The following is a 72,089-nucleotide window of genomic DNA, read 5'->3' on the forward strand; positions in this document are numbered from 1 at the left end:
GGTAACCGGTCATGTGTTTATCACATGACCGGCCACCACTGGGCTGTGTATACATGGTGCGGCCGGCCGCACCATACCTATGTGACCCGGCACATCGCCGTCCAACATCCGAGTCACATTGTAGAAGGATCATCTTTATTCGCATTTGTACAAGGAAAGACTAGAAGCAATGGAAGGAAACTGAATGGGAGGAGACAGATTAGATAATAGATAAACTTTTTGACAGTGAGGGTGATCAATGAGTGGAACGGGCAGCCATGGGAGGTGGTGAGTTCTCCTTCAATGGAAGTCTTCAAAGAGAGGCTGGACAGACATCTGTCTGGGATGAATTAGTGAATCCTGTTTTGAGCAGAGGGTTGGACCAGATGACCCAGGAGGTCGCTTCCAACTCTACCATTCTATGATTCTATGATTTGTATGAATACTGGGAATACCCCACAAGACTTGCTGTATACCAGGAACAGCCCAAAACACCTACCCTATACTGGGACCAACCGACAAGTCCCGCCATACGCAAGTAACATCCCACAAGACCCCCGTATACCGAGAACACCCCATAAGACCTGCCGTATACTGGGAACACCCCACAAGACCCTCCGTATACCAGGAACACTCCAAAAAAAACACCGGATACAGGGACACCCACAAGACCTGCCGTATACTGGGAACACCCCACAAAACCGGCCGTATACGGGGAACACCCCACAAGACTGGCCGTATACTGGTAACACCCCGCAGGACCTGCCGTATACCGGGAGCACCCCACAAGACCTGCCATATACCGGGAACACCACACAAGACCTGGTGTATACTGGGAACACCCCTCAAGAACTGCTGTATACCAGGAACAGTCCAAAACACCAACCCTATATTGGGACCAACCGAAAAGTCCCGCCGTACACAAGTAACAACCCACAAGACCCCCCGTATACCGAAAACACCCCACAAGACCTGCAGTATACTGGGAACACCCCACCGTATACTGGGACACCCACAAGACCTGCCGTTTACTGGGAACATTCCACAAGACCGGCCGTATACTGGGAACACCCCACAAGACCTGCCGTATACCGGGAGCACCCAACAAGACCTGCCGTATACCGGGAACACCCCACAAGACCTGCCGTATACCGGGAACACCCCACAAGACCTGCCGTATACCGGGAACACCCCACAAGACCTGCCGTATACCGGGAACACCCCACAAGACCTGCTGTATACCGGGAACACCCCACAAGACATGCCATATACCGGGAACACCCCACAAGACATGCCATATACTGGGAATACCCCACAAGACATGCCATATACTGGGAACACCCCACAAGACGTGCCATATACTGGGAATACCCCACAAGACCTGCCATATACTGGGAATACCCCACAAGACCCTCAGTCTACAAGGAACACCCCACAAAACTCACTATATACTGGGAACACCCCACAAGACCTGCCATATACTGGGAATACCCCACAAGACCTGCCATATACTGGGAATACCCCACAAGACCTGCCATATACTGGGAATACCCCACAAGACCTGCCATATACTGGGAATACCCCACAAGACCCTCAGTATACAGAGAACACCCCACAAAACCCACTATATACCAGGAACACCCCACAAGACATGCTGTATACCGGGAACACCCCACAAGACCTGCTATATACTGAGAATACCCCACAAGACCTGCTATATACTGGGTATACCCCACAAGACCTGCCATATTCTGGGAATACCCCACAAGACCTGCCATATACTGGGAATACCCCACAAGACATGCCATATATTGGGAACACCCCACAAGACATGCCATATACCGGGAACACCCCACAAGACATGCCATATACCGGGAACACCCCACAAGACATGCCGTATACTGGGAATACCCCACAAGACCCTCAGTATACAGGGAACACCCCACAAAACCCACTATATATTGGGAACACCCCACAAGACCTGCCATATACTGGGAATACCCCACAAGACCTGCCATATACTGGGAATACCCCACAAGACCTACTATATACTGGGAATACCCCACAAGACATGCCATATACTAGGACTTCCCCACAGGACCTGCCATATACTGGGAATACCCCACAAGACCTGCTGTATACCGGGAACACCCCACAAGACATGCCATATACCGGGAACACCCCACAAGACATGCCATATACTGGGAATACCCCACAAGACCTGCCATATACTGGGAATACCCCACAAGACCTGCCATATACTGGGAATACCCCACAAGACCTGCCATATACTGGGAATACCCCACAAGACCCTCAGTATACAGGGAACACCCCACAAAACCCACTATATATTGGGAACACCCCACAAGACCTGCCATATACTGGGAATACCCCACAAGACCTGCCATATACTGGGAATACCCCACAAGACCTACTATATACTGGGAATACCCCACAAGACATGCCATATACTAGGACTTCCCCACAGGACCTGCCATATACTGGGAATACCCCACAAGACATGCCATATACTAGGACTTCCCCACAGGACCTGCCATATACTGGGAATACCCCACAAGACATGCCATATACTGGGACTTCCCCACAGGACTTGCCGTATACTGGGACTATTCCTCCCTCTACCTGTGAAATGTTCCCTGTGCCATTGGCTGCAGCACAACCCCAAAGCACTGATCCACCCCCATGCTTAATGGGTGGCGAGATGTTCTTTACCTGACATTTTGTGCCCTTTTGTAAGTGTGGACACTTACCTTTAATCATTGTGGGCAAAGATTTCTATTTTATTCTCATCGGTCCACAAGCTTGTTTAGATACTCTTGACGCTGAATTTTATGGTGAGGTTGCAGGTTTTCTTCTGATGACTCTTCCATGACGGCCATATTTGTGCTGGTGTCTCTGAACAGTAGAACAATGTACCACTAGGCCAGAGTCTGCGGAATCTTTCTGGCGGTCTTTTGCAGTTAAGTGGGGTTTCTGATTTACCTCTCTAGCAATCCTCTTAGCAGCTCTCACTGAAATTTTGCTTGGTCTTCCAGGTCTTATCTTGACCTCCACTGTTCCTGTTATCAGCCATTTCTTAATTACATTTTGAACGGAGGAAAAGGCAACTTGTAAGCGCTTTTCTCGCTTCTTACAGCCTTCTCCTGTTTTGTGGCCTCCACCATTCTCAGAGTGCTCGGCAGCGTCTCAGAAGACCCCATGGCTGCTGTATTTTGGCACAAGGTTAGAGGAGGCTGGGTTTTTATAAAGCTGGAAATCTGCATCACCCCGCCTGTCCTAACGATGATGGTGAACAAGCCAGAACCCTAACAGGCTAATTAAAACCTTGGTCAATGTTATCTAAGTATACAAATCTCCAAAGGGTGCACAAACTTTTGCTTTTTGTGACAGAAACCATGGCGCCACATAACAGCAGCCATATAACCGTTCCCATGAAGCACCCATTTAATCAGCTATCCATGGACTGAGCTCACCTCACTTCACCCATGTACAGCTACACCGGGCCTACATGCAGCTTCACGGAGCAGAGAGGCCATCTTTGTTGCCTCTAGCAACCAATCACAGCACATCTTCCATTTCATTTTCTGGTCTGGTAAAATGAAAGCTGAGCTGTGATTGGTTGCTATGGGCTATAAACCCTCATGGAGGACAACAGGAATGTATAGTAATTTCACTAGGCACGGCAGCCATATTGGCGGTCAGCTCATGAGAGGAGATTTGGGACAAATCCGCCATCTCCATATTATCTTTATCCCTCGTACTAACACCGTTGAACCCTGAGGAGCAGTTGCCATTAGCAACCAAGTGATTGCTGATTCCCGCAATGCCTCAGAAACACTGCCGCGTGGGTTTTAAGATTTTTTTTTTATTTCACCGCCATTATAAAAGGGGTTTATAATTTGCAATATATATTAACCCCTTTGGGTCTGTACGCACCACGTCTTATTCAGGTGGCCAAACATGTCTTTTGAAACAGAAGACACTCCTTTTCCCTGGAGTTTTGTAAACCTGAAGTGTCTTTTTTTTTTTGTTTGTTTTTTTTTGTAGTAGTTTCCTGATAAATTTTCCTACATTTTTTTCCAACTGTGTGTTTTTTTACAAACTTTTATTTCAGCCTTTTTTTTTGCCGCCTTTTTGTGACTTTTTCCATTTAACGAAAAGACGCTATTTTTTTTTTAAAGGAAAGATGTGGACACTCGGTTATCCTCCGAGTGTCATTTTGAGCCTTCCCATTATTACTATTATTTTTATTTATTATTGTAGCGCCATTTATTCCATGGACTGGATCATGCATGTACATACACAGATCCTGGCTGATGACCGGATCATACATGTACATATACAGATACTGGCTGATGATGGATCATATATGTACATATACAGATACCGGCTGATGACGGATCGTACATGTAAATATACAGATACTGGCTGATGATGTATCATACATGTACATATATAGATCCTGGCTGATGACGGATCATACATGTACATATACAGATCCTGGCTGATGACGGATCATACATGTACATATACAGATCCTGGCTGATGACGGATCATACATGTACATATACAGATCCTGGCTGATGACGGATCATACATGTACATATACAGATCCTGGCTGATGACGGATCATACATGTACATATACAGATCCTGGCTGATGACGGATCATACATGTACATATACAGATCCTGGCTGATGACGGATCATACAGGCGAAAACGGCGATTTTGGTAACGTATTTCGGCAGCATAGGTGGGGAATCAGGGTACACAAAATACACTATTGTCCAGCACAGCTCAGGCCCTATTTAATGGTATTCTTATCTCATACTGAAAAAACGGGGTGACAGGTTCCCTTTAACAAAAAAGTGTGAAACAACTGAAATTATGTCTTATATTCTAGGTCCTTCAAAGTAGCCACCTTTTGCATTGATGACTGCTTTGCACACTCTTGGCATTCTCTTGATGAGCTTCAAGAGGTAGTCACCGGGAATGGTCTTCCAACAGTCTTGAAGGAGTTCCCAGTGATGCTTAGCACTTGTTGGCCCTTTTGCCTTCACTCTGCGGTCCAGCTCACCCCAAACCATCTCGATTGAGTTCAGATCTGATGACTGTGGAGCCCAGGTCATCTGGCGTGGCACCCCATCACTCTCCTTCTTGGTCAAATAGCCCTTACACAGCCTGGAGGCAGGGCCGTTTCTTCAACAGGGCGGGCAGGGCGGCCACACGGGGCGCCGTGGGGCCGGGGGGCGCAGGAGAGGCCTCGGGCCCCGGTGGTCCCCTGCCCGCTGCTGCTGCTGTTTAAGGGCTGTCAGGGGCGCGGATGCCGCGCTCAGTGCTGAGCGCGGGCGCGCCCTGCCCGAACTCAGCTGCAAATCTGACAGCTGAGCGGTCAGATCATCGCCTCGCGTCGCCGCGCCCCCCCCCCCGCACCGCACATAATGGTTGCGGCCACCTCGGCGCCGCCACTCACCCATACCTCCCAACCGTCCCGATTTCAGCGGGACAGTCCCGCTTTGGCACCGGGGTCCCGCTGTCCCGCTTCGGGCATTTAAAATCCCGAATTTGCGGCCGCCGGTGAAGCCCCGCCCACTTCCGGGACGTAGAGAGAGCCTGTTTTTTTTTTTTTTTATATAAAAGCTGCCTCCTGACCGCCCGCGCAACACCCCCCCCCCTCCCGCCCCCTGTGCGGCGCTGCCACGCTGAAGGAGAGAGCCTGCAGCAATCAAGAAGAAAGGTCAGCGATTCACTACCTCTGGCTGTGTGTGCACGGAGCTCCGGCTTCTGCTCTTAGCTGCTATCCCGGCAGAGAAGGAGAGACGGGGGAGGTGCCGGGATAGTGCAGAGCTGTGAGCAGGAGACTGAAGACTTCAGCAGAGAGCTGCACATGGACATCAGCCGCCCCTGCATCACAGAGGAGATTGTGTGTGTGTGATGTGTGTGATGGCTGCGTGTGTGTGTGTGTGATGGCTGGGTGTGTGTGTGTGATGGCTGTGTGTGTGTGATGGCTGCGTGTGTGTGTGTGTGATGGCTGCGTGTGTGTGATGGCTGCGTGTGTGTGTGTGATGGCTGTGTGTGTGTGATGGCTGCGTGTGTGTGTGTGTGATGGCTGCGTGTGTGTGTGTGTGATGGCTGCGTGTGTGTGTGTGATGGCTGCGTGTGTGTGTGATGGCTGCGTGTGTGTGTGTGATGGCTGCGTGTGTGTGTGTGATGGCTGCGTGTGTGTGTGATGGCTGCATGTGTGATGGCTGCGCGTGTGTGTGTGTGTGTGATGGCTGCGTGTGTGTGTGTGATGGCTGTGTGTGTGATGGCTGCGTGTGTGTGTGATGGCTGCGTGTGTGTGTGTGATGGCTGCGTGTGTGTGATGGCTGCGTGTGTGTGATGGCTGCGTGTGTGTGATGGCTGCGTGTGTGTGATGGCTGCGTGTGTGTGTGATGGCTGTGTGTGTGTGATGGCTGCGTGTGTGTGATGGCTGTGTGTGTGTGATGGCTGTGTGTGTGTGATGGCTGTGTGTGTGTGATGGCTGTGTGTGTGTGATGGCTGTGTGTGTGTGATGGCTGCGTGTGTGTGATGGCTGCGTGTGTGTGTGATGGCTGCGTGTGTGTGTGTGTGTGATGGCTGCGTGTGTGATGTCTGCGTGTGTGTGTGATGGCTGCATGTGTGTGTGATGGCTGCGTGTGTGTGTGTGTGTGATGGCTGCGTGTGTGTGTGTGATGGCTGCGTGTGTGTGTGTGTGATGGCTGCGTGTGTGTGTGTGTGATGGCTGCGTGTGTGTGTGATGGCTGCGTGTGTGATGCATTTGTGTCAAAGCTGCATGTGTTTGTGAGCTGCGTGCGTGTGAGCTGCGTGCCTGTGTGTGAGCTGCGTGCCTGTATGTCATTATACAGTATGGAGCATCATGTGTGGTCATTATACAATATGGAGCATCATGTGCGGTCATTATACAGTATGGAGCATCATGTGCGGTCATTATACAGTATGGAGCATTATGTGTGGCCATTATACAGTATGGAGCATCATGTGCGGTCATTATACAGTATGGAGCATCATGTGCGGTCATTATACAATATGGAGCATCATGTGCGGTCATTGTACAGTATGGAGCATCATGTGCGGTCATTATACAGTATGGAGCATCATGTGCGGTCATTATACAGTATGGAGCATCATGTGTGGCCATTATACAGTATGGAGCATCATGTGCGGTCATTATACAGTCTGGAGCATCATGTGCGGTCATTATACAGTCTGGAGCATCATGTGCGGTCATTATACAGTCTGGAGCATCATGTGCGGTCATTATACAGTCTGGAGCATCATGTGCGGTCATTATACAGTCTGGAGCATCATGTGCGGTCATTATACAGTCTGGAGCATCATGTGCGGTCATTATACAGTATGGAGCATCATTTGCGGTCATACAGTATGGAGCATCATGTGCGGTCATTATACAGTATGGAGCATCATGTGCGGTCATTATACAGTATGGAGCATCATGTGGGGTCATTATACAGTATGGAGCATCATGTGCGGTCATTATACAGTCTGGAGCATCATGTGCGGTCATTATACAGTATGGAGCATCATTTGCGGTCATACAGTATGGAGCATCATGTGTGTTCATTATACAGTATGGAGCATCATGTGCGGCCATTATACAGTATGGAGCATCATGTGGGGTCATTATACAGTATGGAGCATCATGTGCGGTCATTATACAGTATGGAGCATCATGTGCGGTCATACAGTATGGAGCATCATGTGTGTTCATTATACAGTATGGAGCATCATGTGTGGCCATTATACAGTATGGAGCGTCATGTGTGTTCATTATACAGTATGGAGCATCATGTGTGGCCATTATACAGTATGGGGCACTGTGTGGCCATATTTTTTTGTTTATAATTATTGTATATGAAACAGTGTGATCGGCAGTGCTAAATGGGTGTGGTTGGGATGTGGATATGGGTGTGACTAATTATGAATGGGTGTGGTCAGAGGCGTGGCCTAAAATTTGCCGCGGCGCGCAAAGCGCGCCGCAAACTTTGTCCCTCTTTCCCATCTTCAAAAGTTGGGAGGTATGACTCACCTCCGCTCCGCGCTGGATGAACAGCGAGAATGAACAGCCAGGATGAGGCAGCTCGGCCACTCCCACACTGATAGCAGGGGCGCCGCGCTCTCGGCTGAGCACGGGCGCTCCCTGAGACAGTGATCAAAGAGCTAAGCACACACACTATCACTGTCAGACTAGGCTGCCTGGCTGTTGCCAATTTCAATGCTGGACAGGACAGGCTGCAGTCTAGTCTGACAGTGGTAGCAGTATAGCAAAAATGCCCACCCCCTGCCTATGGATTAGTCCTTCCCTTCCCAGCAGCCCCATTTAGCAGTCTGAGCGCGCTCAGACTCAGAGGGCAGAGGGCACTGACACACTGAACAGGTGAGGGGGTCTGAGGGATGGGATGGGTTGGGCTAGCCTTTTTTTTTGGATGGGGACCCCCACACCTGCCCCCCCCCCAACCACCCTTGGGGCATGCTGATTTGGCATGCCCCACAGCATGAAACCCGGGAGGGGGCCCAGCTGACTTACCTCATCTTTGGCAGTCTGGTGGCATCCTCACCCAGGCGAGAAGTGTTGGAAAGAGTTATGGCAGTAACTGTATACCTGGCAACCAATAATTTAGCTTTTCGAGGATCGTCAAATACATTGTTTACACCAAATAATGGACATTTCCTTGGGCTTATAGAGCTTCTTGGAAAATTTGAACCAGTAATGAGAGATCATTTAAAACGAATTACTTCCCAGGAAATCCATACACATTACTGTGGAAATTTAATTCAAAATGAAATTATCTGCTTGATGGCCTCTCAGGTGAAGAAATGTATTCTAGAAAAAGCCAAAAGATCTAAGTATTTTTCAATAATGTTGGACTGCACACAAGATGCAGGTCACACTGAACAGTTGTCATACACCTTAAGATTTGTTGATATAGATGATGATCACGTAGCAATAAAGGAACATTTTATTGGCTATCGTCCTGCTACTGATACATCTGGGGAAAGTCTCGCCAATCTCCTTTTAGAAGAGATTAGTAAATGTGACCTGGAATTAGAAAATGAACTGGCAGAAAAGCTGAATTATTCGGAAGCTATTAATGCTTTTGCAGCGGCTAAATCTAGAAGAGTCAGTTTCTCATAAATCTGCAACCTACAATTTTTAGGATCTGTTTCCAAAATAATTAATAGATATTATTTACCTACAACTTTGTTCTCACCGTTAATAATTAGCATACTTGTCCCTTTTCCCCAAGTTCTATATAAGTTAAAGGCAAATTATAATTTATTAAAAAAAGGGAAGATACAAGCCTGCTCTCTATTTATTACTCAAGCCCACAAAAATAATGTTTATTATTTTCGGTGCCGGGGGGGGGGGGGGGGGGGGAGAAATTTCCTACTCTCGCCCTGTGTCATTTTTGGGCTAGAAACTGCCCTGCCTGGAGGTGTGTTTGGGGTCATTGTCCTGTTGAAAAATAAATGCTGGTCCAACTAAACACAAACCGGATGGAATAGCATGCTGCTGCAAGATGCTGTGGTAGCCATGCTGGTTCAGTATGCCTTCAATTTTGAATAAATCCCCAACAGTATCACCAGCAAAGCACCCCCACACCATCACACCTCTTCCTCCATGCTTCATGGTGGGAACCAGGCATGTAGAGTCCATCTGTTCACCTTTTCTGCGTCGCACAAAGACACGGTGGTTGGAACCAAAGATCTCAAATTTGGACTCATCAGACCAAAGCACAGATTTCCACTGGTCTAATGTCCATTCCTTGTGTTCTTTAGCCCAAACAAGTCTCTTCTGCTTGTTGCCTGTCCTTAGCAGTGGTTTCCTAGCAGCTATTTTACCATGAAGGCCTGCTGCACAAAGTCTCCTCTTAAGGGCTCATTTCCACATGCGAGAGAAAAAACGGTCCGTAATCTGGACCGAAAAAATGGATGTAACGTATGCGATTGTCATGCGAGTGCAATGCGAGTGCAATGCGATTTTTAATCGCATCATCCGTATGACATCCGTATTACTGTCCGATTTGTACGCCCCGGTGTCCTTTGAAAAGCCGGCAAATCAGTGCTGTGTACAGTAAAATCACACTGACAGGTTAGAATAGAGTAGATATATACACATAGATTAGGTATATATACATATATACTGTATATGTCAGTGAGACACCTATATATGTATATTTATATTTAATGCAGCGCAAGATAGCATTAAAGCCGCTAATTCAATTGCCGGCTTTTCATTTCTCCTTCCCATACCCGACAGGATATGAGACATGGTTTACATACAGTAAACCATCTCATATCCCCCTTTTTTTTGCATATTCCATGCTACTAATGTTAGTAGTGTGTATGTGCAAAATTTCAGCGCTGTAGCTATTCAATTTAAGGGTTAAATCGCGGAAAAAATTGGCGTGGGCTCCCGCGCAATTTTCTCCGCCAGAGTAGTAAAGCCAGTGACTGAGGGCAGATATTAATAGCCAGGAGAGGGTCCATGGTTATTGGCCCCCCCGTGGCTAAAAACATCTGCCCCCAGCCACCCCAGAAAAGGCACATCTGGAAGATGCGCCTATTCTAGCACTTGGCCACTCTCTTCCCACTCCCGTGTAGCGGTGAGATATGGGGTAATGAAGGGTTAATGCCACCTTGCTATTGTAAGGTGACATTAAGCCAGATTAATAATGGACAGGCGTCAATTATGACACCTATCCATTATTAATCCAATTGTATGAAAGGGTTAAAAAAACACACACATGATTAAAAAGTATTTCAATGAAATAAACACACGGGTTGTTTTAATATTTTATTGCTCTCTCAATCCATGTGAAGACCCTCGCTTGGAAAAATAATAAACCAACAATATACATACCTTCAGATGACCTGTCACGTCCCATGAGGTAATCCATCTGAAGGGGTTAAAATATTTTACAAACAGGAGCCCTGCTATAATGCAGCTGTGCTCGTGCTTGTAAGCCCCGGTGTTATGATCCTGGTGGTAGGATCTCAAACTGACCAGACAAATATACCCTGAGTATATAGGACAAGTTCTGGGGATGTGGAAGCTATACTGACCGCAATCCTGATCCTATCCAAACACACTAAAGGCAGCTGTGGAACGTTACCTGAAAACCTAGACGTCTCGTCACAGCCTGAGAAACTGACTTCCCCTAGAGAGAAAGCAAAGACCTCACTTGCCTCAGAGAAAGATCCCCAAAGTTTTAGATAGCCCCCCACAAATAATAACGGTGAGTCAAGGGGAAAACACAAACGTAGAGATTAAACAGATTTAGCAAATGAGGCCCGCTAATACTAGATAGGCAGAAAATAGATAGGTGTCTGTGCGGTCAGTACAAAAAATATCAAAAGTAAACCACGCAGAGAATACAAGAACCCCCACACCGACTCACGATGTGAGGGGCGCACTCTGCACCCCAGAACTAACCAGCAAGCAAAAAATCACATAAAAGCAAGCTGGGCTGAACTCATAATATAATGAGAAACGTTTTCAAGGAAATAATGAGAAACTGGACAAGCAAACTTAGCTTCTCATAGCAGGAGACTGGTCACAAGGAATATTCAGGAGAGCACAGGATCAGGACTGAATACACCGACAGCAGGCGACAAGTAAAGGTCCAGGTGAGTTAAATAGGCCCAGCCTAGCAGGAGATGAAACAGCTGAGCCCAGCCAAGACCAGCCATATCGCCAAAGGCCACCAGAGGGAGCCCAAGAACAAACTCACACAGTACCACTCATGACCACAGGAGGGAGCCCGAGAACGGAATTCACAACACCCCGGGGAATGAAGGAAATGTAGGTCAATGACCTATAGTTACCTTCAGTCGCGGTGATGCGCCCCCTGCTGGTTGTCCTCATATGACCTCGAGCGTGGGAAAAAGTTCATGAGGACATCCACCAGGGGGCGCATCACCGCGACTGAAGGTAACTATAGGTCATTGACCTACATTTCCTTCATTCCCCGGGGCTTACAAGCACGAGCACAGCTGCATTAGCAGGGCTCCTGCTTGTAAAATATTTTAACCCCTTCAGATGGATTACCTCGTGGGACGTGACAGGTCATCTGAAGGTATGTATATTGTTGGTTTATTATTTTTCCAAGCGAGGGTCATCACATGGATTGAGAGAGCAATAAAATATTAAAACAACCTGTGTGTTTATTTCATTAAAATACTTTTTAATCATGTGTGTGTGTTTTTTTAACCCTTTCATACAATTGGATTAATAATGGATAGGTGTCATAATTGACGCCTATCCATTATTAATCTGGCTTAATGTCCCCTTACAATAGCAAGGTGACATTAACCCTTCATTACCCCATATCCCACCGCTACACGGGAGTGGGAAGAGAGTGGCCAAGTGCCAGAATAGGCGCATCTTCCAGATGTGCCTTTTCTGGGGTGGCTGGGGGCAGATGTTTGTAGCCAGGGGGGGCCAATAACCATGGACCCTGTCTAGGCTATTAATATCTGCCCTCAGTCACTGGCTTTACTACTCTGGCGGAGACAATTGCGCGGGAGCCCACGCCATTTTTTTCCGCGATTTAACCCTTAAATTTAATAGCTACAGCGCCGAAATTTTGCACATACACACTACTAACATTAGTAGTGTGGAATATGCAAAAAAAAGGGGGATATGAGATGGTTTACTGTATGTAAACCATGTCTCATATCCTGTCGGGTTTGGGAAGGAGAAATGCTATCTTGCGCTGCATTAAATATAAATATACATATATAGGTGTTTCACTGACATATATCATATACTGTATATATGTATATATACCTATTCTATGTGTATATATCTACTCTATTCTAACCTGTCAGTGTGATTTTACTGTACACCGCGCTGAATTACCTGTTTTTCAAAGGACACCGGTGCGTAAAAATCGGACAGAACTCGCATGGTGCGAGTGCTGTGCGATTTTTTTCTCACACCCATTGACTTGCATTGGCGAGTCTCGTCCGAGACTCGCAGCAAATCGCAGCATGCTGCGATTTTTTTCTCAGTCCGATTTCGGCTGAGAAAAAAATCGCAAATGAAACGACACCTATTGAATAACATTGGTCCGAGTGCAATCCGATTTTTTATCGGATTGCACTCGTCCGTTTTCCTCGCCAGTGGAAATGAGCCCTAACAGTTGTTGTAGAGATGTGTCTGCTGCTAGAACTGTGTGACATTGACCTGGTCTCTAATCGGAGCTGCAGTTAACCTGCGATTTCTGAGGCTGGTGACTCGGATAACCTTATCCTCAGAAGCAGAGGTGACTCTTGGTCTTCCTTTCCTGGGGCGGTCCTCATGTGAGACAGTGTCTTTGTAGCGGTTGATGGTTTTTGCCACTGCACTTGGGGACACTTTCAAAGTTTTCCCAATTTTTCAGACAGACTGACCTTTATTTCCTAAAGTAATGATGGCCACTCGTTTTTCTTTACTTAGCTGCTTTTTTCTTGCCATAATACAAATTCTAACAGTCTATTCAGTAGGACTATCAGCTGTGTATCCAGCAGACTTCTGCACAACACAACTGATGGTCCCAACCCCATTTATAAGGCAAGAAATCCCACTTATTAAACCTGACAGGGCACACCTGTGAAGTGAAAACCATTCTTGGTGACTACCTCTTGAATCTCATCAAGAGAATGCCAAGAATGTGCAAAGCAGTCATCAAAGCAAAAGGTGGCTACTTTGAAGAACCTAGAATGTAAGACATAATTTCAGTTGTTTCACACTTTTTTGTTAAGTATATAATTCCACATGTGTTAATTCATAGTTTTGATGCCTTCAGTGTGAATGCACAATTGTCATAGTCATGGAAATACAGAAAAATCTTTAAATGAGAAGGTGTGTCCAAACTTTTGGTCTGTACTGTATACAGATCCTGGCTGATGATCGAATCATACTTGTACATATACCGGCTGATGATCGAATCATACATGTACATATACAGATCTTGGCTGATGACGGATCATACATGAACACATACAGATACTGGCTGATGATGGATCATACATGTACATATACCGGCTGATGACGGATCATACATGTACATATACAGATCCTGGCTGATGACGGATCATACATGTACATACACGGATCCTGGCGGATGACGGATCATACATGTACATATACTGGCTGATGACAGATCATACATGTACATATACAGATCCTGGCTCATGACGGATCATACATGTACATACTGTACATATACATATACCGGCTGATGACGGATCATACATGTACATATACCGATCCTGGCTGATGACGGATCATACATGTACATATACAGATACTGGCTGATGATGGATCATACATGTACATATACAGATACCGGCTGATGACGGATCATATATGTACATATACCGGCTGATGACGGATCATACATGTACATATACAGATCCTGGCTGATGACGGATCATACATGTACATGCAGTATACAGATACTGGCTGATGACGGATCATACATGTACATATACAGATCTTGGCTGATGACGGATCATACATGTACATATACAGATCCTGGCTGATGATGGATCATAAATGTACATATACAGATACTAGCGGATGACGGATCATGCATGTACATATACAGATCCTGGCTGATGATGGATCATACAGTACATGTACATATACAGATCCTGGCTGATGACAGATCATACATGTACATATACAGATCCTGGCTGATGACGGATCATACATGTACATATACAGATACCGGCTGATGACCGGTCATACATGTACATATACAGACCCTGGCTGATGACGGATCATACATATATATATATATACAGATCCTGGCTGATGACAGATCATACATGTACATATACAGATCCTGGCTGATGACAGATCATACATGTACATATACAGATCCTGGCTTATGACGGATCATACATGTACATATACAGATACCGGCTGATGACCGGTCATACTTGTACATATACAAATACTGGCTGATGACCGGTCATATATGTACATATACAGATCCTGGCTGATGAAGGATCATATATGTACATATACAGATACCGGCTGATGACAGATCATACATGTACATATACAGATCCTGGCTGATGACGGATCATACATGTACATATAAAGATCCTGGCTGATGACGGATCATACATGTACATATACAGATCCTGGATGATGACGGATCATACATGTACATATACAGATCCTGGCTGATGATGGATCATACATGTACATATACAGATCCTGGATGATGACGGATCATACATGTACATATACAGATCCTGGCTGATGACAGATCATACATGTACATATACAGATCCTGGCTGATGACGGATCATACATGTACATATACAGATACCGGCTGATGACCGGTCATATATGTACATATACCAATCCTGGCTGATGATGGATCATACATGTACATATACAGATACTGGCTGATGATGGATCATACATGTACATATACAGATACCGGCTGATGATGGACCATACATGTACAGATACCGCCTGGTGACGGATCATACATGTACATATACAGATTCTGGCTGACGGATCATACATGTACATATACAGATACCGGCTGATGACCGGTCATACATGTACATATACAGATCCTGGCTGATGAAGGATCATACATGTACATATACAGATACTGGCTGATGACAGATCATACATGTACATATACAGATCCTGGATGATGGTGGATCATACATGTACATATACAGATACTGGCTGATGACGGATCATACATGTACATATACAGATCCTGGATGATGGTGGATCATACATGTACATATACAGATCCTGGCTGATGACGGATCATACATGTACATATACAGATCCTGGATGATGACGGATCATACATGTACATATACAGATCCCGGCTGATGACAGATCATACATGTACATATACAGATCCTGGCTGATGACGGATCATACATGTACATATACAGATAGTGGCTGATGATGGATCATACATGTACATATACAGATACCGGCTGATGACGGATCATACATGTACATATACCGGCTGGTGACGGATCATACATGTACATATACAGATCCTGGCTGATGACGGATCATACATATACATATACAGATAGCGGCTGATGACGGATCAAACATGTACATGCAATATACAGATACTGGCTGATGACGGATCATACATGTACATATACAGATCTTGGCTGATGACGGATCATACATGTACATATACAGATCCTGGCTGATGACAGATCATATATGTACATATACAGATCCTGGCTGATGATGGATCATACATGTACATATACAGATACTGGCGGATGACGGATCATGCATGTACATATACAGATCCTGGCTGATGATGGATCATACAGTACATGTGCATATACAGATCCTGGCTGATGACAGATCATACATGTACATATACAGATCCTGGCTGATGACGGATCATACATGTACATATACAGATACCGGCTGATGACCGGTCATACATGTACTTATACAGATCCTGGCTGATGACGGATCATACATATACATATACAGATCCTGGCTGATGACAGATCATACATGTACATATACAGATCCTGGCTGATGACAGATCATACATGTACATATACAGATCCTGGATGATGATGGATCATACATGTACATATACAGATACCGGCTGATGACGGATCATACATGAACATATACAGATCCTGGATGATGACGGATCACACATGTACATATACAGATCCTGGCTGATGACGGATCATACATGTACATATACAGATACTGGCTGATGACCGGTCATACATGTACATATACAGATACTGGCTGATGACCGGTCATACATGTACATATACAGATACTGGCTGATGACCGGTCATACATGTACATATACAGATCCTGGATGATGATGGATTATACATGTACATATTCAGATCCTGGCTGATGACAGATCATACATGTACATATACAGATCCTGGCTGATGACAGATCATAAATGTACATATACAGATCTTGGCTGATGACAGATCATACATGTACATATACAGATCCTGGCTGATGACGGATCATACATGTACATAGACAGATCCTGGTTGATGACAGATCATACATGTACATATACAGATCCTGGCTGATGACGGATCATACATGTACATAGACAGATCCTGGCTGATGACGGATCATACATGTACATAGACAGATCCTGGCTGATGACGGATCATACATGTACATATACAGATCCTGGCTGATGACGGATCATACATGTACATATACAGATACCGGCTGATGACCGGTCATACATGTACATATACAGATACTGGCTGATGACCGGTCATACATGTACATATACAGATCCTGGATGATGATGGATTATACATGTACATATTCAGATCCTGGCTGATGACAGATCATACATGTACATATACAGATCCTGGCTGATGACAGATCATACATGTACACATACAGATACTGGCTGATGATGGATCATACATGTACATATACAGATCCTGGCTGATGACAGATCATACATGTACATATACAGATCCTGGATGATGACGGATCATACATGTACATATACAGATCCTGGCTGATGACGGATCATACATGTACATAGACAGATCCTGGTTGATGACAGATCATACATGTACATATACAGATCCTGGCTGATGACGGATCATACATGTACATATACAGATCTTGGCTGATGACAGATCATACATGTACATATACAGATCCTGGCTGATGACGGATCATACATGTACATAGACAGATCCTGGTTGATGACAGATCATACATGTACATATACAGATCCTGGCTGATGACGGATCATACATGTACATAGACAGATCCTGGCTGATGACGGATCATACATGTACATAGACAGATCCTGGCTGATGACGGATCATACATGTACATATACAGATCCTGGCTGATGACGGATCATACATGTACATATACAGATACCGGCTGATGACCGGTCATACATGTACATATACAGATACTGGCTGATGACCGGTCATACATGTACATATACAGATCCTGGATGATGATGGATTATACATGTACATATTCAGATCCTGGCTGATGACGGATCATACATGTACATATACAGATACCGGCTGATGACCGGTCATACATGTACATATTCAGATCCTGGCTGATGACGGATCATACATGTACATATACAGATCCTGGCTGATGACGGATCATACATGTACATATACAGATCCTGGCTGATGACGGATCATACATGTACATAGACAGATCCTGGCTGATGACGGATCCCGCACCTTTAGATGATAACCCTTATTATTTTATTAATGGCCGGACCGTCCATGACGACACTTTCTACCTATTGTGTCCCCCATTTCCTTAGAGCGTGTCAGCTTGCGAGCAGCAGGACCCTCACTCCTCCTGTCACTGCTGAGCTATGGGTTACTGTGCATTGTTTCTATTGTCTGTACATGTCCCCGCTAATTGTACAGAGCCGTGGAATATGTTGGCGCTATATAAATAAAATTGTTATTATTATTAATCTCAGTCACTGACAGCAAACAGAGCACCAAGACCAGACCCTTCCCAGAGCCCTGGAGGACTACAAGTCCACTCATGCCCTGAGCCCCAGTGCATGCTGGGAGAGCCGCACATCCCACATCTGAAGCCCCCAGGAAACCTCCAGCTGCTGAGGTGGGACGAGCCCATGTGAGGTGACTTGGGGGACGACCACCATTACTGAGGCAGTCTCACACCCACGTCAGCTCTCGGCACAGTTATCATCCCCGGTCGCTGATGAGATTCGTTTTGCTCTTGTTCTCTCATTTATTCCGTTTCCTACGACCACGCAGTCCCCCCTGTGTACGATGAATGGTTCCATCCTCGCCTGCCGTGCATTTGATTGGCAGCCCACTAGACCACTAGATGTTGAGTAGAGGGGCAGGGTCCCGGCAGAGCCCACCCACTGTGATTGACAGGCAGTCTCCACCATCCACGACAGCGCTTTTTTTCCTCTCCTTCTAGTCAGTGATGAAAAGAGTGACAGGGAATATTGACCAATCAGAGCGGCCACTTTCACTATGTGGGCGGTCCTCACGTAGCAGCCAGCCAATGGCGTGGCTTGGCATAGCGGGCCGCGGGCGGGTCATCGTGTCAGCGCTGGGGCGCCAGCCGATCACTTGTAACGGTTTGTGTGTGACGGTGACATAACGGCGAGAAACGGAAGCCCCGGGGACACCGGAGCCCGGACGGGGGGACGGACGGAAGGCCGCGCCTCGTGTTCCTGGGGAGCCGTCTAGTCTGCCGCCGTCGGTGCTGCTTGTGGCTCTCCCTCACACGGTCATCCAGACTGACACCCGCCGGGAGAGGGCGGCAGCGGCTCACCCACAGCCGGGAGGAGCGTCCGAGCACGGGGAGGCCGGGACTGTCGCGACAGCTCCTGACCTATTACGTTCTTGTCACGACAGGCCCCGCCCCGGAGGCTCCTGGTGAGTGATAGACACGGGAACTTTCCACATCGGCGACAGCTGAGAGCCTGTCACCGCGGTATATAGAGGTCTATAGCGGAATATAAGGGGATGTAGAGGTCTATAGCGGAATATAAGGGGATGTAGAAGTCTATAGCGATGTATAGAGGTCTATAGCTGTGTATAGAGGTCTATAGCTGTGTATAGAGGTCTATAGCTGTGTATAGAGGTCTATAGCGGTGTATAGAGGTCTATAGCGGTGTATAGAGGTCTATAGCGGTGTATAGAGGTCTATAGCGGTGTATAGAGGTCTATAGCGGTGTATAGAGGTCTATAGCGGTGTATAGAGGTCTATAGCGGTGTATAGAGGTCTATAGCGGTGTATAGAGGTCTATAGCGGTGTATAGAGGTCTATAGCGGTGTATAGAGGTCTATAGCGGTGTATAGAGGTCTATAGCGGTGTATAGAGGTCTATAGCGGTGTATAGAGGTCTATAGCGGTGTATAGAGGTCTATAGCGGTGTATAAGGTTCTATAGAGGTCTATAGCGGAATATAAGGGTATATAGAGGTCTATAGCTTGTAGATTGTGAGCCCTCCCGGGCAGGGTCCTCTCTCCTGTACCAGTTGTGACTTGTATTGTTTAAGATTATTGTACTTGTTTTTATTATGTACACCCCTCCTCACATGTAAAGCGCCATGGAATAAATAGCGCTATAATAATAAATAATAATAATAGCTGTGTATAGAGGTCTGTAGCGGTGTATAGAGGTCTATAGGGGAATGTAAGGGTCTATAGCGGTTTATAGAGGTCTGTTACGGTACATAAATGTCTATAGCGGTATATAAATGTATAGCGGGATATAAGGGTCTATAACAGTATATAGTGCTATCATGTGCTGTGTTTAATGAACAGTAGTATATAATGTACATTGCTGTATATAATGTACAGTAATGTGTATAATGTGCAGTGCTGTATATAATGTGCTGTGTATAATGTACAGTGCTCTATAATGTACAGTAATATATATAATTTATAGTGCTATATAATGTACAGTAATATATGTAATGTGCAGTGCTGTGTATAATGTACAGTAATATATAATGAGCAGTGTTGTGTATAATGTGCAGTGCTGTGTATAATGTACAGTAATATGTCATGTAGAGTAATATATAATGTATACAGTATGATAGATATAGTGTAGTGTACAGTGTGATATACAGTGTAGTATACATTATGATATATAGTGTGTACAGTGTGATAGATATAGTGTAGGGTACAGTGTGATAGATATAGTGTAGGGTACAGTGTGATAGATATAGTGTAGGGTACAGTGTGATAGATATACAGTGTAGGGTACAGTGTGATAGATATACAGTGTAGTGTACAGTGATATACAGTGTAATGTGTGATATACACTGTGATAGATATACAGTGTAGAATACAGCGTGATAGATATACAGTATAGTGTGCAGTGTGATGGATGTACAGTAGTGTGCAGTGTGATGGATGTACAGTAGTGTGCAGTGTGATGGATATACAGTGTAGTGTGCAGTGTGATGGATGTACAGTGCAGTGTGATGGATATACAGTGTAGTGTGATGGATGTACAGTGCAGTGTGATGTATATACAGTGTAGTGTGCAGTGTGATGGATGTACAGTGTAGTGTGCAGTGTGATGGATGTACAGTGTACAGTGCAGTGTGATGTATGTACAGTGTAGTGTGGAGTGTGGATGTACAGTGCAGTGTGCAGCGTGATGGATATACAGTGCAGTGTGATGGATATACAGTGTAGTGTGCAGTGTGATGGATATACAGTGTAGTGTGATAGATATACAGTGTAGTGTGCAGTGTGATGGATGTGTAGTGTGATGGATGTACAGTGTAGTGTGGATTGTGATGGATGTACAGTGTAGTGTGCAGTGTGATGGATGTACAGTGTAGTGTGCAGTGTGATGGATGTACAGTGTAGTGTGCAGTGTGATGGATGTACAGTGTAGTGTGCAGTAATATGCCAGGTGGTACAATGATGTACAAGGTGATGCAGTGTAATGTACAGGGTGATCCGTCTCTTCTGTCTATCCCCCCAGTATCCCCTCTCTTCTGTTTCCCCCCAGTATCCCCTCTCTTGTTTCCCCCCGTATCCCCTCTCTTCTGTGTATCCTCCAGTATCCCCTCTCATCTGTGTATCCTCCAGTATCCCCTCTCTTCTGTGTATCCTCCAGTATCCCCTCTCTTCTGTGTTTCCCCCCAGTATCCCCTCTCTTTTGTGAATCCTCCAGTATCCCCTCTTCTCTGTTTCCCCCAGTATCCGCTCTCTTCCGTGTTTCCCCCCCAGTATCCCCTCTCTTCTGTTTCCCCCCAGTATCCCCTCTTCTGTTTCCCCCAGTATCCCCTCTCTTCTGTGTTTCCCCCCCAGTATCCCCTCTCTTCTGTTTCCCCCCCAGTATCCCCTCTCTTCTGTGTATCCCCTCTCTTCTGTTTCCCCCCAGTATCCCCTCTCTTCTGTGTTTCCCTCCAGTATCCCCTCTCTTCTGTTTCCCTCCAGTATCCCCTCTCTTCTGTGTTTCCCTCCAGTATCCCCTCTCTTCTGTGTTTCCCTCCAGTATCCCCTCTCTTCTGTGTTTCCCTCCAGTATCCCCTCTCTTCTGTGTTTCCCTCCAGTATCCCCTCTCTTCTGTTTCCCCCAGTATCCCCTCTCTTCTCTGTTTCCCCCCAGTATCCCCTCTCTTCTCTGTTTCCCCCCGTATCCCCTCTCTTCTGTGTATCCTCCAGTATCCCCTCTCTTCTGTGTATCCTCCAGTATCCCCTCTCTTCTGTGTATCCTCCAGTATCCCCTCTCTTCTGTGTATCCTCCAGTATCCCCTCTCTTCTGTGTATCCTCCAGTATCCCCTCTCTTCTGTGTATCCTCCAGTATCCCCTCTCTTCTGTGTATCCTCCAGTATCCCCTCTCTTCTGTGTATCCTCCAGTATCCCCTCTCTTCTGTGTATCCTCCAGTATCCCCTCTCTTCTGTGTTTCCCCCCAGTATCCCCTCTCTTTTGTGTATCCTCCAGTATCCCCTCTCTTCTGTGTTTCCCCCCAGTATCCCCTCTCTTCTGTGTATCCTCCAGTATCCCCTCTCTTCCGTGTTTCCCCCCCAGTATCCCCTCTCTTCTGTTTCCCCTTCTCTTCTGTTTCCCCCCCAGTATCCCCTCTCTTCTGTGTTTCCCCCCCAGTATCCCCTCTCTTCTGTGTTTCCCCCCCAGTATCCCCTCTCTTGTGTTTCCCCCCAGTATCCCCTCTCTTCTGTTTCCCCCCAGTATCCCCTCTCTTCTGTGTTTCCCCCCAGTATCCCCTCTCTTCTGTGTTTCCCCCCAGTATCCCCTCTTCTGTGTTTCCCCCCAGTATCCCCTCTCTTCTGTGTTTCCCCCCAGTATCCCCTCTTCTGTGTTTCCCCCCCAGTATCCCCTCTCTTCTGTGTATCCCCTCTCTTCTGTTTCCCCCCAGTATCCCCTCTCTTCTGTTTCCCTCCAGTATCCCCTCTCTTCTGTTTCCCTCCAGTATCCCCTCTCTTCTGTTTCCCTCCAGTATCCCCTCTCTTCTGTGTTTCCCCCCAGTATCCCCTCTCTTCTGTTTCCCCCCAGTATCCCCTCTCTTCTGTTTCCCCCCAGTATCCCCTCTCTTCTGTGTATCCCCTCTCTTCTGTTTCCCCCAGTATCCCCTCTCTTCTGTTTCCCCCCAGTATCCCCTCTCTTCTGTGTTTCCCTCCAGTATCCCCTCTCTTCTGTGTTTCCCCCCAGTATCCCCTCTCTTCTGTGTTTCCCTCCAGTATCCCCTCTCTTCTGTGTTTCCCTCCAGTATCCCCTCTCTTCTGTGTTTCCCCCCAGTATCCCCTCTCTTCTGTTTCCCCCCAGTATCCCCTCTCTTCTGTTTCCCCCCAGTATCCCCTCTCTTCTGTGTATCCCCTCTCTTCTGTTTCCCCCCAGTATCCCCTCTCTTCTGTTTCCCCCCAGTATCCCCTCTCTTCTGTGTTTCCCTCCAGTATCCCCTCTCTTCTGTGTTTCCCCCCAGTATCCCCTCTCTTCTGTGTTTCCCCCCAGTATCCCCTCTCTTCTGTGTTTCCCCCCAGTATCCCCTCTTCTGTTTCCCCCCAGTATCCCCTCTCTTCTGTTTCCCCCCAGTATCCCCTCTCTTCTGTTTCCCCCCCAGTATCCCCTCTCTTCTGTTTCCCCCCAGTATCCCCTCTCTTCTGTGTATCCCCTCTCTTCTGTTTCCCCCAGTATCCCCTCTCTTCTCTGTTTCCCCCAGTATCCCCTCTCTTCTCTGTTTCCCCCCAGTATCCCCTCTCTTCTGTGTTTTCCCTCATCTTCATGTGTCCTATTATTTCTGGTCCCCATTTTATGAGAGTGATATTTTTCTGGGATACCCCTTGTCCCCGCTGTTTGCCCCCATCTCCCAGCGGCTGCCCTTGGCCCTCACGCCATTCTTTGTCTCCACAGGTGTCATGATCACAGCTTGGTGAGCACCGGACCCATCAGATGGAGCCGTCCCGGTGAGACCTCCTCCCGACAGCAGCTCCCGGTCCCGGCGGGGAAGGCGGAGGTGGGCCGCACCAGATTAGGAGGCGGTATCTACGTGTATCTCGGAGCTCTCAGACGCCAAGTGTGACGGGGACACCATGGTGGAGAAGCAGCGCTGCCCCTTGCAGAGGGATGGCGTGTACCGCTGGTTCTCCGAGCTCTCCTCCTCCCAGCGCATCGAGTTTCTGTGTGGCCTTCTGGACCTTTGTCTCCCTCTGGAGCTGCGCTTCTTGGGCTCTTGCTTGGAGGACCTTGCCCGCAAAGACTATCACTCACTGCGGGACTCTGAGATCAAGGCTAACAACCCAGCCGACCTGGGCGGCCTCACCAATCTGGCAGATGAGGTGGTGCGCAGCAAACTGCTGGTGTCCCTGGCGCTGCTGGCCTCTGACAACCGAGAGGCAGCAGGCGTGCTGTGCCGGACCCTCACCCACATCGACTCCATCATTAATAACCTGGGCCTGCAGCTCAACGAGGGCCGCACGGGGGATGAGTTCCTGCTGCTCTTTACCATGGCCACCAACCATCCGGCCTTCAGCTTCCATCAAAAGCAGCTGCTGCGCAAAGAGCTGGCCCACATCCAGGGGAGGCACGGTACCGGCACAGGACCCCCGACTGCGCCCACCACTACCACCACCACTGTCAGCAGCAGCAAGGGTTGCATCAAGGTACGTGCCGGGCCTGGCCTCCTGTCTCTGCCCTCCTGGCACTGCTGTTTCTGCCTAGCAGTCCCCTTGGCCACCAGTTGGCTGCCTGCTGCTTTGTCCCTATAGCTACTTTATCCTGCTGGCCTCCTCTTCCTCTCCGCTGTCTCTTAGGCCATATGTTTGCCCCCGGGCTGCTCTGTTCCCCCTTGGCCCAGTCAGGCTTTTGCCGGCCTCCTCCTAGGCAGTGGCCTTATTTACAGGGGTTCAGCATGAGCCCAGATGTCATGTGAGGACACGGCCTGTGATTGGCGTTACCTGGATTCCTGTGCCATGGTCACTTCTGTGCCACCTGCTGACCTTGGTGATCCCTGTGTGCCCGACTCCTCAGGGAAATGTCACTGCCTTGGCAATCAGACGCTGCCTTCTATACATAGCATTGGGGAATTTGCCTGCAGGTATGAAGGAGCAAAGGCCGCCACACTGTGCCGACCAACAATACGGGAGAGTCCCCTTTAAACGTTTTCTTTTTTTTTTTCCTTGCTTGACGTGTGAGTGGAAAGATTGATTGCATGTGTGTCGGACCCGAGCTCCTGCGCACGTCTCCTCCTGCAGAGCCAGTCACTGCCGGGACTAATGGGGCTTATCGGGACACGTGTATATATAAGCCCCCCGCCGCCTGGTGTTCTGAAGGTTCATATAAATAAAGTTTATTCAGGGTGTAATAAAAGTTTCACAACTTTCTAGTAAAGTATCAGTTTTCCAATTGTTACAATTGTTTCCAGTCTGTCACTGGCCTATACAGGCTCTGTTCACACTTGCGGTATTCGCTTAGGGATGACAAAGGCAGAACTATAATGACTCAGTACAGGATCATTCATAAGAGAACAGAAACGTCTTATAATGTCTAATGTTTGGCTGCAATCCCTGTTTTTAGATGGACCCAAATTATCTGCATAACTTTTCGGTCCAGCCATAAAAATTGATATCAACTGGATCATTAGGAAAGAGATCATAGCGGATAGTGATCTATGTCGTCCAGTAACTGATCTTTAAAAAGAATTAAAAAAAATGCGCTGTGTGAATGTAGTGGTAGTGAGCATGTGCGACCATTGCTGTGGATACTGGTGGTAGTCGCAGGCGCTGCCTGTAGGAGTGATGGTCGCATTCACAGAGATTGACTTCTGGGATCAGTGAGGGTTTTAGCTTGTTCCTTACCTAGTTACCTGGCTGCTCTGAGACTGCAGCGGTGGCTGGTAACCTTGACAACAAATTTAAGTCCCTCCATTCTAGAGAACATGGAGGATATTTAAAGGGAACCTGTCACCCCCCCCTTCCAGTCGTTTCAAACTAAAAGAGCCACCTTGTACAGCAGTAATGCTGCATTCTGACAAGGTGGCTCTTTTAGTTCTGGGTGCTGTAACTAGAGAAATAATCCGTTTTTTAATTTGTCAGTAATACCTGGTCTTCAGTCCTGGAGGCAGGCGTTTCCCCCCTGCTTTAGACGCCACCTCCTTACCGCTGTTTTGAAATGAGCCGGCGCCTGCGCTCTTTTCCCAGTGAGCGCTGCCCGTCTGTCCTCATATGCAGCCCAGCTGACTGCGCCTGCGCGGCCGCCCTGCTTGTGATTCCCAGCCCCGCAGTGACTTATGATTTATTCACATTGCGGGGCTGGGATTCACAGGCAGGGCGGCCGCACAGGCGCAGTCAGCTGGGCTGCATATGAGGAAAGACGGGCAGCGCTCACTGTGCCTGCCCAAGGCAGGAGAAAAGAGCGCAGGAAGATGTGAATGACAGCTGTGTGGCGTCTGAAGCAAGGGGGAAACGCCTGCCTCCAGGACTGAAGACCAGGTATTTCTGACAAATTAAAAAATTATTTCTCTAGTTACAGCACCCAGAACTAAAAGAGCCACCTTGTCAGAATGCAGCATTACTGCCGCACAAGGTGGCTCTTTTAGTTTGAAACGACTGGAAGGGGGGGGGGGGGGTGTGACAGGTTCCCTTTGATAAGCGGTAATCGCATAGTTGCTTATTTTTACAAGCACTTTTGCCCATTATTGAAGACTAGATGGTGGCCCGATTCTAAGGCATCAGGTATTCTAGAATATGTATGTAGTTTATTTATGAAGATTTAAGAATAATGCAATGAATACACAGAATTTTCCCTGTAAAATATATACATTATCATTAAATTTTATTGCTCATAGAACTTAATACAACTGAACGAAATGATTAAACAGGTCATCAAAATATATAAACCATTACATGAATATCTAACTGTATTTAAATAAATCATCGGACGAAAGAAATACATAGACACTATAATATATTTGATAACAATATCAACCCAAAATATTGTTGTGCACCACATTGACTGAACGTGACTGAGCTACGTGGCACTGTGACTGACAGAACTTGTTCAGTGAACGTGACTGAACTACGTTGCATTGTGACTGACCGAACTTGTTCAGTAAACATGAGTGAACTACGTGGCACTGTGACTGACAGAACTTGTTCAGTAAACGTGAGTGAACTACGTGGCACTGTGACTGACAGAACTTGTTCAGTAAACGTGAGTGAACTACGTGGCACTGTGACTGACAGAACTTGTTCAGTAAACGTGAGTGAACTACGTGGCACTGTGACTGACATAGTTCAGTCACGTTTACTGAACAAGTTCTGTCAGTCACAGTGCCACGTAGTTCATAACTGAACAAGTTCTGTCAGTCACAGTGCCACGTAGTTCACTCACATTTACTGAACAAGTTCTGTCAGTCACAGTGCCACGTAGTTCATAACTGAACAAGTTCTGTCAGTCACAGTGCCACGTAGTTCACTCACGTTTACTGAACAAGTTCTGTCAGTCACAGTGCCACGTAGTTCACTCATGTTTACTGAACAAGTTCTGTCAGTCACAGTGTCATGTAGTTCAGTCACGTTTACTGAACAAGTTCTGTCAGTCACAATGCAACGTAGTTCAGTCACGTTCACTGAACAAGTTCTGTCAGTCACAGTGACACATAGTTCAGTCACGTTTACTGAACAAGTTCTGTGTCACTGTGACTGACAGAACTTATTCGGTAAACGTGACTGAACTACGTGGCACTGTGATGAGACAACCCCTATATATAAAATAAAAATGGAATGTTAGTTATTGGACAATTCCTTTAAGCATTCCAATAGGAAAACCTAAACTGCGATGTTTTATCTTTGTAGTTGTTGCCATAAACCGCTCTGCAGCCGCCTAATGCCAGCGTCTGTTTACAGTGGATCTTCCTGGGTGATGTTCTGTATCTGCTTTGTCTTACAGATGACCCCAAGAACAGAGACCCTGACCAGCAGCATTGGGAACAGCCTAGCAAATGCACTGCACACCTCCGCACATTCCATAGACGACCCCATACCCAAGAGGCCTTCCGGAAAGCACTCCAAAGGTGACGGCGTCATGTGAGACTTGCAGCAGCCTCTCCGCCAGGCACATATATACTTGGGGAATCCTGTTCGTGGACCCTTCTATCCACCATGCTTTACGTACCGGCCGCCCCGGTGTCCTGATACATTGTAGGATGTGTAGTGGGTCTGTGGACCCTTCTATCCACCATGCTTTACATACCGGCCGCCCTGGTGTCCTGATACTTTGTAGGGTGTGTAGTGGGTCTGTGGACCCTTCTATCCACCATGCTTTACATACCGGCCACCCTGGTGTCCTGATACATTATAGGGTGTGTAGTGGGTCTGTGGACCCTTCTATCCACCTTGCTTTACATACCTGCCGCCCCGGTGTCCTGATGTATTGTAGGATGTGTAGTGGGTCTGTGGAACCTTCTATTCACCATGCTTAACATACTGGCAGTCCCGGTGTCCTGATACATTGTAGGGTGTGTAGTCGGTCTGTGGACCCTTCTATCCACCATGGTTTGCATACCGGCTGCCCCGGTGTCCTGATACATTGTAGGATGTGTAGTGGGTCTGTGGACCCTTCTATCCACCGTGCTTTACATACCAGCCTCCCCGGTGTCCTGATACATTATAGGGTGTGTAGTGGGTCTGTGGTCCCTTCTATCCACCGTGCTTTACATACCGGCTGCCCCCGGTGTCCTGATACATTGTAGGATGTGTAGTTGGTCTGTGGACCTTTCTATTCACCATGCTTTCCATACCGGCCGTCCCGGTGTCCTGATACATTTTAGGGTATGAACCCCTCTGATCGGGGTCAGGACAGTGGGAACGTGTCGCTTTCCCGCACTGATAACACCGCCATGTAGCGCTTGTGTCTGGACTTGCTGCTGTAATTTGTTTTTCCTCCTTCCAGTTCTCTTTTTGCCTCGGGACATTTCTTTCTTGATGGTTTTATTAGTTTTGTTGTGCTGCGATGTGCGATGTTCACACCCATGGAGACGTCATGATGACAGGCTTTACCCTGGACGTATAGTCTACGGTACCGTGTGTCGCCTACTGTGGACGCTCGCGTGGCATCAGGGGTCTCCAGTCTTTACAGCTCATCATAGAAAGCGAGTGACACGCTATTGTGTATGGGGGGGGATATAGACCTCTAATCATAGGCCCAACTGGAAGTGACTATTTGGGGTCACCCATTTACTCTCAGATTTTGGAGTTCTTCTGTGTGGGCCGGGGGTCCCTCTCTGTGACGCCCCCGCCTCGGCACATGGACGTCGCCGTGTCTTACTTCTGATCTTGGGTTCTCTGTTATCTGATCTCCGCAGAGCGTTATCGTAGATCGCAGATTCAAGCCAAGGCATGCGGCCCCGACAGCTGCGCGGACCCTTAAGCTGCTATGTGGACAGGTTAACTCTCTCACTGCTTGAGGGAGCACTGCGCCACCATGATGATGGAGGAAAGAGGAGTAGTATTCTGTATGATCAGGTTATCGGACGGCCGCCATTGCCCTGAATGTTTCCGCAGCAGCTGCTGTATGGAGCGAGCAGTGGATCTGTATGAAGGGGATCCAGACATCCCCGCTGCGTACCATTATGGTGGGAGAAAAAGCTTCTGCCTGTACAGAATGAAGCTGAAAGTTGACATTTCTTTTTCTCGAGCCCGTAGACCCCCCGACTCTCCCCCACGAGCAGTGTAATGCTGAGCTCCGAGGCGGCCAATTGAGCAGACTTGCTTCCATCCAATTTCTGCTGGAAATGCTTATTTTGTGCCGTTCCCGCGGCCGACTCCCGCCTCGTCCTGGTTATTTGTCCGACATTATGCTGATTTAGCATTAATAGAAATTACAGCTGTGCTCGGGGGCTGAGGGGGATTCCTTCCATGCCGCAGCACAAAAACTGTCAACAGGAAGTGCGGTGACGGGATGCGACGCGCGGCCGTACGACGGGATGCGACGCGCGGCCGTACGACGGGATGCGACGCGCGGCCGTACGACGGGATGCGACGCGCGGCCGTACTACGGGATGCGACGCGCGGCCGTACTACGGGATGCGACGCGCGGCCGTACTACGGGATGCGACGCGCGGCCGTACTACGGGATGCGACGCGCGGCCGTACTACGGGATGCGACGCGCGGCCGTACTACGGGATGCAAGTTTACATACCCCGGCAGAATTTTGCTTTCTTGGCCTTTTTCAGAGAATATGAATGATAACACGAAAACTTTTTCTCCACTCTTGGTTAGTGGTTGGGTGAAGCCATTTATTATTTTCTCTTTTTAAATCATGACGACAACCCAAAATTATTAATTCCGTGTATTGCCCCCTCTAACATAAGTGACAGCTTGAAGTTTTTTGTGGTAGCTGCGGATGAGGTTCTTTATTTTCTCGGATAGTACAGGTGCCCACTCTTCTTGGTAAAAAGCCTCCAGTTCCTGTAAATTCCTGGGCTGTCTAGCATGAACTACGCGCCTGAGATCTCCCCAGAGAGGCTCAATAATATTGAGGTCAGGAGACTGAGATGGCCACACCAGAAACTTCACTTTGTTCTGCTGTAGCCAATGACAGGTCGACTTGGCCTTGTGTTTTGGATCTTTGTCATGTTGGAACGTCCAAGTACGTCCCATGCGCAGCTTCCGGGCTGATGATTGCAAATTTGCCTCCAGTATTTGCTGATAACGCGCTGCATTTAACTTTCCTTCAACTTTGACCAAGTTTCCTGTGCCTTTGTAGCTCACACATCCTCAAAACATCAGCGATCCACCTCCATGCTTTACAGTAGGAATGGTGTTCCTTTCATCATAAGCCTTGTTGACCTCTCTCCAAATGTAACGTTTATGGTTGTGGCTAAAAAGTTCAATTTTGGTCTCATCTCTCCAAAAGACCTTGTTCCAGAAGTTTTGAGGCTTGTCTCTGCTGTTTTGCGTACTGTAGGTGAGATACTTTGTGCCATTTGCACAGTAATGGCTTTCTTCTGGCGACTCGACCATGCAGCCCATTGTTCTTCAAGTGCCTCCTTATTGTGCATCTTGAAACACCCACACCGCTAGTTTTCAGAGAGTCCAGTATTTCAGCTGATGTTATTTGTGGGTTTTTCTTTGCTTCCCGAACAATTTTCCTGGCAGTTGTGGGTGACCTTTTTGTTTTTCTACCTGACCGTGGTTTTGTTTTTACAGAGCCCCTGATTTTCCATTTGTTAATCACAGATTGAACGCTGTTGACTGGCATTATCAATTCCTTGGATATATTTTTTTGAGTCCCTTTCCTGTTTTGTACAGTTCAACTACATTTTTTCTGTAGATCCGATGATAATTATTTTGCTTTCCCTATGACTCACAATCCAGAAACGTCAGTGGCTGGATGAAAGATGCAAGAGTCTGTCTGGATCCCAGAAACACGATCAGCTTTTATGCACTCACTGATTACAAGCAAACAGGTCACAGGTGAGGATGTTACCTTTAGTACCATTCACACCCATTTGTGTCAACTTCTGTGAATGTTATCAGGCCAAAATCACCAGGGTATGTGAACTTTTGATCAGGGCCATTTGGATGATTTGGTTTGTCATTATGATTAAAAAGAGAAAACACAGTAGTCTGACAGTAAATGGCTTCACCCAACCACTAACCATGAGTGTAGAAAAAGTTTTGGTGTTTTCATTCATATTCTCTGAAAAAAAGGCCAAGAAAGCAAAAATTCTGCCGGGGTATGTAGACTTTTGAGCACAACTGTATGTGCGTACTACGGGGTGTGATGCGTGGCTGTGAAGATGGGGACACCGCCGTAGTTCTATGGCTTTTGGCCGGAGTGTGAGATCAGCAGTGTGGACGGCAGGGCGCCCCTTCTCTGAGGTCTAGACGATGGCGGAGTGGAATTTCTGTGGATCATCACATCTGGCGGCGCGGCCTCCGTTCCGGGGATGATTCATGGCTGGCGCTGCAGCAGATGGAAGCGTTTCCCTCCCCGAGTTCTGTACGGAAACCATGTGCCGGCACAGTGGACACTTTCTTTGATCTGCATTTGCTGACGTCGGCTGTTCTCTGCGGCCGCTGCGCTCTGCCGGCGGAGCTGCGTGCCCGGGGGTGGGCTCACGTGCAGGGTCTCTGCTCCTCTGCCGGAGTCACCATCACCATTGTGTCTGGATCACTTGTTCTTTCCATCTAGAAAAAAACTCCGACAATGAAAAGTGCGAATGTGGCAAATGTCTAGTGTGTGGCCGGAGGGCGAGCTGCCAGTCACTGCGTCTCTATGGTAACAGCCACCCAGCTTTCCCAGACTCCTGAATGCCAGATGGCACCTAGCAGACGTATAACGGACTATCCTGACAGTATTCGGTCTGGTGGCTGATAACAGAGAACGGTAGTGTGCTCCAGATTCCTGGACTCTCGCTGTATTCATGGCTAGTGATATCTGTTCCTAGGCAGTTCATGGGGGGTGCAGAGCTCCTAAATCCACATCCGCCCTGTTCACTGCTTGTGGCGCTGTCATCTCAGCGACTGCCGTCACCCAGGACCCTCAAAGGCGTCCGCCACATCCGAGAAGGATCAGTCTGTGGTGGATGATTGTGCTCTGAATCCCGGGGGACCTGAGAGGTTACGGGGCGAAACCTGATATTACGTATTCAGTGCAGCTAAGACCCCCATAACCCTGACTGCGAGGGGCCGCGGGGGCCAGGACTTTTGTGACCAATGCAGTGTAAATCACCTGGAAGAGCTTTTCTCTTGGAGTCATTTTTTTAAATTTATTTCATTTTAGTGAATGTTGAAAAAATTGAACTTAAAGGTTTGCCGCACAAGAAGAAGGACAAAAACGCAAACTGCTGCTTTGAGGTAAGTGGTGAAGGCCGAGCCCGAAGGGTTAAACCACATGTATTAAGAAGTGCAAAAAAGTTGTTAAAGCGCCTCCCCTGGTGTTACACAGTATTTATGGCGCCCCCTGGTGTTACACAGTAGCTATGAGGCCCCCTGGTGTTACACAGTAGTTATGGCGCCCCCTGGTGTTACACAGTAGTTATGAGGCCCCCTGGGGTTACACAGTAGTTATGGCGCCCCCTGGTGTTACACAGTAGTTATGGCGCCCCCTGGTGTTACACAGTATTTATGGCGCCCCCTGGTGTTACACAGTAGTTATGGCGCCCCCTGGTGTTACACAGTAGTTATGGCGCCCCCTGGTGTTACACAGTAGTTATGAGGCCCCCTGGTGTTACACAGTATTTATGGCGCCCCCTGGTGTTACACAGTAGTTATGAGGCCCCCTGGTGTTACACAGTAGTTATGGCGCCCCCTGGTGTTACACAGTAGTTATGAGGCCCCCTGGTGTTACACAGTAGTTATGGCGCCCCCTGGTGTTACACAGTAGTTATGGCGCCCCCTGGTGTTACACAGTAGTTATGGCGCCCCCTGGTGTTACACAGTAGTTATGGCGCCCCCTGGTGTTACACAGTAGTTATGGCGCCCCCTGGTGTTACACAGTAGTTATGGCGCCCCCTGGTGTTACACAGTAGTTATGGCGCCCCCTGGTGTTATATAGTAGTTATGGCGCCCCCTGGTATTGCATAGTAGTTATGGCGTTTGACCCCCAACTTGTTTTATATATCAGCATTAGCAAGTTGTGGGGGACATACCTGCTGACTGTTTCCCTTTAAAGGCATTTGACTAAAGCAGATGATGTTTTTAAGGTAACACAATGTAGTTATGTGTTGGGGTGACCATTGCCCCTAGGGCAGTGTCCCTCAGTATGGGGATGTACAGTGGGGCAAAAAAGTATTTAGTCAGTCAGCAATAGTGCAAGTTCCACCACTTAAAAAGATGAGAGGCGTCTGTAATTTACATCATAGGTAGACCTCAACTATGGGAGACAAACTGAGAAAAAAAAATCCAGAAAATCACATTGTCTGTTTTTTTATCATTTTATTTGCATATTATGGTGGAAAATAAGTATTTGGTCAGAAACAAACAATCAAGATTTCTGGCTCTCACAGACCTGTAACTTCTTCTTTAAGAGTCTCCTCTTTCCTCCACTCATTACCTGTAGTAATGGCACCTGTTTAAACTTGTTATCAGTATAAAAAGACACCTGTGCACACCCTCAAACAGTCTGACTCCAAACTCCACTATGGTGAAGACCAAAGAGCTGTCAAAGGACACCAGAAACAAAATTGTAGCCCTGCACCAGGCTGGGAAGACTGAATCTGCAATAGCCAACCAGCTTGGAGTGAAGAAATCAACAGTGGGAGCAATAATTAGAAAATGGAAGACATTCAAGACCACTGATAATCTCCCTCGATCTGGGGCTCCACGCAAAATCCCACCCCGTGGGGTCAGAATGATCACAAGAACGGTGAGCAAAAATCCCAGAACCACGCGGGGGGACCTAGTGAATGAACTGCAGAGAGCTGGGACCAATGTAACAAGGCCTACCATAAGTAACACACTACGCCACTATGGACTCAGATCCTGCAGTGCCAGACGTGTCCCACTGCTTAAGCCAGTACATGTCCGGGCCCGTCTGAAGTTTGCTAGAGAGCATTTGGATGATCCAGAGGAGTTTTGGGAGAATGTCCTATGGTCTGATGAAACCAAACTGGAACTGTTTGGTAGAAACACAACTTGTCGTGTTTGGAGGAAAAAGAAGACTGAGTTGCATCCATCAAACACCATACCTACTGTAAAGCATGGTGGTAGAAACATCATGCTTTGGGGCTGTTTCTCTGCAAAGGGGCCAGGACGACTGATCCGGGTACATGAAAGAATGAATGGGGCCATGTATCGTGAGATTTTGAGTGCAAACCTCCTTCCATCAGCAAGGGCATTGAAGATGAAACGTGGCTGGGTCTTTCAACATGACAATGATCCAAAGCACACCGCCAGGGCAACGAAGGAGTGGCTTCGTAAGAAGCATTTCAAGGTCCTGGAGTGGCCTAGCCAGTCTCCAGATCTCAACCCTATAGAAAACCTTTGGAGGGAGTTGAAAGTCCGTGTTGCCAAGCGAAAAGCCAAAAACATCACTGCTCTAGAGGAGATCTGCATGGAGGAATGGGCCAACATACCAACAACAGTGTGTGGCAACCTTGTGAAGACTTACAGAAAACGTTTGACCTCTGTCATTGCCAACAAAGGATATATTACAAAGTATTGAGATTAAATTTTGTTTCTGACCAAATACTTATTTGCCACCATAATATGCAAAGAAAATGATAAAAAAACAGACAATGTGATTTTCTGGATTTTTTTTTTCTCAGTTTGTCTCCCATAGTTGAGGTCTACCTATGATGTAAATTACAGACGCCTCTCATCTTTTTAAGTGGTGGAACTTGCACTATTGCTGACTGACTAAATACTTTTTTGCCCCACTGTATATGATGGCACCTCTCTGATGATTGCAGGAAGTGTCCGATTCTTGCTTTTTCACTTCGCTTCTTCAGTAAAGTTACACGTGAATGTTTCAGGTCATTGTCTCCTTACTTTAGGTATTTTGGTCCGATTCCTCGGTGTCGCTGGTCTCCAAATCTTGCTCTGAAGTTACAGAGCTCATTTCTCAGGTATGAAAGCAGTGATGTTGGGAATGATGGCGGCCCCAGCGGCTGCACATGGGGTGTGTGGTGAGGGTACAGCTAACCGACCGTCCTGCAGGACTGTTTTGTGGGGTGTTCCTGGTATATGGTGAGTCTGGTGGGGGTGTCCCGGTGTATAGAGGGTCTTGTGGGGTGTTCCCGCAATACAGCGGGTCTTATTGGCTGTTCCTGGGATACGGCAGGTCTTGTGGGGTGTTCCCGTGGCTGTTCCTGGGATACGGCAGGTCTTGTGGGGTGTTCCCAGTATACGGCGGGTCTTGTGGGGTGTTCCTGGGATACGGCGGGTCTTGTGGGGTGTTCCGGGATAGGGCAGGTCTTGTGGGGTGTTCCCGGGATACGGCGGGTCTTGTGGGGTGTTCCCGGGATACGGCAGGTCTTGTGGGGTGTTTCCGGGATACGGCGGGTCTTGTGGGGTGTTTCCGGGATACGGCGGGTCTTGTGGGGTGTTCCCGGGATACGGTGGGTCTTGTGGGGTTTTCCCGGGATACGGCGGGTCTTGTGGGGTTTTCCCGGGATGCGGCGGGTCTTGTGGGGTTTTCCCGGGATACGGCGGGTCTTGTGGGGTGTTTCCGGGATACGGCGGGTCTTGTGGGGTGTTCCCGGGATACGGTGGGTCTTGTGGGGTTTTCCCGGGATACGGTGGGTCTTGTGGGGTTTTCCCGGGATACGGCGGGTCTTGTGGGGTTTTCCCGGGATACGGCAGGTCTTGTGGGGTTTTCCCGGGATACGGCGGGTCTTGTGGGGTTTTCCCGGGATACGGCGGGTCTTGTGGGGTGTTACCGGTATACGGTGGGTCTTGTGGGGTGTTCCCGGTATACGGCGGGTCTTGTGGGGTGTTCCCGGTTCTTTTTTGTCTGTGAGTTATTTTTGTGATCACTGAGCTGAACGACGTCCTGTATTTTGCAGGACGAGCTGCCGTTTTTCTCGATGTCCGTCCCTCCTTCTTAGGCCTTGCAGAGTTGTCGCTGGATCAGGGCCTGTTCTGTTGGTGTGAGGACGACCTGCACAATGTTCGGGGGTTTTCCTGTCGCTGATAATCGGAGTATATAGAGATGAACTGTAATATAGGATCCCACGTTGGCCTCTGATTTATGGCTTCTGCACGCGAGCGCCGTGTACACGCTGGAGGAGACGCGTCTTCCCTGATTGACTCTTCTGTTTGTGTCCTCACAGATCTCTCACGTCTTTTCGGAAGATTTGGAGAAATGCATTCCTTACCGTGGGGCCTTGGACTCTTATGCCGTGGACAGACACCTTGTGGATCTGGACTTTGATCACCGGTGCGCCCTCTCACTGCTTGTTTTGCTCCTGTGATTTTTGCTCTTAGTGACGCTCCAATGACTTTTGTGTATTGTGTTCCAGGTGTTTGGGGTCTCTGCCCCCCCATGTATTAAAGAGTGACCTTATAAAGAAATTCTTCAGTACGACATCGAACCATCCACCGCACCAGACCCTGAGTGAGTGTCAGCGGCCATCTCCTTATTGTCCTTTACTGTACAAATCCCTGATTATTGGGGCCTCGTTTCCCACAGGTGCCATCAACCCATCCCATGTGAAAGTCGGCCCGTCTGTGGGACCCTCTATACGGTACGTAGGTCTGAGCAACTGGAAGTTGTTTCCTGTCCGTCACTCGTTTGGTGTTAACGGATGTCTCTTGTATTGCAGACCGATATGTGGCGTGGCCGGCATCCAGTCTTCCCACAGCAGCATTGCCTTGCACCACAGCGGGGCCACCATGAGCATGTCTCCGTGCTCCAGCTCCACCGCAGTGACATACCGGCCTCCAGCAGAGCCCACATCCTCTACCGGGATACCTGCCAGCGTGCCAAGCCCGCAAACGCAAGAGCAGCAAGACATACTAGAGTGGCTCCGAAAGCTACGCCTGCACAAATACTACGCAGTGTTCAGCCAGCTCTCCATGAAAAAGGTAACCAGCTGCTTCTCCAGACGCCAGTCTTATGTCTGCGGCCACTCCAGACACCAGTCTAATGTCTGCGGCCTCTCCAGACACCGGTCTAATGTCTGCGGCCTCTCCAGACACCGGTCTTATGTCTGCGGCCTCTCCAGACACCGGTCTTATGTCTGCGGCCTCTCCAGACACCGGTCTTATGTCTGCGGCCTCTCCAGACACCGGTCTTATGTCTGCGGCCTCTCCAGACACCGGTCTTATGTCTGCGGCCTCTCCAGACACCGGTCTTATGTCTGCGGCCTCTCCAGACACCGGTCTTATGTCTGCGGCCTCTCCAGACACCGGTCTTATGTCTGCGGCCTCTCCAGACACCGGTCTTATGTCTGCGGCCTCTCCAGACACCGGTCTTATGTCTGCGGCCTCTCCAGACACCGGTCTTATGTCTGCGGCCTCTCCAGACACCGGTCTTATGTCTGCGGCCTCTCCAGACACCGGTCTTATGTCTGCGGCCTAACAATTTTTTGCACTCTACCTAGTTTGCCAGAAAGCATGACCTATGTGCCAGCTGTATCACACATGACCCCTGCTTTATGGACATAGTATTAGGGGGTGTCTGACCTATGGGATCCCTGCCAATCCTGAAAATGTTCACTTGCATGGAGCAATCGTGTAAATCTCCCGTGCAGAGAGCGACCAGGAGTTATGCTCTGCAGGGAAAGACTTTTACAGAACTGCAGCCCCTCCTGTCTCCACATTGCTGGGGGTCCAAGAGGTCTGACCTCCACTGCTTACAAAGGGATGGTCTGGCGATACCATTACATTTTTCCATGGAGAGTTATGCCTGGATCATCTCTAGTCAGTCTCCATTAATTGCTCGATAGTTACCTCCTCCCTGCCCATTGGAGCTAAGGACATGCTCACGTGATTTACATGGGTCTGCCGCTAATATCCCACACTGATATGTGCTGATTCTGTCTCCACAGTTCTTGAGTCTCACTGAAGAAGACTTGAACAAGTTTGAGTCCCTCACGATGGGAGCGAAAAAGAAGCTGAAAACTCAGTTGGAGCTGGAGAAGTGAGTGCAGCGCCCGCATCCTCGCCTCCGCCACGTTATCCCACGTAACATGCAGCCCCTCGACTAGTTACTCTTTCACTATTCTCTTTATGGAAATAAACTAGTAATAATCGTAGTGAAGGGATCGTGCATTTATCTGACACGAGAGCTATAATCAGTTCCCTTCGGAAAGTTATAGGAAATTAGAAATAATGAAATGAAGGCGACCAGGAAACTAGCAAAAAATGGAAGCCAGCGCTCGTTTCTGGCTCTGTTTGTGACATCTGTGCAAAAGGAAGCAGAGGAATAGTGAGGACACAAAGCACTTTGCTCCTGATATTTGGAGAGAATTTATTTTTTTGCTGCCCCCCCTTTTTTTTTTCTTCACCCATTTGCTATCTTGGTTGCACCTTTTTAAAACTTTGTCACTCTCTGTTCAGTATTATGGACGTAGTTAGGCAGTGTCAGTGGTTTACATCCAACTCCTCCTTTGCAACTTTTTACAAAAGTTCCTAAATTTGTACACAATTGCACCCCAGTGTCCTAGTGCAGCGTAAAAACTTTTTTTATGCAACTTTCTACTCTTAAAGATTCGCAGATAAACTGAACATCTTTGATTTTGCACCAGTTTGTGAAGCTTTGTGCTCCCATTTTTATGAATTTGACCCATAAAGGTAGAAGTGACTTAAATAAAACCTTAATAGTTGAATCGGCCCCAATGTCTGTAGGAAATCCTGGAAAGTTCACACTCCACCTTCATGATGGACATTGGGTAGATGTGAGATCTCACTGGAGTTTTGTGTTCCCTCCATCAGAGAGAAGTCTGAAAAAAGGTGTCTGATTTCAGCATCATGTGCGTTAACCAGCAGCGGTGTGGCGCGGGTTCCCCCAACCAGTCATGTGGGGCCCGTCCACAATGCCCACCGCACCCATTCTCCAGGTAAGACACCTGTGCTGGCGGAGGCTGCAGGTGCCAGGAAGCCACTGTGCTCCGGCTGCCAGCCTTCCTCCAATGTAATGTTTCACTTTCCTTCTAGAATTGTCCGTAGACGTGGAGCCCACAGCCTCTCAGATGCCCCTGGAGGGCAGCTCGTCGTCGGACTATTCCAGCTCACCATCGAGCCCAATGGGACTCCAGACCCGGGACGAGAGTTCCGACAGCGCTGAGGAAATGGACAGACGTAAGGAGAATGCCGTCCTTGTCCTAAAGGGACGCTTACTAGTTTGATCAAAATGATTTTGTTTTAAACAGATTAAAAATGTGTTCATTCAGCGACGACGGCCCCAAACACATCACATACATTACATACTATTAGGACAGGGTGGGACGATCACCGAATGTGTATGGGGTCTCCTGACTCTGACCTGAACTCAGATGTCAGGTGGAAAGAAGGATCCGGCATTCTGAATCTCAATATACTCTGGAGGAGCAAGGGGGCGGAGGAGTCTGGAGGAGCAAGGGGGCGGAGGAGTCTGGAGGAGCAAGGGGGCGGAGGAGTCTGGAGGAGCAAGGGGGCGGAGGAGTCTGGAGGAGCAAGGGGGCGGAGGAGTCTGGAGGAGCAAGGGGGCGGAGGAGTCTGGAGGAGCAAGGGGGCGGAGGAGTCTGGAGGAGCGAGGGGGGCGGAGGAGTCTGGAGGAGCGAGGGGGGCGGAGGAGTCTGGAGGAGCAAGGGGGCGGAGGAGTCTGGAGGAGCAAGGGGGCGGAGGAGTCTGGAGGAGCAAGGGGGCGGAGGAGTCTGGAGGAGCAAGGGGTCGGAGGAGTCTGGAGGAGCAAGGGGTCGGAGGAGTCTGGAGGAGCAAGGGGTCGGAGGAGTCTGGAGGAGCAAGGGGTCGGAGGAGTCTGGAGGAGCAAGGGGTCGGAGGAGTCTGGAGGAGCAAGGGGTCGGAGGAGTCTGGAGGAGCAAGGGGTCGGAGGAGTCTGGAGGAGCAAGGGGTCGGAGGAGTCTGGAGGAGCAAGGGGTCGGAGGAGTCTGTAGGAGCAAGGGGTCGGAGGAGTCTGTAGGAGCAAGGGGTCGGAGGAGTCTGTAGGAGCAAGGGGTCGGAGGAGTCTGTAGGAGCAAGGGGTCGGAGGAGTCTGTAGGAGCAAGGGGTCGGAGGAGTCTGGAGGAGCAAGGGGTCAGAGGAGTCTGGAGGAGCAAGGGGTCAGAGGAGTCTGGAGGAAGAGGAGGACAGAGGAGCCCAGAGGGAAGGGACAGAGGTCTCTGGAGACAGAGTATTCCATAAAAGGACATAGAGCTCTGTGAGAGGCCAGGGGAGTGTGGAGGGCGCAGAGGCCTTGGCAGTGGCAGGTCTCCCTCTCCTATAAGTGGCTTTTCCATGTTTTGGTGCTTGTGGACTCGGCTGCTGACCGCTCTTGTGTTGCAGGTCTGGGACGGCACTCGGACGGCTCGGAGAAGGATAAGTCTGTCTTGCTGGTGAATCACTTTACATCGAGTTCCATTCGGCCGACAGCTCAGGTTTTACCAGTGCAGAACGACTGCGGCTCCAGCGCTTTGAGCCATCACCCAGCACCTCTGCAGATCACGGCCGGGGCCCCGTCTCACATGGGCCCTCTGCACCTCATGAACACTTTGCACAAATCAGACCGGGGCAACACAGAGATTAAGATCCTTCAGTCTTCTCCGCACTCCCTCTTGTCTTCAGAAGACAGGAGTAAGGCTTCGCCCGGATCCAGAAGTGGCGTGAAAATAGAGAAGAGTTTTGGAAACATGCTCCTGGATGTGAAGGCTTCCTCCGGTCCTCTGCAGCCCGGGCAGGTACTCTCCATTATTCCTGACAGCAGCCCCATGCAACAGACTGTAAGCTTCGGTGTCCGGACCAAAGTGGGAAATACGCTGTCTGGGGAAAGGACGATGAAGCCAGCTCCCCAGTCGGCCCTAATGGTGGAAAGCAGTGCCCCTTCCTCCATGCCATCCACGCCAGTCTTCCACGTGACCCGCACGCCCATGAAGCTTCTTGTGTCCTCGTCAGATTCTTCTGTGGTTGGAAAGATGACTGGCACCAGTGTCTCTCCTGCAATAATAAACCCCAGAAGTGTCCTGTACACCGCCAATACCAAAGTTGCCTTTTCTGCTTTGAGCGGCTTGCCTGTTGCCCAATTGCCCGGCAATTTCTGTGCAAACAGCAATGCCACCGCCAGCAACCACAACTCCACGTCATACAGCAATGTGACCAACCTACCCAGCTGCCCGGTGCCCAACTCCAGCCCCACCGTCTCCTCCACATCTGACAACACCTACTACAGCGGCAGCGGCAATGCACCGACCATGAACATCCAGATTACCAGCCAGACCCCTGGCCACCACCATGCCCACCAGCAGCCGCAGCAGATGCCACAGGCGGGGTGCACGGTCTGCAGCTCGTGTGGCTGCAGTGGCAGCTGCGGGTCGGCTGGGGTCCCCGTCAATTACGGCAACTATTTCCAGCATCAGTTCTCCACCCCGTCACTGTTCCCCTTCTCCCTCATGCCCTTCAGCCCAGTGTGCAATAACGGGTACATTAACGCCCAGCAATACAACAGCAGCGCTTCCTTCCCAGTAATGCACACGCCGTACGGCAACAGCCTGAACCCGGACTCCATGCTGGCGGCTCAGCCCGGCTTCTCCTTGCCTCCCATGCAGAACTTTATAACTGGCACAGCGGGGTTGTACCAGCCTCAGGGCATGATGGGAACCATTAATGGCGCAATTCACAAGAAAAGCGGGAACATTTCATGCTACAACTGTGGGGTTAGCGGCCACCGCGCTCAGGACTGTAAACAGCCGTCAATGGATTTCAATCAGCAAGGTAACGTACTGCTCGATCCCCCCCTCCATTCAGCCAGGGCTCTGCAGAGCTGGCCGGGCGGACCCCCAGTGATCAAGACGTTAAACCCCTATCCGATTCATAGGGGGCAACTTCTGTCTTAGGTGCAAGCTAGTTAACCCTTTGTGTCATCCTCGGTACATGTACACACTGCATGTGAGCTCCAACCTGGCAGCTGTCAGTCCTGTTTGCCATCGGGCCCCTGTGTGAAGTTATCAGGGCCCCATGTCTACCATGTTAGATCTATGAAGCCTGCGGCATAAAAGATGGCCGGATTCACATTCCATCACCATACTATGAGAATACGTTGGTATTGCAGCGTATTGTAAAGGCAATCAAGCAATACGCGGTCAGGGGGACTAATGTAAAAAAACCATTACAAATATTAGAAAAAAGAACAGCAAATAATAAAAAAAATAACTTCCCATACCTGGTATTGTGTTGTGTGGGAATTCACCGAACTATTAAATAATTATCCCAAAATGTGGAACGGAAACAAAAAAAGAAAATCAAAACGACAAAATTGCCTTTTTTTTTTTTTTTTTAATACGCCACAGATCAAAAATTCAATAAAATGTTAGAATATCATTGAAGTTACCCCAAATTGGCATCAATCAAAACTGCAGACCAAGTAGTGGGGGGAAAAACAAGCCCCAAAACGGCTCCAACGTTGGGGAAAAAAAAAAGTTACGGATCAAGGAATTTTTTTTTCCCTTATAAACGTCTTAGTTTTTTTCTTAAGCAATAATAAAAATAAAAAATAAATAACACTGTAAAGTTTAGTCTCGCCGTCTGTGTCCTGACCGGAGAATCGCGTTCCCAAGTCATTATAAAGACGAGGGTGGAATTTTTATTTTTTCAACTTTTTTCCTCCCGTTTTTGCTCTACTTTTCTGGTTAACTGAATGGTTTCATACAAAACTTAGGCCGGCGTCACACTCAGCGTATGTAAATACGGTCCGTTTTTTACGGCCGGAATACGCAGAAATGTTCCCAAAATAGTGATCCGTATGTCATCCGTAGGCAGGGTGTGGCAGCGTATTTTGCGCATGGCATCCTCCGTATGTAATCCGTATGGCATCCGTACTGCGAGATTTTCTCGCAGGCCTGCAAAACCGACATCTAATGGATTTATGTGCTCAAATGTTCGTTAAAACACATATACAGTGTGTATGTGTATGTATATATATATGTATGTATATATATATATACATACATACATACATACATACATACATACATACATACATACATACATACATACAGTGGTGTTCAAAAGTCCTGCATAGGCGTGAAGAAAACTATATGTTTCATACTTCTGAATCTCTACAGTGAAACTGGTGGCACATATATGTTTTTGTAATTCCTCATTGTATGCCATACTCATTTTTGAATGTCCCAAGTGTATTAATTTTATGGCATGCGCATTTTTGATAACTTTTTTTACAGCATAACCATACCTACACCAGTACAGTGTGTAGAATGGTGAACAGGTTTCTAAGTTCATTAACTTCCAATGCAAGTTCACACAGAGTTAAATTTTACTTTTTAAGATTAATTATTTTTTATTTAATTCAGAGTCCTGAAAAGGGCCTTTAGAGTGCATCTTTAGCTTCTAATACTTTATTGGCCAGCCTTTGCTCTTGAGCACCAGCTTGCATCTCTGTGGCATTGAGTGAACAAGCTTCTGCAGATGTTCACGAGTGATGATGTGGTTCCAGGCCTGTATCAGAGCCTCAATCAACTCACTCTTGGTCCTTGACTGTTTTCTAGATATCTCTAATGATACCTTGTGCCACAAATTTTCAATTGGATTGAGGTCCGGGGACTGAGCTGGCCAGTCAATAGTAGCCACCTTGTTCTTCCAACACCATTGGCTGCCATACTTCCCCAGACCATTACTTTCATTACATGTTTCACAGAGAAGCTCAAACACTCTGGCTTGTACTCTTCATGTGGGAATCTTCTCACATAAGACTTGCCATCATTTCCTAAAATACAAAAAGTGCTTTCATCACTAATTAGCACTTTTTCCCACTCCTCCTTCCTCCATTTTAAATATTTCAATGCCCACAGTTTTCTCCTTTGTCTTTGTATGGCTGTCATCAATGGCTTCTTTCCGGCCTTGCACCCTTTCAATCCTGCTTCCAAACATCTCTTCCTAACAGTTGATGTTGCTACCTCAATTTTGCACTTTTCTTGCCATTCTCGCGGAAGCTGAGGAGAGGTGAGCTTTCGATTGGCAAGGGATGTTCTTATCAGTACTCTATCCTCCCTTTTAGTTGACTTTCTGGGCTGACCAGATCTGGGCCTGTCCTGGGTAATTCCAAGCTGTTTATGTTTCTGCAAAATTCTTACGACTGTACTCTGATTACAGCCGACCTTCCTTGCGATCTGGGGGCCAGTATAACCCTCTTCATGTAGCACCACAACTCGCACACGATCCTCCGCTGACAAAAATCTGAAGGCTCCCGTCATAAAACTCTACAGTATGATTCAGTAGATAGACCAACAGATAAAACAAACAAACAAAGCAGCAGATGTGATGCAATGTGATTGGCTGCCATATCCAGGTTATGATTGGTCACAAGAACCTCATCTGTGATTGGCTAATTTTGGATCTGAAGCTGTACAATATATAGTTGTGCTTTCAATTCCCATATTGTTGCAATAATTTCAGGCAAAACTGCTTCAAAAGCTAAAAATATTACAGGGAGAGAATGCAAAATTGCATTCTGAACAAAACCATATAATGTCATATTGGCATCGAAGATATTCGACAGAAAACGTTTAAAACTTGAAAAATCAATTTATCCTATGCAGGACTTTTGAACACCACTGTGTGTGTGTATGTATGTGTGTATATATATATATATATATATATATATATATATATATATATATATATATATATATATATATATATATATATATATATATATACACATACATACATACATACACCATTGAGAGATATATAATTCAATTGCCGACTTTTTCTTTCTCCTTCCCAAGCCCGCCATTATATGAGACATGGTTTACATACAGTAAACCATCTCATATCCTTTTTTTTGCATATTCCACACTACTAATGTTAGTAGTGTGTATGTGCAAAATGTGGGCACTCTAGCTTGTAAAATAAAGGGTTAAATGGCGGAAAAAAATTGGCGTGGGCTCCCGTGCAATTTTCTCCGCCAGAGTGGTAAAGCCAGTGACTGAGGGCAGATATTAATAGCCTAGAGAGGGTCCATGGTTATTGGCCCCCCCCCTGGCTACAAACATCTGCCCCCAGCCACCCCAGAAAAGGCACATCTGGAAGATGCGCCTATTATGGCACTTGGCCACTCTCTTCCCACTCTCGTGTAGCGGTGGGATATGGGGTAATGAAGGGTTAATGTCACCTTGCTATTGTAAGGTGGCATTAAGCCAGATTAATAATGGAGAGGTGTCAATTATGACACCTATCCATTATTAATCCAGTAGTACGAAATGGTTAATAAACCACACACACGTTATTTACAAGTATTTTAATTAAATAAAGACACGGTGTTGTAATATTTTATTATACTGGTAATCTACCTGATGACCCTCGTCCTGTAACAAAGGAAAAATAAAAACTCAACAATATCTCATACCTTCCGTCGCTCAGATCAAGTCCCACGAAGTAAATCCATCTGAAGGGGTTAAATCATTTTACAGCCAGGAGCTGTGCTAAAGCAGTGCTTGTGGCTGTAAAACCGCAGGGAATGAATGGATTGCAGGGGAATGACCTGTAGTTACCTTGAGTTGCGGTGATGCGCCGTCTGCTGGATGTCCAATTGCGGGAGCCCACGCCAATTTTTTCCGCCATTTAACCCTTTATTTTACAAGCTACAGCGCCCAAATTTTGCACATACACACTACTAACATTAGTAGTGTGGAATATGCAAAAAAAAAAGGGATATGAGATGGTTTACTGTATGTAAACCATGTCTCATATCCTGTCGGGTTTGTGAAGGAGAAATGAAAAGCCGGCAATTGAATTACCGGCTTTTCTATAGAACACTGCTGCGTGTTTCTCGCAAGTCACACTGCTGTTCCGTGTGTAATTCGTATTTTTCTCGCCCCCATAGACTTTCATTGGCGATTTTTTTGCGCAATACGGTGACAAACGCAGCATGCTGCGATTTTGTACGGCCGTAGAAGACCGTATAATACGGATCCTTAAAATACGGCTGATAGGAGCTGGGCCATAGAGAATCATTGGGCCGTGTTATGCGTATTTTACGGGTGTATTTTCTGTGCTCATACGTCCGTAAAACTCGCCAGTGTGACGCCGGCCTTAAGGTTACGACTCTGGAAAGGAAATCTTGTGCTTTGTAGGGATGTTATGTGGTCGTGCAGTGGAGGGTTGTCCTGGGCATCATGTTATCACCGCCAGTCATGGACCCCCTATAAAGGAAGCCTCTCTAATTAATGGCTACATTACATTATTGTACAGTGGCGGCCACCACTTAATAGTTTTCCTTTTTCCCTCTCATTCAGGAACTTACCGTCTTAAGATCGCTCCCCCGACAGACGGCCTGGACTCTGCAGACTGACTGCGGACTGACGGCCTGACTCTGCGGACTGACGGCCCGGGCCTGGGTCTCTGGTCATATAAAGGTGCTGAAGTGGTCTCCCCTCGGGGGCTGCGCTTCTTTGTTGCCAAATTCTGCTTCTGATATCAATAATCTTAATGGCGTTCGACGCCAAGAAAATGGATTCACTGGAGAAGAACTGGTTTATGGTTAGTTTTTTTTTTCTTTTTATTAATCTCTCAAGATATGAGACTTTTAGGGCAGCTACAAAAAAAAAAAAAAAAAAATGGAGGCATCAGTCCGGCGCCTGGTGTCCGCTCATGGCCGGGATGTAATCACTGGGATCTCGGAGATTGCACTAGGGGAGGACCGGACCGGGTATTTTATCTTCTCTCTTGTGGACCTTCTATTATAAGACTGATGTCGGCAGTAAACCCCATCAAACTTCATCCATGAGGAATTTTTGCACTTTATTTTTTTACGTATCTTTATATTTCATTGGATCTGTATTACAAATGGGAAGGGGGGGACAACACACGACCGATAATCAGCGGGACAGAGACTCCCTGCTCGCCTAGGGAACCCCGGGGCCTGGGAGATGACAGTATTCTCTGAGGACTTGTATCCAAGGGCTGCAAATACTACATTCTCCACCATCCGTGATCTTGGAAGACCAGGTCGCAGTCTTGGAATTGTTGGGATTTTTTTTTCCAATGCAAGACATTTTTTTTTTTTCCCACAGCCATAAAGTATTGATGAAGTCGCCAAAACGACATTAAGCACTAAAGTCCTCAATCGCTGCTGCGCCTCCAGGAACGGCGGCACCGACTCGCCTCAAAAAACCAAAGATTATGGAGGCGTTTTCAGAAGGTGACCAGGAATGCTTCTCGCCCCAAACGCTTGCTGCGTACCCGACCCGACACTACAGAGAAGCCAGAATATTCCTCCTCTCCTGCCTGATATGTGGAGTGAGGAGCCGCTGGGATCCGGCATATGCTTGTATTACCAATCCACTCCAATCTATGGCGTTGTGACCTTTTCCAGCAGACGCTTCATCTTGCGGATACGGCGGCTTCTCCGTGTGCAGCCATGTTGCCACTGCGCAGAAGTGACATGAAGCCACCAAACGTCACTTTATAATCTGAATATAATGTTGGGTATACTTGGCAAAAGTTGACCTCACTGGTCACATCCAGATCCTGTAATGTCCTCCTCCCTCCCGTCGGCAAACACTACGCAGCGTCATACAGAGATTATAGTCAGGATGTAAAGGGTTAAATGGCGTTCGGGTCATTACAGATGCAGGAGTATGACGTCCGACCCTGCAGTATATGAGGCGATAGGCGGACGGGGGGGGGGGGGTTAATACGTATCCCCCACCTCTTGTATTATGGCGGATCCACCATAATATTTACCTTTCGCGCGACCTCTTCGTGCGCTGAAAGCCAAACTTTTTTTTTTTCTTTTTTTTTTTTTTTTTTTTAAAGTTGAAACTTGAAATGTTTAATGACATAGGAATAATGATGTACTGAGAGGAAAGTGGATTTTTTTACCTTTATGTGTAAATGGCCAGTGAACAAAAATGGTGTTAAAAAAAAAAGATAAGTGTTTGATTTTTGTTGCTGCCTACGAGGAGAATTGCGGTGGTCCCATACGTTACCGCTCCACAGGAGGACTTTGCTGAGACGCGTCGATCCTTCACATTTCACTACGTCAATCAAGTTTGCATCTTAATGTTTTCCCTGCTTCTGCCGGCGCCATTAATGGCGGGTGCTTCGTTCCGGCCCGCGGCAGCAGGTAAGCACTTCTCCTGCCATTTGGCAGACCGTCTGTTTTGCTTCAGCACTTCTTTTTTGTTTGCTAATTTACCCTTAATCACGAAAGTCGCACTCTGAGTGTTAAACGTAATAGGACGATAATACTTGGTTGCTTTAAAGAGACTCTCCGGCGCCGCTCAGGTCCAAATCTGACTGTTGGGTGTCGTACATGGTTCATGGTGACCCATCATACAGTGCCCATAGACCACTACGGGACCGCACAATAATTGCAGTTTTTACACCGTTTTTTTAACTATAAAGTTCAACACTATGTTAATTTTTGTTTTATTAATTACCCCCCCCCCCCCTCCCCACCAAAAATTCACAACAAACCCCTTCTCATGTGCAGGAACTAAAAAGAACTGCTGATGACTACAGTGCTGGGGTGAGAGGATAATTCCCATATAACCGCAGCCATAAATCGTCCTCTGTGGGGGGAGCCGGCGCCTCGGACTTGTATGGGGCCACCCCTTATTATACCCTTACGGCATTAAACTACAGGAGGGTTGACAGATAAACCCGTGCATGCAGCGTATGGCAGCATGGGCTCATTATTTCCAGACATCGCAGTAACAGACGCTGCTGGATGTGCTGGTATTTGGCGCATTAATGCGTATTAGTATCCTGCATGGTCAAGAAAAAAAACTGCACAGCGGTAAAATATATTCAGGGATGTGTGGCGGAGTTGCCGGAGTACAGACTCAGCCAGCATTTTAGGCTACGTTCACAATTGCGTTGTTGGGCATTGCATCGGCGACACAACGCATGCAAAACACATTGTTTTGTGACGCATGCGTCCTTTTTTGGCATGATTTTTGACGCACAAAAAATGCAATTTGCTGCGTCCTCTGCGCCCTGACACTTGCGCCAAAAAACCGCATGCGTCACAAAACGCAACACAACGCATGACCATGCGACCCCCATGTTAAATATAGGGGTGCATGACGCATGCGTCACCGCGGCTGTGCCCGACAACGCAAATGTGAACGTAGCCTTACATATTTGTATTGTTTTTCTGAAAAAAGCACTTGTTAGGAATTAAGAAAAGCAGCACGAAACTCCCCTCACCATAGTGATGTCATCTTGACGACTCCTATGGTGATGTCATGTTGACTCCTCCCCATTTGATGTCATGTTGACTCCTCCCCGTACAATGATATCTTGACTGTTCCCCATATGGTGATGTCATGTTGACTCCGTCTTATGCTGAGATCATCTTGACTCTTCCCCATATGGTGATGTCATCTTGACTCCTCTCCTTACAGTGATGTCATATTGACTCCTCCTCATATGGTGATGTCATGTTAACTCCTCCCCTTATAGTGATGTCATATTGACTCCTCATATGGTGATGTCATGTTGACCCCTCACCTTTGAGATGTCATCCATATGCAATGATTCCGTCTTGACTCCTCCCCATACGGTTATGTAATGGGTAACTTCCGTATATGGTGTTATTTTGACTCCACCTCCCACAGTGATGTAATTCTTGCAGTTTTTACCCCTTATTTGCAGTCCATCAATAAGCACAGGCCTTTTGGGTGAGGGACAAACACTATGTTCTCTGGGCCTTCTCGATGGTGGGCGGTTCCCGGCAGTATTACGCGGCGTGCACACTCCTCCTGTACATAGTCCGTGCGCTCCTCGGGTCTGTAAATCGTTGTGTACTTGGTTATTGGGTTTCTTACGTTTATTATACTTTGGTAAGAATTATAACTGTACATTTTTAGAATGACGTTTTTATCTAAGTCTTGAAGATAAAATATGGTTTATACAGAAATGCACAAAAAAAACAAAATAAAGAAAAAAGTTTCATTTTTTTGTTTTTTAGAGGAAGTCTGTGTGTGGTTATTCTGCGAGTGTCCAGATGAGGGGATAATACAGGCGGATAGGGCGGGAGTCAGCGCCCGTTATAGGAATCATAGACCAAGGCCTTGGTCCAGCGGCCATGTGACCCTCCTCCTACCTGTCCGAAGTCGGCACCTCTGCTTATTAGTCAGCCAAACGTAAAAATACATAACTGGGAACCCTTTTATATGATTCGTTTGTGAAATGTTGACACATAACCAGCGCCTCCGAGCCGTAGAGCGGAGGGTGGCCGGACGCGCGTCTCCTTAGGTCGCACATGGAAGCTGTAGAAATGGATGTTTACCAGATTGAGATGAAGTGCTGGCAAATATTTAATGGCCTCAGGCTCGATCTCAAGTCATGGCGAGTTGACGGATGGACGCACTGTAGGAGGATCGATCTTGTAGAAGCTAGATAGGTCCACCAGGGTCTCCTTCGGCATTATCTTGATGGTATCATAAAGCCATCGGGTTCTTCCTCTTGGCCTTGTTCCTTCCATTCTGACCATGATGTTCTTCTCCAGTGATCGGTCTCTTCACATGATGTGTCCAAAGTAGACAAGTCATATCTTGGTGATCCTTGCTCCTAGTGCCAGGTCTGGTTTGTTCTTCTTGCCATCCATGGGATTGATACCCTCCTTCTTCAGCACCATATTTCCAAGGTGTCGATTCTTCTTGTGTCTTCTTTCTTTATTGTCCATAGAAAAGACCAGACTATGTACAAGCCGTGTCTTCATAACCAGTGAAATGTTCCGCGATTTTGAAGACGATGTCCAGTGACTTAATACGATTCTCCTATTGACTTCCTGCGTCGTTGTTGCATCTGCAGTGATCATTGACCCGAGTAGGTGGAAGTCTTTGACAACTTCCACTTTGTCGTCATCCATCTCCGATGTGTCCTGTTAAAACCACTGATACACCAAAAATTGTCAGATACAATAATCCAGTGCTCTGTGAAAAAAGGGTGAGAACCACCAAGTCAGGGAGAACAACACAACAACCAATCTACGGATTGCCAGGGAGGCACCACACAGGAATAGATTATAAAAATAAAAATGCCTTTATTTAATTAAGATGCAAACAACAAATATCTGTGCACATAAGGCTACTTTCACACTAGCGTTGTTTTGCCTACATCGCAATGCGTCGTTTAGGAGGAAAAAAACGCATCCTGCAAAGTTGTCTGCAGGATGCGTTTTTCCCCATAGACTTACATTAGCGACGCATTGTGAAGTATGGCCACACGTCGCATCCGTCGTGTTTTGGCGGACCGTCGGCACGAAAAAAGTTACATGTAATTTTTTTTGTGCGTCGTGTCCGCCATTTCCGACCGCGCATGTGCGGCCGGAACTCCGCCCCCTCCTCCCCGGACATTACAATGGGGCAGCGGATGCGTTGAAAAACTGCATCCGCTGCCCACGTTGTGCTTTTATTTCACAGCATGCGTCAGTATGTCGGGCCGACGCTAGTGTGAAAGTACCCTAACAGGACAAAGAACAACATATATCGTTTCACAATTAAGATATTACTGGTCGACCAAATTCATATATGAATACGTCCCTCAGCTGTAAATTGTGCAAAAACGGCAGAAAAAAAAGTGCAATGTGCAAAGCAGCAATTCATATCTGAAACTGATCTATATAAATAATTGTCTAAGGGGTACTTCCGTCTTTCTGTCTGCAACTTCCGTCACGGAAATCCCACGTCGCTGATTGGTCTTGCCAGCTGCCTGTCATGGCAGCCGCGACCAATCAGCGACGGGCGCAGTCCGATTAGTCCCTCCCCTACTCCCCCGCAGTCAGTGCCCGGCGCCCGCTCCATACTCCCCGCAGTCAGTGCCTGGCGCCCGCATACTCCCCTCCACTCACCGCTCACACAGGGTTAATGCCAGCGGTAACATACCGCGCTATGCCGTGGGTAACGTTACCGCTGCTATTAACCCTGTGTGTCCCCAACCTTTTACTATTGATGCTGCCTATGCAGCATCAATAGTAAAAAAGATCTGTTAAAAATAATAAAAAAACAAAAAACCTACTATACTCACCCTCCGTAGTCCGACGATGCGCTCGCGCCGGCCGCCATCTTCCGTTACCAGAGATGCTTTGCGAAATTACCCAGAAGACTTAGCGGTCTCGCGAGACCGCTAAGTCATCTGGGTAATTTCACAATGCATCCTGGGAACGGAAGATGGCGGCAGCCACGCGCCTAGGGACAGCTTCGCTGGATCCCAGGGGGTGAGTATATAACTATTTTTTGTTTTAATTATCTTTTTTTAACACGGATATGTGCTCACACTGCTATATACTACGTGGGCAGTGTTATATAGGGCATGGGCTGCGTTATATACAGCGTGGCTGCTATATTCTACTTCGGCAGTGTTATATACTGCGTGGGCTGCTATATACTACGTGGGCAGTGTTATATACCGCGTGGCTGCTATATACTACGTGGCCAGTGTTAGATACTATGTGGGCTGTGTTATGTACTGCGTGGCCTGTGCTATATATTACGTCGCCTATGTTATATACTGTTTGGGCTGTGTTATATACTGCGTAGCCACTGTTATATATTGCGTGGCCTGTATTAACGCATCGGGTATTCTACAATATGTATGTACAGTGCCTACAAGTAGTATTCAACCCCCTGCAGATTTAGCAGGTTTACACGTTTGGAATTAACTTGGCATTGTGACATTTGGACTGTAAATCAGCCTGAAAATGTTATTTCTTTGTTTATTTTTTTTTTAAATTGTGAAAAGTCTTTTCAGAGGGTCATTTATTATTCAACCCCTCAACCCACCAGAATTCTGTTTGGTTCCCCTAAAGTATTAAGAAGTAGTTCAGGCACAAAGAACAATGAGCTTCACATGTTTGGATTAATTATCTCTTTTTCCAGCCTTTTCTGACTATTTAAGACCCTCCCCAAACTTGTGAACAGCACTCAAACATGGTCAACATGGGAAAGACACAGGAGCATTCCAAGGCCATCAGAGACAAGATCGTGGAGGGTCACAAGGCTGGCAAGGGGTACAAAACCCTTTCCAAGGAGTTGGGCCTACCTGTCTCCACTGTTGGGAGCATCATCCGGAAGTGGAAGGCTTATGGAACTACTGTTAGCCTTCCACGGCCTGGACAGCCTTTGAAAGTTTCCTCCCGTGCCGAGGCCAGGCTTGTCCGAAGAGTCAAGGCTAACCCAAGGACAATAAGGAAGGAGCTCCGAGAAGATCTCATGGCAGTGGGGACATTGGTTTCAGTCAATACCATAAGTAACGTACTCCACCGCAATGGTCTCCATTCCAGACGAGCCCGTAAGGTACCTTTACTTTCAAAGCGTCATGTCAAGGCTTGTCTACAGTTTGCTCATGATCACTTGGAGGACTCTGAGACTGACTGGTTCAAGGTTCTCTGGTCTGATGAGACCAAGATCGAGATCTTTGGTGCCAACCACACACGTGACGTTTGGAGACTGGATGGCACTGCATACGACCCCAAGAATACCATCCCTACAGTCAAGCATGGTGGTGGCAGCATCATGCTGTGGGGCGGTTTCTCAGCCAAGGGGCCTGGCCATCTGGTCCGCATCCATGGGAAGATGGATAGCACAGCCTACCTGGAGATTTTGGCCAAGAACCTCCGCTCCTCCATCAAGGATCTTAAGATGGGTCATCATTTCATCTTCCAACAAGACAACGACCCAAAGCACACAGCCAAGAAAACCAAGGCCTGGTTCAAGAGGCAAAAAATCAAGGTGTTGCAGTGGCCTAGTCAGTCTCCTGACCTTAACACAATTGAAAACTTGTGGAAGGAGCTCAAGATTAAAGTCCACATGAGACACCCAAAGAACATAGATAACTTGGAGAAGATCTGCATGGAGGAGTGGGCCAAGATAACTCCAGAGACCTGTGCCGGCCTGATCAGGTCTTATAAAAGACGATTATTAGCTGTAATTGCAAACAAAGGTTATTCCACAAAATATTAAACCTAGGGGTTGAATAATAATTGACACGCACTTTTATGTTTAAAATTTATAAAAATTTAACTGAGCAACAAAACTTTTTGGTTTGTAAGATTTATGCATCTGTTAATAAATCCTGCTCTTGTTTGAAGGCTCTAACTTATTTGCATCTTATTAAATCTGCAGGGGGTTGAATACTACTTGTAGGCACTGTATGTATATAGCAGCCACATAGTATATAGCACAGGCCACGTAGTACTTGCTATATACTACATGGCTCCTATATACTACGTGGTCTGTGCTATATACTATGTGGCTGCTATATATATATATATATATATATATATATATATATATACACACACACATACATACATATCTCTATCTATATATACACATACATACATACATACATACATACATACATACATACATACTCTAGAATACCCGATGCGTTAGAATCGGGCCACCATCTAGTGTGAATATAAAGCTATAAAATTCATATAGTTGCAAGTGCCAAAAACAATCCAGATGCAGCAATCAATCAAATCCAAAGTGTAAAGTGTCGCTGCCTCAATATGTAGCAGGTCTTTTAATGACCAAAAAGTGCTAAGTGCAAACTGAGGGAGGGAAGATTACTTGATAACTACCTGAATAAGCCGCCACGTCCTGTATTAGCGCACCCCGCCGTGCGAACTTCGGAAATTTTCCTTCGTCAGGGGGTGGCTTTTGTTAAATCAAAGATCTATTTAAACCTAACATCCCCCTATCACCGCGGCCCGGGCATACTTGGCGCGTGCGCAGTCAGGAGTATCCGAAAGTCCCAGTGTACGCACCACGTGACCGGACGTACGGGGGCCGAGTACCCGATGTTGCCAAGGACATGGGGACGCGGCGCGCCGGGACTCCAGAGCACAGACAGCGCATGCGCGCTACCAGGATCTTACCAATCTCCCTGGACCGCGATCCTGGTAGCGCGCATGCGCTGTCTGTGCTCTGGAGTCCCGGCGCACCGCATCCTTGACGTCAAGTACTCGGCCCCCGTATGTCCAGTCACGTGGTGCGGACGCTGGGACTTCCGGATCCTCCTGACCGCGCACGCACCAAGTATGCCCGGGCCGCGGTGATAGGGGGATGTTAGGTTTAAATAGATCTTTGATTTAACAATAGCCACCCGCTGACGAAGGAGAATTTCCGAAGTTCGCGCGGCGGGGTGCGCTAATACAGGGTGTGGCGGCTTATTCAGGTAGTTATCAAGTAATCTTCCCTCCCTTAGTTTGCACTTAGCACTTTTTGGTCATTAAAAGACCTGCTATATATTGAGGCAGCGCCACTTTACACTTTAGCACTTTTTGGTTATTAAGGCTACTTTCACACTAGCGTTTTTGGCTGTACGTCACAATACGTCGTTTAGGAGAAAAAACGCATCCTGCAAAGTTGTCTGCAGGATGCTTTTTTTCCCCATAGACTTAGATTACCGATGCATTGCGACATATGGCCACACGTCGCAACAGTCGTGCGACGGTTGCGTCGTGTTTTGGCGGACCGTCAGCACAAAAAAAGTTACATGTAACTTTTTTTTGCGCGTCGTGTCTGCCATTTTCGACCAAGCGTCGTAAGACTGCTTCCGCTGCCCACGTCGGGCATTATTTTCACAACGCGCGTCAAGTCGACGCATAGCGACAGCCCCGTGCCGACGCTAGTGTGAAAGAAGCTTAAAAAGACCTGCTATATATTGAGGCAGCGACACTTTACACTTTGGATTTGATTGATTGCTGCATCTGGATTGTTTTTGGCACTTGCAACTATATGAATTTTATAGCTTTATATTCACATCAGTTTCAGATATGAATTGCTGCTTTGCACATTACAATTTTTTTTTTTTTTTTTCTGCCATTTTTGCACAATTTACATCTGAGGGACGTATTGATATATGAATTTGGTCGACCAGTAATATCTTAATTGTGAAACAACGATATATGTTGTTCTTTGTCCTGTTATGCGCACAGATATTTGTTGTTTTATTCATTTTTTGCCATCTTAAATAAAGGCATTTTTATAATCTATACCTGTATGGTGCCTCCCTGGCAACCTGTAGATTGGTGGTTGTGTTGTTCTCTCAGATGTGTCCTGGCAGTAGTCAGTATCTTGGTCTTCCTTGTAGTGACTAGCTATCCCATGTTGGAGCTTTTCCATCTTGACGGTTTTGAAGTTTTTACCAAGTGGAATCCTTTGTTTCCATTTCCCCATTAATGACCGATCTCTGGGCTATGTCACTGTCTCATGGTCTGATGCCCCCATCAATCAGATGCTACCAGCATCCATCACTATCAATGTGATGTGACCTGGCAAGTGGCTGCCAGACGACAGAGCCACCGGGCAACCATAATAAGTATTAAGGATATGGCTGAAAGTCACGAGAAGCCTCGGGAGGATCAATATGGAGCCTGGGAGATCAGCTTCCTGCACATGGACCTGAGGACGGGCTCTCAAAAAACTTTCCCACCGCACCCCAACTATGTCAGCAAAAAATTTATCTTGCAGGAGCGGAGACTGTGAAATGCACCTGTATAGAACATTCTGACCCGCTGTACCAGTCCATCAGGTCCAGACCCCAGATCCTGAGATTATACAATCGCAGAACATTACCGGCCCGTGACTGGTGGGGCTTTATCCCCTCCATCTTTCCACAGGAACGAACCCACCAAATATTGTATTAATGAGGCGACTAACGACAAGAACATAAAATGCTACAAAATCCAACTAAGGTCACATAAAACTAGGAATAAATATAAAAACAAAGCTTTATTTATACAAGAAAAGGGCAAATGAACAGAAGCAAAACTTTTTTTAAAAAAAAAAGCCTCATTATTGAACACAATCAGCAATGTTACGTCTAAGATTATAAGACAAAAATAAAGTGAAATACGTGCATCAGGTTATGATCCGTGCAGCAGTCGCCGTCCGCACCGCACAGGATACCGCTCGGTTTATGAGGCAGCATGTCACCCGCATGACCTAGCCACAGTGTGCTGGAGCTACATGGCCAGAGGGGTCACCAGCACCCATCCCTGCACCCCAACTAAAGAGGTCTCCTTCCACTTGGGTGACAGGAACATGCAGGGTGACAGTCGGCCAATATTAAGCCTTTGTACAATGAGTGGGCTCCGCCGGGCACACTCCTGGCTATACTAGCAGCACTAGGCATTGAGTGATTATTATATTGGTGTAGCTCAGGGTGGAGAAAGGCTTTACATACAGAACGCTTGTCTATAACTACGCAGGGTGAAGACTGTACATATAAACAACACCGCAAGCACGTGTCACCTAATCCCGCTCCATCTGCAACCATCACCCCGTTATCCCCCCCAAAAGAAAAAAATATTCCAGACTACAAGGGGTCGATTCTGTGCCGTTACCTAAAATCCAGATAATTTATAGAATTACATCCCGGAACGGAGCACCGCAGTCTGCTCCACCTGCATCAAACTAAACCAGCTAAAGAAAAGGCTTTACAAGCTGCGGACCACGTGCAGAGTACGTAAAAGGTAGACGATGGCCCCCAGCATGAAAAAACGTGAACTGACAGGTCAGTAAAACGTCCCCCCCTTTACAGAGACAACCTGACGCTGAGATGCATCTTCTCTCGCAGTTACAAAGGGAAGGAAACGATCGCAGTACACAGATCAGTCGGCCGCTAGTTACACGAGGGAGCTTTAATTCTCCAGACGCAGGATACATTGCGGGACGGAGGAGACGCGCACGCGGCAGCACTCTTCTCATAAGACTCTTGGGGAGGAGGAATAAAAAGTTAAATTAAATGAAAAATAAGAATTATGACTGCGGGACGGGCATCTTTATGCCAAGTTCATCCCGAATGTCTCCTGTGACGCGTAGACCATGTACAGAAATCCGTCCTCGTCCTTTTCCCGTTCGTAAACCTCAGAAATAGGCGTGGAGACGCTGACCATGCTGTGGCCGTTCACCAGCAGGAAGAAAGCTTGGTTGGCGTTCAGCTGGAGACGTCTCCTGCAAAAAGCGTGAAAAGGAGGAAAGTCACAACCTACTCGAGATCCAGGAAGAACAGACCATCGGCGCGATCTAGATCAATGCCCCCTTTATCAGTGGGACACCCCCTATAATATGCCTATGTTACAGAGATGATCATTGACCGTAGGACCACGGGGACCACCATTCAAAAGAATGGGAGACACGAATGTGTCAATGGAGAGTTGGTGAATAGAGCAGTGGCTGCCGTCTATGGGGAGAGGCGGCCCGATGCCCGGCGTCTATGGGGAGAGGCGGCCCGATGCCCGGCGTCTATGGGGAGAGGCGGCCCGATGCCCGGCGTCTATGGGGAGAGGCGGCCCGATGCCCGGCGTCTATGGGGAGAGGCGGCCCGATGCCCGGCGTCTATGGGGAGAGACGGCCAGGTGTCTATGGGAACAGGCGGCCGGGCCCAGTGCCTATGGGGAGCGGCGGCCGACTGTGTCCACCCGCCATCTGTAATGAGCGGGGGCTACACGCTCCCACTGTCTATAAGCAGCAGTGGCCATGACCGCTCTCCACAGCTATAGTCACTGCAGTAGAAGGACTTTGGGCCCCCTCGTCTTCAGGATCAGTGGGGTTCTCTGAAAGGCCACGTCCAGACACAGAGCCAGCAGGAAATCCTGCAGGCCAAGGTAAGACTTGTGGGTGCATGCAGTGTATAAGGGAGGACATTGTTCTACCGATCAGCTCGCATTACATTATTATCCCTCATGAACATGAAGAGCTCAGCTGTATCCCATACAATCCCAGAATGGCTGCCCCGCCGCCTCTGCATCTTACCGGATAATTTTGATGAGCTCGCTCATATTCACGTGATCCGGGACTAAGAATTTGGTTTTATCCAGCACGGGCAGCTGCTTCTCCCCCTTGTACCTCTCAATAATGACCTGTAGGGGAGAATGAGAGAGCATCAGTGTGAGATCTGTGCGCAGCGCTCCAGGCGCTTTCTACTTCTTAATATCAATGAAAAATCCTCAAGGTAAAAAATGAACTGTGTGAATGAAATGTTAGAAGTATTACTGCATAAAAAAATATATTTCTGGTCAAACCCAACTGCGATCAGACGTGCAGTGTTTTGGGCATACTTTTAAGTCAAAGCCAGGAAAACCTAAATATAATTTTTTTTTTCACAATTATCCTTACTGCTGGATCCATTTCCAGCTTTGACTCAAAAATGGCAGTGACATCTAGATGGACAGTGGATACGGCGAGCAGGAATGACTGGATCTGCAGTGCTGCACGTGTGTGAACAGAACTGAAAGTAACACATGAAGGAAACAGACACATAGAAAAATAATGTGATCAACCAGCAAACGTGAGGCTACAACACGGCCGCGTGCACCACGTGTGAGGCCACAACACGGCCGTGTGCACCACGTGTGAGGCCACAACACGGCCGCGTGCACCACGTGTGAGGCCACAACACGGCCGCGTGCACCACGTGTGAGGCCACAACACGGCCGCGTGCACCACGTGCGAGGCCACAACACGGCCGCGTGCACCACGTGCGAGGCCACAACACGGCCGCGTGCACCACGTGCGAGGCCACAACACGGCCGCGTGCACCACGTGCAAGGCCACAACACGGCCGCGTGCACCACGTGCGAGGCCACAACACGGCCGCGTGCACCACGTGCGAGGCCACAACACGGCCGCGTGCACCACGTGCGAGGCCACAACACGGCCGCGTGCACCACGTGCGAGGCCACAACAAGGCCGCGTGCACCACGTGTGAGGCCACAACAAGGCCGCGTGCACCACGTGTGAGGCCACAACAAGGCCGCGTGCACCACGTGTGAGGCCACAACAAGGCCGCGTGCACCACGTGTGAGGCCACAACAAGGCCGTGTGCACCATGCGTAGGGCCACAATATGGCCATGTGCACCGCTTTCTGATGGCCCGGACTGGTCAATGGGGACAAGTTGCACAATTTGTGCTAGAACGCAGAGTAATGCAGCTGACGGTAGGTGAGGACGGGCCAACTTTGTGGTCGCTGTACCCTGTGAGCCACAATTTCACCCCATCACCTGCATTACACATAAAGCTGCAGCGTTGTGGCCGGTCGCCGTGCAGCCGCAGCGAGTCCTCGGTCACCATCTGCCATACACTGCAAGGCTTATTATATGGGATCAGGGGGCGATGCACCGCCGGCTTCTTTTTGGCGCAGTCTGTGGAACTTTCCATCCTGTCCAGAATCCTGAGCAACTAACGTCACGGAGGAGCCGCCAATAGCGGGAAGCAAACTGCAAGTATCCAGCGTTGCATAAAGCAGTCATATGACCGAGCGAGGGGATTGCTGGAGGAAAAGCCATCTGGAGAGGCCTGAAATGTGATCCCCGGGCTCAGCTGTCTGTGTAAGCCCCGGCCTGCGCCCACCCCTCCTCTAGAGAAGCCACAAAACACGCTCTTAAAGGGGCACTGACCCCACTGTCTGCTGCGCATAATAATGCTGGTGCGTTATAAGCGGAAAGTAGGGATTGGGGGCAGGGAGGGGTCTGCACCTTCTATCACTCATCATAGGGGACAGTGCACCAATGGGAAGGGCTGACAACAGAGAGCAGTAGACACAGTCATCTAGCGATACATCTGTTTCTCCGCACAAGGCAGATGTGGGATCTTTTAGCCTTTCATGTTACGGATTTCTGTTCCGTCCTGTGGTCTCTCCATGTTTGATCAGAGGCGGCGGCGATCACTCACCGGGATTTTAGTCGGATGCTGCTCTCTGATCACCCGGACATCTTCCACTCTCTGCTCTAGAAAACAAATCAGATAGTAATGTGTACACATAGGGAGATAACAGGGAGAGAACCTGCAGAAGCGGGCGTTTACCCCTGGTGCGGGGCATTATGGCATATACTCACTTTATACTCCCACCTCCCCATTATAGCTCTGTGATAAGAGATGGGGCGTCCTACCAGTAACACCCACCATCCTGGGGTCACCCGCCGTCCTACCAGCAACACCCGCCGTCCTGGGGTCACCCGCCTTGTATCTACAGCACTGACCGGTCAGACATCAATACATTTCCCCCAGATGGCGGATGCTGAGGTTTACTGCGCAGCCGCATTGCCCGGGATGTCCTGTACTTGTCTGACAGTAAATTCTACAAATGTAACTGCCACCAGTATTGCTACAATGTTACCAGATGTGACTGGGAAGAGAGGTTATGGCTCCCCCACAGGCAGTTATGGAGTACTGCACGGTGTTTCATTTTTATTTATTGAATATATTGTATTTCCTTCTATTCATCATAAAGCACCGATATATTCTGCAGCGCTGTACAGAGAAGGTGACACTGTTCTCGTCATCGCAGCTGCCCCGGGGCAGATGGCAGAGTCCTCAAAGGCGATGTGCAGCCCTCAGTCTTCTTATAGAGGTCATCATCATAATTGGATTTCTCCATGCCCTCGGCCCCCTATACAGCTGTAGTATTGTAACCTGGTCTCCAACAGGAGGGCACAGCGGGGGGCACCTAATAAGGTTTACTGTTCATTCAATGGCAGCAAAGTCAGAGGGACCTTCTATCTAACAAGTATGGGGCTGTCCCAAATCCCCCACATCAAAGGCTGTCAGGGAAAAGGAGGGACAGAGGGATCAAGGAGAGAGGGGACAGAGAGGAGGCCCGGAGGAAGGGAGCGGGGGGACAGAGAGGAGGCCCGGGGGAGGGGGACAGAAAGGAGGCCCGGAGGAGGGAGTGGGGGGACAGAGAGGAGGCCCGGAGAAGGGAGAGAGAGGACAGAGAGGAGGCCCAAAGGAGGGAGAGAGGGGATACAGAGGAGGCCCGGAGGAGGGGACAGAGAGGATGCCCGGAGGAGGGAGAGAGTGGGGAGAGAGGATGCCCGGAGGAGGGAGAGAGTGGGGAGAGAGGATGCCCGGAGGAGAGAGGATGCCAGGAGGAGGGAGAGAGGATGCCCCCAGGAGGGAGAGAGTGGGGAGAAAAGAGACCCGGAGGAGGGAGAGAGGAGGCCTGGAGGAGGAGGAGAGAGGGGACAGAGATCCGGGGGGGGGGGGTACAGAGGGATCCAGAGGGGAGAAGGAGGCACAGAGGGAATCCAGGGTGGGACAGGACAGCAGGGGTAGCAGCAGGATAGAGGAGCCCGATTGCAGGGTCCTGTCTTCTCCCAGTATGGATGAGCAGACGGGGCCCGTGTATTGGGGGCTTGGGAGGAACAGCTCGTTTTTTGGCAGTTGCACTATGAAGGTTAAAGGGAACCTGTCACCCCCAAAATGGCTGGTGAGGTAAGCTCACCGGCATCAGGGGCTTATCTACAGCATTCTGTAATGCTGTAGATAAGCCCCCGATGTAACCTGAAAGAGGAGAAAAAGACGTTAGATTATACTCACCCAGGGGTGGTCCCGGTGCGGTCTGGTCAAATGGGCGTCTCCGGTGCCTCCCATCTTCATTCCAAGACGTCCTCTTCGGGTCTTTACGCCGCGACTCCGGCGCAGGCGTACTTTGTCTGCCCTGTTCAGGGCAGAGCAAAGTACTGCAGTGCTCAGGCACTGGGCCTCTGACCTTTCCGGCGCCTGCGCACTGCAGTACTTTGCTCTGCCCTCAACAGGGCGGAGGAGTACGCCTGTGCCGAAGCGTAAAGGCCCGAAGAGGACGTCATGGAATGAAGATGGGAGGCACCGGAGCGGACCGGAGACACCCATCCGACCTGACAGCAGCGGGACCGCCCCTGGGTGAGTATAATCTAACGTCTTTATCTCCTATTTCAGGTAACATCGGGGGCTTATCTACAGCATTACAGAATGCTGTAGATAAGCCCCTGATGCCGGTGAGCTTACCTCACCAGCCATTTTGGGGGTGACAGGTTCCCTTTAAACAGGATAATGTGACCAAGAAATGTCACTATTCTTAGCTTAGCGCCCCCTGCAGGCCCAGCCCTGCCTATCCTGGCCCCAACCTCTGAGCCAGATGGTCGCTGCAGACAGTAATGGCGGCTGCTCTCATTCATGGCTCTTTTTCACATTATGAATAAGCCGCTTTCGTCTTTAGGGTATGTGTCCACGGTCAGGTTTGCTTCAGGCTTTGGTCAGGATTTTATGCAGGTAAAATCCTGACCAAAAATGAACCTGAGGTCACTGGCAGGTCACCTGTGGTGTTCCTGCGTGTTTTGCTCATTGTAGCAACATCCTGCGTTCCGAAAAAACGCAACGCGTGTGCGTTTTTGCTGGAAAAACGCATGCGTTTTTTAATGCACAGTGGAGACGGGATTTTATTAAATCCCCTCCACTATGCTGTAACATCTGGACGCTGCGTGTTTGACGATGCGGCTCAACGCTGCGTCAAAAACGCAGCGTTTCCTGAACGTGGACACATACCCTAACAGGCCGTTAGGATTCCCCTGGGGTCTCCGGCTTCCTCTGGGGTCTCCGTCCTCAGCTATAAAGCAATTACAAGAGACAGAAGAAAAGGCTTAACAGCAGTAAAGAGCTCCGCAGCCCTGCACTAGTCCAGTATGGCGGCAGCACATAGAGGGACGGTACTACAATGTTTAGTAAAAGAAGAATTCTACAATTTTATAACAGGGAGATGTAGGAGGAACAGGTCCAACAAATGTGGGGTCATTGGTTGAGTGCCCCCTTTAGGTTAATGTAAAACAGTCTAAACATAAGGGAACTTATTAACTAAAATTTCCCTGATATGATCTGTCTATACCTTTAGATGTGGGGGGATCCTTCACCTGTGAGGGGGGCAGTATATAACCCAGATGGGGGGGAGCAGTACATCCTCTGCATAGCACAGTATATACAGTCTGTAGGGGCAGAAGAGTCTCCGGCATACACCTTTGTGTGGGGGAGGGTGACGAATACCCTCTGTGTGAGCAGTACATACCCTCCATAGATATACCCCATACATACATACCCCATGTAGGGAAACAGCCCTCTCCTGTTACTTCTGATTCTCCACCTTCCATTACCTGGAATACCAGGTGGGGGGCCGTGTCTGGGGCGAGGGCTGCGTCTCTGCTGGGTAACTGGGCCCCTTTAACTTTCTATATGACATGTCAGACGAGGCTATACATCATTAATGAGGCGTCGGCCCCCCATACAGCGGATCCTTCTCATTAACCCTACAAGGCCAGGGCCGCGCTGCGACATGTCCCAGCCAATATCTGAGCTGCAGCAACTGGTACCAGAGGACGGCGCCCCAATGCAATGTGATCCCAGGGATCGGCACGGGATCCGATGAGATCACACCTCGCACCGAATGCGGATCCGTGTGTGCCAGACTCCTAAACTGCCCAACAAGGGGTAAAGAAAGCCCCTCGCCACGTCAGCCAATCAGCAGTCTGGGGGGTCACAGGGCACTTTTCTCCTGGCCCTGTCTGTGGGGCGAGCCTCACTTCACCCTAGATTACACCAATGCCATCACTTCAAGGGGTCATGTCCCGGCTATACGCTGCCTTTAAAGGGAAGGTGCCACCAGTTTTTTTTGTAGTTTGTTTTTTTGTGAAATTAAGCTTAAAATAGTAAATAAAATGTATTAATGCAATGTTTGCAAACATTTCTATATGAAAAATATTATATAATTTCTTACAAATATATATATTGACCACTAGGGGGAGCATTTTCCGTTTTAGACCTCAAGCAGCTATAGTGAGGCCGGCCTCACACTCAGCGTATGTAAATACGGTCCGTTTTTTACGGCCGTAATACGCAGAAAAGTCCCCAAAATAGTGATCCGTATGTCATCCGTAGGCAGGGTGTGTCAGCGTATTTTGCGCATGGCATCCTCCGTATGTAATCCGCATGGCATCTGTACTGCGATATTTTCTCGCAGGCTTGCAAAACCGACATCTAATGGATTTATGTGCTCAAATGTTCGTTAAAATATATATATATATATATATATATATATATATATATATATATATATATATATATATATATATATATATATATATATATATATATATATATATATACACATATACACACACACTATATATATATATATATATATATATATATATAGCTGAGAAAGGCTCAGTTGGAGCCGAAACGTCGGACAGACATGTGGGTGTAATTAAACACTGCACAATTGATTGAGAAACTATGGAGTGCTGCCTGGTTTTTGCTTGAATATATATATATATACACACACACACACACACATACACAGTATATATATATATATATATATACACACACACATACACACACTCACCGGCCACTTTATTAGGTACACCTGTCCAACTTCTTGTTAACACTTAATTTCTAATCAGCCAATCACATGGCGGCAACTCAGTGCATTTAGGCATGTAGACATGGTCAAGACAATCTCCTGCAGTTCAAACCGAGCATCAGTATGGGGAAGAAAGGTGATTTGAGTGCCTTTGAACGTGGCATGGTTGTTGGTGCCAGAAGGGCTGGTCTGAGTATTTCAGAAACTGCTGATCTACTGGGATTTTCACGCACAACCATCTCTAGGGTTTACAGAGAATGGTCCGAAAAAGAAAAAAAATCCAGTGAGCGGCAGTTCTGTGGGCGGAAATGCCTTGTTGATGCCAGAGGTCAGAGGAGAATGGGCAGACTGGTTCGAGCTGATAGAAAGGCAACAGTGACTCAAATCGCCACCCGTTACAACCAAGGTAGGCCTAAGAGCATCTCTGAACGCACAGTGCGTCGAACTTTGAGGCAGATGGGCTACAGCAGCAGAAGACCACACTGGGTACCACTCCTTTCAGCTAAGAACAGGAAACTGAGGCTACAATTTGTACAAGCTCATCGAAATTGGACAGTAGAAGATTGGAAAAACGTTGCTTGGTCTGATGAGTCTCGATTTCTGCTGCGACATTCGGATGGTAGGGTCAGAATTTGGCGTAAACAACATGAAAGCATGGATCCATCCTGCCTTGTATGGAGCATCTTTGGGATGTGCAGCCGACAAATCTGCGGCAACTGTGTGATGCCATCATGTCAATATGGACCAAAATCTCTGAGGAATGCTTCCAGCACCTTGTTGAATCTATGCCACGAAGAATTGAGGCAGTTCTGAAGGCAAAAGGGGGTCCAACCCGTTACTAGCATGGTGTACCTAATAAAGTAGCCGGTGAGTGTATATATATCTCTATCATTGAGACACATATATATATATTCTGTATTTATATTTAATTCAGCGCGATATATGTGAAAAGCCGGTAATTCAATTGCCGGCTTTTCATTTCTCCTTCCCAAACCCGACATGATATGAGACATGGTTTACATACAGTAAACCATCTCATATCCCCTTTTTTTTTTGCATATTCCACACTACTAATGTTAGTAGTGTGTATGTGCAAAATTTGGGTGCTGTAGCTGCTAAAATAAAGGGTTAAAAGGCGGAAAAAATTGGCGTGGGCTTCCGCGCAATTTTCTCCGCCAGAGTGGTAAAGCCAGTGACTGAGGGCAGATATTAATAGCCTAGAGAGGGTCCATGGTTATTGGCCCCCCCTGGCTACAAACATCTGCCCCCAGCCACCCCAGAAAAGGCACATCTGGAAGATGCGCCTATTCTGGCACTTGGCCTCTCTCTTCCCACTCCCGTGTAGCGGTGGGATATGGGGTAATGAAGGGTTAATGTCACCTTGCTATTGTAAGGTGACATTAAGCCAGATTAATAATGGAGAGGCGTCAATTATGACACCTATCCATTATTAATCCAATTGTATGAAAGGGTTAAAAAAAAACACACACATTATTAAAAAGTATTTTAATGAAATAAACTCACAGGTTGTTTTAATATTTTATTGCTCTCTCAATCCACCTGAAGACCCTTGCTTGGCAAAATAATAAACCAACAATATACATACCTTCTGTTGATCTGTCACGTCCCACGAAGTAAATCCATCTGAAGGGGTTAAATCATTTTACAGGCAGGAGCTGTGCTAAAGCACTCGCTCGTGCCTGTAAACCCCGGGTGCTGAAAGGAAAGCTGGGTGATCTGTACTTACATTGAGTCGCGGTGAGGCGCCCTCTGCTGGATGTCCTCATATGAACTCGAGCGTGGGAACTTTTCCAAGGCTCCAGTTCATGAGGACATAGCATGCTATGCTATATTGTGTGCATGCTATGTCTCTCCTGTTTTGTGACTAACACTCTTGCCATCCCCCCCTTCCCCCACCTTAATCCCTGTCCTGTCAGCTCTCCTGCTCTCTCACCAGGTGTCAGCTCCCTCTCTGCAGGCTGTGAATGCAGCTTACCGGAGATCTCCAGGACTGTGTGTGAGGAGGCGGAGACAGAGCAGGAGAAGCACCCAGGGAGGGCAGCGTGTGAGAGCAGGGGATGTCTGCTCAGGACGTGCTTCTCTCCTGTGATAGAGTAAAGGTACCGTCACACTAAGCGACGCTGCAGCGATACAGACAACGATGCCGATCGCTGCAGCGTCGCTGTTTGGTCGCTGGAGAGCTGTCACACAGACCGCTCTCCAGCGACCAACGATGCCGAGGTCCCTGGGTAACCAGGGTAAACATCGGGTTGCTAAGCGCAGGGCCGCGCTTAGTAACCCGATGTTTACCCTGGTTACCAGTGTAAAATGTAAAAAAACAAACAGTACATACTCACCTTCTGATGTCTGTCACACATCCCTCGCTGTCCGCTTCCTGCACTGACTGAGTGCCGGCACTAACAGCAGAGCGGTGACGTCACCGCTGTGCTGTGCTTTCACTTACGGCCGGCGCTCAGTCAGTGCAGGAAGCGGACAGCGAGGGACGTGTGACAGACATCAGCAGGTGAGTATGTACTGTTTGTTTTTTTACATTTTACACTGGTAACCAGGGTAAACATCGGGTTACTAAGCGCGGCCCTGCGCTTAGTAACCCGATATTTACCCTGGTTACCAGTGTAAAACATCGCTGGCATCGTTTCTTTTGCTGTAAAACACAACGATACACGGCGATCTGACGACCAAATAAAGTTCTGAACTTTAATCAACGACCAGCGATATCACAGCAGGATCCTGATCGCTGCTGCATGTCAAACACAACGATATCGCTAGCCAGGACGCTGCAACGTCACGGATCGCTATCGATATCGTTTAGTGTGACGGTACCTTTAGTGGAGCTCGGCAGATAGCACTGGGCTATAATAAAATGGCGGCCAGTCACACCTACAGCAGTGAATTGTGCAGCCCACAGAGGCGTACCCAGCTCACTGCTAATGTTGCTGCAATGTTATAGATAGGAGATAATAGACCGGCGCTGACCCTATGTCCATGGGGTGCCGCAAAATGACACTGATAGTGTCACATAGTGAACTGCTGTGAAACCAAGATGTCAGCCCCCAGTGCCTTCTTTAAACTCATATAACACACGAAATCTGTTTCACATGCATTTAAAACTTGGTTATAGCAGCATGTTATGCTACATTAAAGTGATTTATTAATCATCTACAAACGCGGTACCTTCCCTTTAAGAGCAGGCACAGCACATGATGATTGGCGCTTGCACTGCACTGATAGGATTTAGCATGAGGCCCTTTAAATATTGCAGGCAGCAGCCATAGACATAGCTGATGATGTCATGTATGAGCGAGGTGCCGCTCCGCCTGTGCCCGCTCTGCTGTCCTGTCATTATACAATTACATGGCTGATCGACAAGGATAATGGCCTTGTTACAAGGAGATGGCTAATAAGCGGACACGTCCCAGACACTGCGGCCATTGTGTCCTGCAGTGAATGCATCATCTGAGCTGTCAGTGGGCGCCCCCATTATACCCGCAGCGACAAGTGGCTCCCACATTATACCCGTAGTAACAAGTGGGCCCCCCATATACCCGTAGCGACAAGTGGGCCCCCATTATACCCGCAGCGACAAGTGGCTCGCCTATTATACCCGCAGCGAAAAGTGGCTCCCCTATTATACCCGCAGCGACAAGTGGCACCCCTACTATACCCGCCGCGACAAGTGGCTCCCCCATTATACCCATAGTGACAAGTGGGCCCCCATTATACCCGCAGCGACAAGTGGGCCCCCCATTATACCCGCAGCGACAAGTGGTTCCCCTATTATACCCGCAGCGACAAGTGGTTCCCCTATTATACCCGCAGCGACAAGTGGTTCCCCTATTATACCCGCAGCGACAAGTGGTTCCCCTATTATACCCGCAGCGACAAGTGGGCCCTCATTATACCCGCAGCGACAAGTGGGCCCTCATTATACCCGCAGCGACAAGTGGGCGCCCCCATTACACCCGCAGTGACAAGTGGGCCCTCATTATACCCGCAGCGACAAGTGGTTCCCCTATTATTCCCTCAGCGACAAGTGGTTCCCCTATTATTCCCTCAGCGACAAGTGGTTCCCCTATTATACCCGCAGCGACAAATAGTGCCCCCATTATACCCGCAGCGACAAACGGTGCCCCCATTATACCCACAGCGACAAACGATGCCCCCATTATGCTCACAAAGACAGGGAGTCCCTTTATTGTATCCGTGGCCTGGGCCCTTTAATAACCACAACTGTCTCCCTATGGAACAGAGCCAAACATGGCAGGTGACATCGGGCCCTCGCTTCCTGGCAGATCCTGTACACAGCAGCTCCTGATTTATGGGGCGACAGCGGGACCAGAACCTGCGGCAATGACAAATTAACCCCTGAGCAGTCACGTCATACCACCGGTACACCGCAGAATCAGACGCCAGCGAGCACCAATCCAGATCATGTTACCGGGAGGAGGAGGGGGGCTCAGGTCACTGAAATGACAACATACAGCAGCCTAAATCCTGAGCACCGGGGGAGGGGGTCCGCCTGTACCCCCCAAACAGCGACTTATTGGTTCCCCCCTCCCCCGGGCAATGTCACCAGCTCCCCAAAATCTGCTCCTGGAGGAATGGGCTCTAACACAGAGGGCGGCTGTACAGGTGGAGTGGAGTCTGGCCATACATTGTGTTACACCAGCCCCCCATCTCTGCAGGGTCTCCCCCAGTAAAAATGATTTCATCCTACCCCCCCACCGGGGTCCCAGGTATCACTATGTACTGTACTGGGGGCCCCGAGGTATCACTATGTCACCGTACTGGGGGGCCCAGGTGTAAAGGCCCCGTCTCACTTAGCGATTTACCAACGATCACGACCAGCGATATGACCTGGCCGTGATCGTTGGTAAGTCGCTGTGTGGTCGCTGGGGAGCTGTCACACAGACCGCTCTCCCCAGCGACCAACGATCAGGGGAACGAGTTCGGCATCGTTGAAACTGTCTTCAACGATGCCGAAGTCCCCCTGCAGCACCCGGGTAACCAGGGTAAACATCGGGTTACTAAGCGCAGGGCCGCGCTTAGTAACCCGATGTTTACCCTGGTTACCAAAAAAAACAAACACTACATACTCGCCTTTCGGTGTCCAGGTCCCTTGCCGTCTGCTTCCTGCTCTCTGACTGAGCCGCCGTACACTGAGAGCAGAGCGCAGCGGTGACGTCACTGCTGTGCTCTCACTTCTCACTGTACGGCCGGCAGTCAGTCAGAGCAGGAAGCAGACGGCAAGGGACCTGACTGACATCAGAAGGCGAGTATGTATTGTTTGTTTTTTTTTACATTTACGCTGGTAACCAGGGTAAACATCGGGTTACTAAGCGCGGCCCTGCGCTTAGTAACCCGATGTTTACCCTGGTTACCAGTGAAGACATCGCTGGATCGGTGTCACACACACCGATTCAGCAATGTCAGCGGGGCCTCAACGACCAAAAAAAGGTCCAGGCCATTCCGACACGACCAGCGATCTCGCAGCAGGGGCCTGATCGCTGGTACATGTCACACATAGCGAGATCGCTATGGAGGTCGCTGTTGCGTCACAAAACTTGTGACTCAGCAGCGATCTCGCTAGCGATCTCGCTATGTGAGACGGGGCCTTAACTGTACTGGGTGTCTGACCCCTCCCCCCTCCCCGGGTGTTACTGTACTGGGGGCCCCGGGGTGTCTGATCCCCCCTCCCCCGGGGGTCTCTACTGGGGGCCCCGGGGTGTCTGATCCCCCCCTCCCCCGGGGGTCTCTACTGGGGGCCCCGGGGTGTCTGATCCCCCCTCCCCCGGGGGTCTCTGTACTGGGGGCCCCGGGGTGTCTGATCCCCCCTCCCCCGGGGGTCTCTACTGGGGGCCCCGGGGTGTCTGATCCCCCCTCCCCCGGGGGTCTCTGTACTGGGGGCCCCGGGGTGTCTGATCCCCCCTCCCCCGGGGGTCTCTGTACTGGGGGCCCCGGGGGTCGCTGTACTGGGGGCCCCGGGGTGTCTGATCCCCCTTCCCCCGGGGGTCGCTGTACTGGGGGCCCCGGGGTGTCTGATCCCCCTTCCCCCGGGGGTCGCTGTACTGGGGGCCCCGGGGTGTCTGATCCCCCTTCCCCCGGGGGTCGCTGTACTGGGGGTCCCGGGGTGTCTGATCCCCCTTCCCCCGGGGGTCGCTGTACTGGGGGCCCCGGGGTGTCTGATCCCCCTTCCCCCGGGGGTCGCTGTACTGGGGGCCCCGGGGTGTCTGATCCC

At 48.3% G+C, this 72,089-nt stretch overlaps 2 protein-coding genes across 3 annotated transcripts in view; one reads left to right on the forward strand and one right to left on the reverse strand.

Moving 5' to 3' along the window:
- The first annotated feature begins 19,150 nt into the window (after positions 1-19,150).
- On the forward strand, positions 19,151-47,234 carry ZCCHC14 (zinc finger CCHC-type containing 14). 2 transcript variants are annotated; one of them, XM_077288830.1, is made up of 14 exons: positions 19,151-19,488; positions 23,950-24,698; positions 27,985-28,108; positions 32,825-32,898; positions 35,538-35,609; positions 36,816-36,922; positions 37,005-37,099; positions 37,175-37,229; positions 37,308-37,569; positions 38,535-38,626; positions 39,421-39,545; positions 39,643-39,786; positions 40,969-42,390; positions 46,932-47,234. In XM_077288830.1, exons 2-14 carry the CDS (start codon positions 24,129-24,131, stop codon positions 46,985-46,987), a joined length of 3,198 nt encoding a protein of 1,065 aa, XP_077144945.1. In that variant the 5' UTR covers positions 19,151-19,488; positions 23,950-24,128; the 3' UTR covers positions 46,988-47,234. The 2 variants fall into 2 exon arrangements, with proteins under 2 accessions (XP_077144945.1, XP_077144944.1); XM_077288829.1 differs by lacking the exon at positions 46,932-47,234 and having other exon boundaries at positions 19,153-19,488; positions 40,969-42,901.
- A 10,136-nt stretch (positions 47,235-57,370) lies between these two features.
- MAP1LC3B (microtubule associated protein 1 light chain 3 beta) overlaps positions 57,371-72,089 on the reverse strand; it is a 15,371-nt gene continuing 652 nt past the window's right edge. The window contains exons 2-4 of the mRNA XM_077288832.1: positions 61,333-61,388; positions 59,415-59,521; positions 57,371-58,613 (exon numbers count right to left, since the gene is read on the reverse strand). Coding sequence (XP_077144947.1) covers positions 58,442-58,613; positions 59,415-59,521; positions 61,333-61,388 — 335 coding nt within the window. The 3' untranslated portion in view covers positions 57,371-58,441. The remainder of the gene's footprint in view (positions 58,614-59,414; positions 59,522-61,332; positions 61,389-72,089) is intronic.

This window comes from Ranitomeya variabilis, chromosome 2 (genome assembly GCF_051348905.1).
Source record: "Ranitomeya variabilis isolate aRanVar5 chromosome 2, aRanVar5.hap1, whole genome shotgun sequence".
Classification (NCBI taxonomy): Eukaryota; Metazoa; Chordata; class Amphibia; order Anura; family Dendrobatidae; genus Ranitomeya; species Ranitomeya variabilis.

Coding starts and splice junctions, on each gene's coding strand:
- ZCCHC14 (XM_077288829.1), top strand. CDS start 24,129: ATGGTGGAGAAGCAGCGCTGCCCCTTGCAGAGGGATGGCGTGTACCGC. Junction 28,109..32,824: donor TTCCGGAAAGCACTCCAAAG/GTGACGGCGTCA, acceptor ATTTCATTTTAG/TGAATGTTGAAAAAATTGAA. Junction 39,546..39,642: donor CCACCGCACCCATTCTCCAG/GTAAGACACCTG, acceptor CTTTCCTTCTAG/AATTGTCCGTAGACGTGGAG.